Source organism: Rhincodon typus, chromosome 1, assembly GCF_021869965.1.
Source record: "Rhincodon typus isolate 14 chromosome 1, sRhiTyp1.1, whole genome shotgun sequence".
NCBI lineage: Eukaryota > Metazoa > Chordata > Chondrichthyes > Orectolobiformes > Rhincodontidae > Rhincodon > Rhincodon typus.
The window spans coordinates 66,433,131-66,505,219 of NC_063332.1; the positions used below are offsets into that span (position 1 = coordinate 66,433,131).

The following is a 72,089-nucleotide window of genomic DNA, read 5'->3' on the forward strand; positions in this document are numbered from 1 at the left end:
ACACTTTGTATCAGTCTTCACAGTAGAAGACATTAATAGCATTCTAAAGTTGCAAAATCAAGAAATAAAAGGAGATAAATGTAATAACTATTACTAGAGAAAACTGCTAGGGAAACTAATAGGGCTAAAGACTTCTAGACTTGATGGGATTTATCCTAGGATATTAAAGGAAGTAGCTACAGAGATAGCAGATGTTGTAATCTTCCAGGAATTCTTATTGGAAAATGGACAATGTAACATCTTTATTTAAAAAGGGAAGGAGACAGAAAACAGATAACTATAGGCCAGTTAGCTTAATGTCTGTTTCTATTTCAGAATATAGATAGATTGGAGAGTTGGGCGGAGAAATGGCAGATGGAGTTCAATCCAGGCAAATGCGAGGTGATGCATTTTGGAAGATCCAATTCAAGAGCAAACTATGTGGTAAATGGAAAAGCCCTGGGGAAAATTGATGCACAGAGAGATCTGGGTGTTCAGGTCCATTGTATCCTAAAGGTGGCAACGCAGGTGGATAGAGTGGTCAAGAAGGCATACGGCATGCTTTCATTCATCGGACGGGGTATTGAGTACAGGAGTTGGCAGGTCATGTTACAGTTGTGTAGGACTTTGGTTCGACCACATATGGAATATTGCGTACAGTTCTGGTCGCCACATTACCAAGAGGATGTGGATGCTTTGGAGAGGGTGCAGACGAGGTTCACCAGGATGTTGCCTGGTATAGAGGGCGCTAGCTATGAAGAGAGGATGAGTAGATTAGGATTATTTACATTGGAAAGACGGAGGTTGAGGGGGGACCTGATTGAGGTCTACAAAATCATGAGGTACAGACAGGGTGGATAGCAAGAAGCTTTTTCCCAGAGTGGGGGACTCTATTACTAGGGATCATGATTTCAAGGTGAGAGGGGAAAAGTTTAAAGGAGATATGCGTGGAAAGTTCTTTACGCAGAGGGTGGTGGGTGCCTGGAACGCGCTGCCAGCGGAGGTGGTAGAGGCGGGCACAATAGCGTCATTTAAGATGTATCTAGACAGATACATGAATGGGTAGGGAGCAGAGGGATACAGATCTTTGGAAAATAGGCGACAGGTTTAGATAGAGGATCTGGATCGGCGCAGGCTTAGAGGGCTGATGGGCCTATAGATCGCTGAAAGTTGCCACCCAGGTTGACAGGGTTGTTAAGAAGGCGTACGGTGTGTTAGGTTTTATTGTTAGAGGGATTGAGTTTCGGAGCTATGAGGTCATGTTGCAGCTGTACAAAACTCCGGTGTGGCCGCACTTGGAGTATTGTGTACAGTTATGGTTGCCGCATTATAGGAAGGATGTGGAAGCATTGGAAAGGGTGCAGAGGGGATTTACCAGGATGTTGCCTGGTATGGAGGGAAGGTCTTATGAGGAAAGGCTGAGGGACTTGAGGCTGTTTTCATTAGAGAGAAGAAGGTTAAGAGGTGACTTAATAGAGACATACAAGATGATCAGAGGATTAGATAGGATGGACAGTGAGAGCCTTTTTCCTCGGATGGTGATGGCTTGCACAAGGGGACATAGCTTTAAATTGAGGGGTGATAGATATAGGACAGATGTCAGAGGTAGGTTCTTTACTCAGAGAGTAGTAAGGTTTGTGGAATGCCCTGCCTGCAACAGTAGTAGACTCACCAACTTTAAATGGTCATTGGATAAACATATGGACGATAATGGAATAGTTTAGGTTAGATGGGCTTCAGATTGGTTTCACAGGTTGGCGCAACATCGAGGGCCGAAGGGCCTGTACTGCGCTGTAATGTTCTATGTTCTATGTTCTATTTGCAGTCAGTTTCAGGATAGATAATGGGACAGGCCTATTTCTGTTCGTTTGTCTAATGGTCTTATGGTCTTAATGGTCTCCTTTTGGCTTTTGAACACCATTATTATTTTATTATTATTCCCAGCATGGACCTTACTCTATCACTGTTAAATTCTGTGTCCCTTCCTATCACACTCACTTTGTGTCTATACACATCCATTTGCTTTTCTGTTATGTTAACTTTTATCTTTGCATTTCTAAATCTTCTTTCATCTGGATCATCTTTGTCTGTGTTAGTTAAAAGCCATTTTCACCACTTTAACCATATGTGCTTCTGCAGTCAAATGTTTATATGCACTGTATTTTTGTGCCATACTTTGGCCATCATTGTTCAAGTTACTACGCTGCACTATTGCATTGTCCTTTCTCTTTAACTTTCCAAATCCCCCCTCATCTGTTTTTTATTATGGGGGTTTATGCCACACTATAAGATTGGATTCAATATAGACTAGCCAAGGAGAAGGTAAAGTTAGGAACTGTCTTCAGGCTTAGGCTTCAAAGTGAAGGGGTCGAATGAAAATTAAGCAGATTCAATTAGTTAATGGTTAACTAGGGATAAACAATTTCAGTTAAAAGTATTTTAGTAAAAATTTTGAACTAAAGGATCACAAATGTACATACAAGTTAGGAGTAAGAATAGGCCATTCAGTCCCTCAGGCCTGTTCTCCCATTCTATTAAATCAATTATGATTATGGCCTTAGGTCCATATTCCCACCCACCTCTGATAACCTATTTATGCTCCTTGTTAGTCAAGAATCTAGCTATTGCTGCCTTAAAATATTCAATGAATCTGCCTCTACTTGTCTGTAGGGAAGTGTATTTGAAAGACTCTCAACTCCCATCTAAAAGAAACAAATATCTCCTCAGATCTGCCTGAAATGGAAGACCGCTCTTTCTAAAAAAAAACTGTGTCCTCTAGTTCTCATCTCTCCTACGGGGTGGAACATGTATTTAGCATCTACTTTGGAAGGTCTTCTTCAGATCTTACCCATCTCCGTGAGATCATTTCTTAGTCTTCTAAATTCCAATGGATATTGACTCAGCCAGTCCAAACTTTCTTCATAACATAATCCACCCCACCCCAGGTATCAATCGAATCAACCCTCTTTGAAGTGCCTCTGACATACTTAAAGATTCTATCCCTTTATCTATCCTGAACCTGACTGCAAATTTATTCCCACACTTGAATGGCTTCCTGTACAATGCTGGTCTTATCTATCCTCTTGTCTCTGTTCACATCCACATAGGCTGCAAGAACCTAGGACTTGTTGTAATTTCAGATGCCAAGGCTCTTCCTGTTGTGACCACAGACCATATTAGAATTACCTTAACCAAAGGGTGTGACTGACTCATGGAACAAAGTGATCAGGTAACTTTGTGCCTTCCTGATGAATCACGGTGACTAAAGCTTTGACTCCAGCTGATCAATTTTGAGGCAAGTTTCTTGAGCTACAGATACTGCACATTTTCGCCACATGTCACACTGGTATCCACCAGATCCTGCATGCTACATTTACAATGTATCAGTTGCCCTGCCATATATTGCATTTTTTAGAACTATATGAGATTCACGTTTAAAAATATCATTGAAAAGTTATCTGTAGTTATATTAACCAGTTTAATGAGTTCAACTATACATTTAATGCAGTACTAATATCTTGCTGATATCAGTTTAAACAACTGGCCCCATTTAGCAGGATAAATCTTAAAAGTCGCCAAACAATCTTCTCACCTACCCACTCACCTAATTAATGCCTTTGAACACTCAGTTCTACCAAAAGCTGAGTAAAAAGTATTTAAGAAACAGCACGGGATTCTGGCCTGCTCCAAATTCCCAAGCTCATACTCATCCCTATTGTACTCAGGCCTTGTCATCTCCACGCTGTGAGCCCATTCTGTGCAGACACAAAACTGGCTGGTTTTATTCAAGACTGGTAACTCACATCCAAGTTATAACTGCTAAGTCTGCTACTTATTATAGTAATTATCACCTACGCAGGTTACCTTTTGCTTTTTATTTGAGAACATTCGAACTTGACCTTGCCAAATATATTATGACTTTTGTCTGGAACAAACTTATTCACCAGGAGGCGGCTGTACTGCGGTTTTGTGTGCACCTCATTTAATGATAATAATAACCGATACTGGGTCCCACACATAGCTGCACAACTCTCCAAACAAGTATCATAACCTAGTGCCAATCTACTGCCTTTACCCCATGCCCTGGCACATTGTCTCTATTCAAATAATCATCCAAAACCCTCCTGACATGCCACACTTCCATATCCAAACTACTAGTTGCATGAAAAAAGTTTTTAATCTCACATCACACTTGCTTCTTTTGTAAATCACTTTAATTTCGTGCCTTCTCATCTGTTTTTGTTCCAAATCTATAGGTTGTTCTAGTTGTCTGAATCAACCTGTTCAGACACAGGGTGGGTCTCAAGCCCAGGCCAGCCGGTTCAGGGATAGAGACATTTTCACCTTGCCAATCTTGCTACTGGATGGAAGGTATGATTCCATTTTATTTCAAAAATGACAGCCTAACCGATTAAATGCGATCAACAACAAGTCAAAGTAGTTACAGAACCAGACAGTTTCAGCAAGACTTTGAAAAAGCCGAGTAGAGTATAAGACACCTGGACTGTATTCACAAGAATGAACACAAGGCAAAACCCTCTGAATGCAGGAATTGAAAAGAAGGTTTATCAAAAAGAACTCAACAATTATATTCCTCAGCGAAATAGGATACCAAATTTCTATGAGTTCTATCAGCGCAAGACAGTCAAAGGTAAAAGATATTAAGTTTGCTCATGTCTCCTCTTATAAATTGCTCAATATCCGTTGCATAAAGTAATTATTCTGAAGGGGTTAATGTCTGAGATTGCATTAAAATCCACCCGATCTGGTAATGTCACACAGGCTTGGCTGGAATATCTTAGGATCTCATGGAGTGCAGAAATATATTAACAGGTCTCATATTTATTTTAATCAATACATTTGGACATGCTATCCACATCTCTGGGGCAGGTGGGACTTGGACCCTTACCATTTAGCCTCGGAGGGGTGGGACATTATCACTGTGCCACAAGACCTGTGGCACACCTAATAAAAGCAAATTGTTGTAGATGCTAGAAATCTGAAACAAAAACAGAGAATGCTGGAGAAATTCAGCAGGTCTGAGAGAGACACAGAGTTAATCTTTTGAGTCCCTCTTCTTCAGAACACTGTCATACAGTCATACAGTCGTCGGGTTATATGACATGGAAACAGACCCTTCAGTCAAACTCGTCTGTGCCGACCAGATATCCTAAACAGATCTAGTCCCATTTGCCAGTAGAGGGCATTTGGCCTTCCAAACCCTTCCTATTCATACACTCATTCAGCTGTGTTTTAAAAGTTGCAGTTGTACCTACCTCCATCACCTGCTTTGGCCGCTTGTTCCATACAAACACCACCCTCTGTGTGGAAAAAATGTCCTCATAGCCTTGGTAACAATTTCTAAGAAACTTGTTTATCTTATACCTAACAGCTATCATTTAATAAACATTTTGTTAAGACACAATAGTGGTTATTCCTTTATCACTCCACCCACAAATACACAATATCAGTAATGTTTATAAGCTGTAAGCATCAGCTTGGCCAATTGATTAAAAAGGGCAGTTTAGCTGAGTTATACTCAGTTTAATGTGAACTGGAGATGGTACCTGCTGTTGGTAAAAATCATGACTATGTGATTCAGAGATAGTGGGAGCTGCTGATGCTGGATTCTGAGATAACAAGGTGTGGAGCTGGATGAACACAGCAGGCCAGGCAGCATCAGAGGAGCAGGAAAGCTGACGTTTCGGGTCTGGACCCTTCTTCAGAAATGGGGGAGGGGAAGCACTTGTCTTTACTAGCTTCATCCCCGCCTCCTTGACCTGTCCATCTTTTCTCCACCAATATGCTTCACTATCCACCTTCTATCACCGCCTCCCTCTCTCTTTCTTTGTTTCAGAGCCCCCTTCCCCTCCCCGAATCTGTGAAGACGGGTCCAGACTCGAAATGTCAGCTTTCCTGCTTCCATGACTGTGATAACAAGGTGTAGAGCCGGATGAACACAGCAGGCCAAGCAGCATCAGAGGAGCAGGAAAGCTTTTTCTGAAGAAGGGTTTAGACCCGAAACATCAGCTTTCCTGCTTCTCTGATGCTGCTTGGCCTGCTGTGTTCATCCAGCTCTACATCTTGTTATCTCAGATTCTCCAGCATCTGCAGTTCCTACTACCCCTGACTATGTGATTGTATTCTATTTTTTTAAACATTTCTGTCTTGCTGTGTTTTCTTGATTCATTATTTTATTACCACTATTCTACTTATTCTTTATTTTATTTTCATTTTTAATTTTCAATATATTACAGAATTGTTACAGCTAGTACTCTGCCTGTTGTGAATAGCTGAACGACTATTTGGGGCAGCACAGTGGCTCAGTGGTTAGCACTACTATCTCACAGCGTTGTGTTCAGGGATGTGTAGATTAGGTGGGTTTGGGGAATGGGACTGGGTGGGATGCTCTGAGGGTCGGTTTGGTCTTTTTGGGCCAAAGGGCCTGTTTCCACACTGTAGGGATTCTATGGATCTACGGATAAATTGTTGTGTTCCTTTTTTTTTGTAAACAATTCCATAGTCTTTCTTTTAATTCTAAGGAGAAGACTTGGCCTGGGAGTGATGTCTGAATTTCTCTCATTGGTGGGTCACTCTCCTGAATGTATAGGTGGAACTTTCATCCACCACCTGATTTCATGTCCCAGAGTTAGTATACTTTGCAGGTTGAAAACTAATTTTGGGGGCATTTTCCTGCCCAATATTCAAATACTGCCACTGGATTGAAACCTATATCATTTTAACTTCCTACCACAGCTTAAAAACCCAACACCAGAGTGGGTGAACGCGACGTTAAATCATAACTACAGAAGAATGTAATAAATAAGAGCAGAGGCTGACCGTTTGTGGTTGGGCAGGAGTGAGGCAGAGGGCTGGGTAGGTTCAATTGTATGGAAATTGAGAAACTCAAACATAAACAAGAAAGCATCATTACAGGTTGGTGATGGGGATGATTGTTGCCAGGAAATAAAAGGGAGAGACAGAATATGTAAATATCATTTTTTTTTAATTCCCTGAAGATGTTGTGAAATTTGAAAGGGTTCAGAAAAGATTGACAAGGATGTTACCAGGGTTGGAGGGTTTGAGCTATAGGGAGAGGCTGAAAAGGCTGGGGCTATTTTCCCTGGAGTGTCGGAGGCTGACCTTATTAGAGGTTTATAAAATCATGAGGGGTATGAATAGGGTGAACAGCCAAGATCTTTTCCCCAGGGTAGTGAGTCCAGAACTTAGAGGGCATAAGTTTAAGATGAGAGGGGAAAGATTTAAAAGGGACCTAAGAGGCAATTTTTTCACGCAGAGGACGGTGCCTGTATGGAACAAGCAGTCAGAGGAAGTGGTGGAGGCTGGTACAATTACAATATTTAAAAGGCAGCTGGATGGGAATATGAATAGGAAGGGTTTAGAGGGATATGGGGCAAATGCTGGCAAATGGGACTAGATTTATTGAGGATATCTGGTCAACATGGACTTGTTAGACCAAAGGGCCTGTGTCTATGCTGTATAGCTCTATGACTCTATGAGATGTGGGCATCACTGGCTGGCTAACATTTACTGCTCACCCCTACATGCCCTTGAGAAGGTGAGCTGCCTTCTTGAACCGCTGCAGTCCACATACTGTAGGTTGACCCACATTGCCATTAGAAAGGGAATTCCAGATTTTGACCCAGTCACAATGAAGGAACAGTGATATATTTCCAAGCCAGGATGCTGAGTGGCTTGGAGGGGAACTTGCAGGTGGTGGTCTTCCTATGTATCTGCTGTCCTTGTCCTTCTAGATAGAAGTTTTGTCAGTTTGCTGTCTGAGGATCTTTGGTGAATTTATGCAATAGACCTTGTAGATAGTACACACTGCTGCTGGCAGTTTGTGTGGCACAAATGTTACCTTCCACTTGTCAGCACAAGCCTGGATATTGTCCGGATCTTGTTCCATTTGAACGTGGAATGCTTCAGCATCTGAGGAATCGCAAATGGTGCTGACCATTGTGCAATCATCAGCGAACATCCCCACTTCTAACCTTATGATGGAGGGAAGGTCATTGATGAAGCAGCTGAAGATGGTTCGGCCTAGGACACTACACTGAGGAACTCCTGCAGAGATGTCCTGGAACTAAAATGACTGACCTCTAACAACCATGACCCCCTTCCTATGTACCAGGTATGACTCCAACCAGTGGGCAGTCTGCCCTCTGAAACCCATTGATTGCAGTTTTGTACTACAGAAACATAAAAGTGTAGGGAAATTTGATAATACAACAAACTTAAAAGCTTTGTATCTTAATGCAAAACATTTGGAATAAGGTAGACAAACTGATTGCACAAACTGAGGTAAATGAAAGTGATCTCATAGCCATTACGGAAACATAAGGCGATCGAAATTGGGACCTTAACATTCAGGTATATTTTACATTTCGGAAAGACAGGAGGAAATGAAAAGATGGTGGGGTAGCATTATTAAGAATAAATGAAATGAGTACAGTTGTGAGAAATGGTCTAGGCTTGGATAGTGTAGAATCATTTTGGTGGAGGTCAAAAATAGCAAGGAAGTGGAGACATTGGTAGGAGTACTGTATGAATGTCCAAACAGTAGCCACACTGTTGGAAAGAGTATAAATCAATAAACAATAGGAGCATATAAAAATAAAATGGAGCAACAATTGTGGGTGTCCTTAGCTTTCATGTTGATTGGGTCAATCAAGTTGGAAAGGGTGGCTACCAACAACAAAATCACAAAAGGCAATCGGGTAATTTCCTGGAGCAAAATGTCATTTGCCAACCAGGGAACACTCTGTCCTGGATTTGGTAATGTGTAATGAGGCAGGTTTAGTAAATGATCTCCCAGTAAAAGATCCCCTCAGAAATTGTGATCATAAGATGATAATATTTAATGCTCAGTTTGAGCTTGAGAAACCTGGATCAGAAACAACTGTGTTTACCATAAATAAAGAGAATTACGCTGAAATGAGGATAGAGTTAGCTAAAGAGGGCTGGGTAGATAGATTAGCAAGAAAAATGTAAGCAAGCAGTGGCAGATATTTAAAGACATTTAAGACATTCATGACCCTCAGCAAAAATATATCCTATTAAGCAGGAAAATTTCTGAGAGGGATAAACCGACCATAGCTAACAAATGAAGTTAAGGGGAGTATAAAGTTGAAACAAAAAGCGTATAAGGAGGCAAAGGTTAGTGAAAGCCCCAAATACTAGGATAAATCAGAAATCAGCAGAGGAAGACTAAAAAGATAATAAAGAGAGAGCAAATAAACTACAAGGGCAAACTAGCAAGGAATATAAAAACTGATAATAACAGTTTCTTTAAATAAGTAAAAAGGAAGAGAGGGATCCAAGTGAACGTAAACCCCTTAGAAAATCAATCAGAGGAGATAGTGATGGGGACAAGGAAATGGCAGAGGGATTAAATATATTTTGCATCAGGCTTTATGGTGGAAGATACTTCAAACATCCCATTCATACTAACACATACGAGGGAGGAATTAAGTGTCATCACCATCTCTATAGAGGAAGTATTAAACAAACTAATGGGGCTAAAGGTATTATCTATGATATTACCACTAGCCTATTAATCCAGAGACCCAGGTAATGTTCTGGGATCTAGGTTCAAATTACATGGTGGTAGGTAGTGGAATTTGAATTCAATAAAAATTTGAAATTAAGAATCCAGTGACGATTGCGAAACCATTTCTGATTGTCAGGGGAAAACCTATGTGGTTCAATAATGTCATTTTGTAACGTAAATCTGACATCCCTACCTGGTGACTCTAGACCCACTGCAATGTGATTGACTATTAACTGCTCTTTGGGCAATTAGGGATGGGCAATAAATGCTGGTCTAGCCAGCGATGCCAATATCAGGTGAATGAATATAATAAAAAGACCCTTAGCCCTGATGGCTTGCATTCTAGGATCCTAAAAAAAGTAGCTGAAGAAATAATGGATGCATTGGTTGTAAGTTTTGAAAAGTCCTTGGATCCTGAGAAGCACCAGAGGATTGAAAAAATGCTAATGTGACACCTCTATTCACAAAGGGAGGGAGGCAAAACACAAATAACTATAGACTGATTAGCCTAACACCTATTGTTTGAAAAATATTGGAATCAATGATTTAGTAAGTAATAGCAGCACATTTGGAAAATCATAATCTAAGCAAGTCAGTATGGCTTTGTGAAAGGGGAATCATGTCTGACTCATTTTTTTTTCTGAAGAAGGGTTTAGACCCAAAATGTCAGCTTTCCTACTCCTCTAATGCTGCTTGGCCTGCTGTGTTCATCCAGCTCTACACCTTGTTATCTCAGATTCTCCAGCATCTGCAGTTCCTACTATCTCTGACTCATTTATTAGAGTTTTTCGAGGACGATAGAGGGAAACAAGTAGATGTGTTGTATTTGGATTTCCAGAGGTTTTAACAAGGTACCTCACAAAAAGTTAAGTCATAAGATAAGAGCCCACAGTGTTGGAAGAGTATATTGGCATAGATAGAGAACTAGCTAATGGGCAGTAAACAGAGACTGGGGAGAAACAGCTCTTTTACAGGTTAGTGGCCAGTAAATAATGAGGTTCCTATGGATTAGTGCTGGGACTGCAACTGTTTGCAATATATATTAATGACTTTTGAAAGGAAGCGAATGTATAATAACCAAATTTGCAAATGATACAAAAGTAGGAGGGAAGGCAAGTTGCGAAAGGGAAACAGTTTACCTGTCCCTACACCACCCCCCCACCACCTCCATTCCAGGCCCCAAGAAAACCTTCCACATTAAACAGATGGTCACCTGCACATCCGCTAATGTGGTATACTGTATCCGCTGTTCCTGATGTGGCCTCCTGTACATCGGGGAAACCAAGTGGGTGCTTGGAGACCGCTTTGTGGAACACCTACGCTCGGTTCGTGACAAATAACTACGCCTCCCAGTCACAAACCACTTCAACTTCCCCTCCCACTCCCTGGACAACGTGTCCATCCTGGGCCTCCTCCATTGCCTCAACGATGCCACCCGAAGGCTGCAGGAACAGGACCTCATATTCTGCCTGGGAACCCTGCAGCCCAATGGTCTCAATGTGGACTTCACAAGCTTCAAAATCTCCCCACCCCCGACCTCATCTCAAGACCAGTCCAGCTCGTCCCTGACTCCTTGACCTGTCCATCTTTTCTCCCACCTATCCGCTCCTCCCACCTCACTGACCAACCCCCACCCCCACTTCCTACCTACTAGCCTCATCCTCACCTCCTTAACCTGTTCATCTTCCCTCCCACCTACCCACCCCTCCCTCGTCACTGACCAACCGCCATCTCAACTCCCTACCTACACTCACCTTTACTGGCTTCATCATCGCCTCCCCCTCTCTCTATTTAGGGTACTTCTTACTTTGTACTTGTGTATGTTTTCCTACAGGGTGGAGCCTTTTGCAAACGTCTTCTGCAATGTTCATCATTTCATTTTTCCCACCGTGACTATTTTTGCTTTGGTGGAGTAATAGCATCTTTTGGGACAATAAGGACTGCAGATGTTGGAAGCCAGCGTCTATAGGTGTGAAGCTGGAAAAACGCAGCAGGCCAGACAGCATCAGAGCAGCAGGAAAGTTAATGTTTTGGGCTGAAACCCTTCATTAGGACTATGGAGGCAGAGAGGAGCCGAGAAATAAATAGAGGGAGGGGGTTGGGGGAAGGGTAGGAGAGATGGTGACAAATGGGTGCAGGTATGGGGTTATCGTGATTGGTCTGTGGGAAGGATGGAGCAGATAGTTGGGTAGGAAGATGAACTGGTTAGGTCATGTCAGGGAGATGAGGAAGAGGAGGGCTGGACATGGGGTAAGGTTGGGAATGGAGGGATTTTGAAGCTGGTGAGGTCAATGTTGAGGCCATTGGCCTGTAAGGTCCCAAGGCAAAATATCAGGTGTTGTTCCTCCAGTTTACATTTGGCCTCACTGTGACAGTGGAAGAGGCCAAGGATGGACACGTCATCAGGGGAGTGGGAGGGGGAATTAAAATGGGTGACAACCGGAAGGTTAGGCTGGTTGTTGAGTGCAGAGTGCAGATGCTCCGAGAACTGATCCCCGAGTCTGCGTTTGATCTCCCCGATATAGAGTAGACCACATCAGGAGCAACAGATGCAATAGATTATTTGGATGAAGTGCATGTGAATCTCTGCCAGATTTGGAAGGATTGTTTGGGGCCTTGGACGGAGGTGAGAGGGGAGGTGTGAGGGCAGGTGTTGTACCTCTTGCTGATGCAGGGAAAGGTACCGGGTGTGGTGGAGAAGTTGGTGGGGGAGTGTAGAGCTGACGAGGGAGTCACGGAATGAATATTCCCAGTAGAATGCGGACAGGGGCGGGGAGGGAAATATCTTTTTGGTGGTGGGGTCTGATTGCAGGTGGCGGAAATGTCGGAGGATGATGCATTGGATTCAGAGGTTGGTGGGGTGGTATGTGAGGACTAAGGGGACTCTATCGTGTTGTTGTTTGGGGAGGGGGTTTAAGGGCAGAAGTGCGGGAAATGGAGGCGATGCGGTTAAGGGCATCCTTAATTACAGAGGAGGGGAAATTCCCATCCCTAAAGTAGGAGAATATCTGGGATGTCCTGGAGATAAATGCCTCATCCTCGGAGCAGATACGGCAGAGGCAAAGGAATTGAGAGTACGGGATAGCATTTTTGCAGAAGGGTGGGTAAGAGGAGGTGTATTCAAGATAGCTGTGGGAGTCAGTGGGTTTGAAATGGATGTCGGTGGTGAGTCGGTTTCTGGAGATGGAGACGGAGAGGTCTGGAAGGGGAAGGAATTGCCAGAAATAGTCCAGGTGAATTTGATGGTGGGGTGGAAGGTGTTGGGATAGTTTGTGAACTGCTTGAGCTCCTCATGGGAGTATGAGGCCGCACCAATGCAGTCATCGATATAATGGAGGGGAGGGATGGTGCCGGTGTGGTTGCAAAAGAGGGACTGTTCCATAAATCCTACAAAGAGGCAGGCATAGCTCGGGCCCATGTGAATGCCCATGGCCAAACTTTTGGTTTGTAGCATTTTTGATTTCTTTTCTTCTTTTTATCGAATCCCCACCAAGATCTGCAATGATGGCCACAACTCTGTTATTCTATTTTGATGAATCAGTGGATTGAGCCGTGAATTTCGAAGCAGTTTTTATCTTCATCACCATTTTTGTTCTTGTATTAAGTTCCACAAAGGTCCAAGGGGTTGAAGTATTCACAGCAGGAGCTTTAATACAGAAATGTTCATTCTATGGATGGTTAGGTCAGACTAAACTGTTTCCTGCCCAAAATTTCGTCATTAGGTCGCACGATGGGATTCTTAAGTGACAGTCCACCATACTTACTTAAATACAAAGGAATGTTTTTTCTCTTAGGCAGTAGTCATTCTGTGGAATTCTTTACTGCAGTGGACTGTAGGAGATCTCTCGTGAATATTCTCAAAGCTGAGGTAGATTCTTGTTTGGTAGACAGTCCAGGCAATGAGATAAAGGCAGGAAAGTGGAGATGGGGAATGCCAGATCGGCTAGGATCTTGTTGAATGGCAGATCAGACTTGATGGGTTGAATGGCCTATTTCAGTCCCTATATCTTCTGGTCTTATCTGCTTAAAGTAAATTAATGATGATAAGTTAAGTATGTCTATTCTTCTTATTGATTCTCTCACCACCTGCACAGACCGAGTCTAGCAGTTATGTTCTTTAGGATGCAGCTAGCTTGATCTGTGGTGGTACTACCAACCACAACTTGCTGTTGGACATTGAAGTCCCCCACCCAGAGTACAAAGAACAAAGAACAAAAGAGATGGATGGCACAGGAACAGGCCTTTCGGCCCTCCAAGCCTATGCCGATCATCATGCCCTGACTAAACTAAAAAACAAACCTTCTGCCCTTATTCGGTCCGTGTCCCTCTATTCCCTCCCTATTCATGTAACCATCCAGCTGCCTCTTACATGTCACCAACATGCTCAGTTCCACCACCTCCTCTGGCAGTGCATTCCAGACTCCTACCACTCTCTGTGTGAAAAACTTTCCTTGCATATCTCCCTTAAATTTTCCCCCTCTCACCTTGAACCTGTGCCCCCTTGTAATTGAAACTTCAACCCTGGGGAAAAGCCTCTGACTATCCACCCTGTCTATGCCTCTCATAATTTTGTAGACCTCTATCAGGTCTCCTCTCAGCCATCGTCTTTCCAGTGAAAACAATCCTAGTCTTTTTAACCTTTCCGCATAGCCAAAGCCCTCGAGACTGGGCAACATCCTGGTGAACATTCTCTGCATCTTCTCCAAAGCTTCCACATCCGTCTGGTAGTATGGCGACTAAAGCTGCACATAATACTCCAAAAGTGGCCCAACAAGGGTTTTATATAGCTGCAATATGGTTTGCCAACTCTTGTACTCCATGCCCCGGCCAATGAAGGCAAGCAAGCCATATGCCTTCTTAATCACTTTGGCCACCTGTGTTTCCACTTTTAGAGAACTTTGAACCTGCATTCCCAGATCTGTCTGTACGTTAATATATATAAATTTTGTGCACTTGCTTCCTTTACTGTTTCCTCCTAGAGGTGTTCAAAATGGAGAAGTACTGATTCATCTGCAAAGGGCTGTTGAAGTAGCAGAGGGATGACAGCAGATGGTAATCAGCCTGTACTCAACCTGATGCCATGAAACGTCATGGGGTATGTTGTCAATGTTTAAGAATTAACCCATGTTAATTCCCTTTCGACTAGATACCCCTGTTCTGTCATCTCTGATCAATCTGCCCTGCCAGTTGGAGACTGGAGGCTTGATTTTGTAATTTCCAGGGCCGAGATTGGGAGATTCAGTTTCACTCATTTCTTTAGGTTTTATGGCAGTTTTGATACAACTGACAGGCTCTGGGGTGTGGGGATGGGTATAGGTTGTATGGAAACGTGTTTTGGTGCTAAAACTCGATACTGAGTCCTGAAGGCTTCAGGGTCCCTAAGTAGAAAATGAAATGCTGTTCTTCCAGCTTGTGCTGAGCTTCACTGGAGCACTGCAGCAAGCCTGAAACAGAGATGTTGGCCGGGGAACACGATGGTGTGTTGAAGTGGCAGCCAATCAGAAGCTCAAGGACACTTTAATGTTGAGGAGGTCACACTGAGAGCAGCGAATACAGTAGTCTATATTGAGTGAAGTGCAGATAAATTGCTGATTCACTTGGAATTGTGTTTGGAGCCTTAGATAGTGAGGAGGGAGGAAGTAAACAGGCAAGTATTACACTTTCTGCAGTTGCAGGGGAAGATGCTATGGGGACATGTTGGGGGTGAAAGAAGAGGAGACCAGGTTAGCCCAGAGGGAGCAGTCCCTGTGGAATGCTGACATGGGGAGGGGACGGGAATATGTGTCCAGTAATGGTGTCACACTGGAGGCGGCATGAATGATAGATCATGATTCTTTGGATGTGGATGGTGGCGGAATGGTACGTGAGGACTCGAGGGACACTATCACTGTTGTAGGAGGGAAGAGAAGGGTTGAGGGCTGAAGTGTGGGAGATGGGCTGGACATGGCCAAGGCCCTGTCAATCACGGTGCTGGGAAAACCTCAGTTCAGGACAAAGATGGACATCTTGTTGGCCTCCAAGAGGAAGGTGGCATCATCAGAACAGATGTGACAGAGACAGAGAAACTGGGAGAATGGGATGGAGTCTTTACAAGAAGCCGGATGTGAGGATGTATAGTCAAGGTAACTGTGGGAGTCAGTGGGTTTGTAGTGGATATTGGTGGCCAGCCAATTTAATTCCAGAGTTTTATTTAATTCACATTTCACTATTAGCCATACTGGGATGTGAATATTAGTCTCAGGGTTCTCCACTTCTTTCTGGAAAAATGGCCTGAACCACCACTTCTCTCCTCTGCCTGGTCAAGCTCATCCTCACCCTGAACAACTTCTCTTTTAACTCTTCTCACTCTCTTCAGGTCAAAGGCCATAGGTACCCATGTGGGCTCCAGTTATGCCTGTCTCTTTGTGGGGATACGTGGGATATTTTTTGTTCCCGGTCTACTCCAGTCATCACCTAACTCTTTCTCTGATATATCGATTATGTCTTTGTGCTGCTTCCCTCTCTTGTCTGGAATAGGAAAAGCTTATAAATTTTGCTTCCAACTTCCACCCTGCCCTCGCCTTCACCTTTACCTGGTCCATCTCCGACTTATCCATTCCCTTCCTTGTCATCTCTGTTTCCATCTCTGAGGATAGTCTGATCACCAATATCCATTACAAACCAATTGACTCCTACAGTTACCTTGATTAAACATCCTGTAAAGACTCCGTTCCATTCTCCCAGTTTCTCTGTCTCCATTTCATCTGATCTGAAGACACTACCTTTCGCCTTGGAGGCCTCAGAAATGTCTACCTTTTACCACAAACGAGGATTCATCACCAGCATGGTTGACAGGACCTCTCAGCTGTGTCCGACACAATGCCTGCACTTCGGCCCTCCAGCCCCTTTCACCCCTCCCATGACAGTGATTGAGTCTCCCTTGTCCACCTACCACCCTACTAGCATCCACATTCAGAGGATCATTAGCCACCATTTCCATCTTCTCCAACAGGATGGCATGACCAGATACATTTTCCTCTCCCCACACACACTTTCCAGGAGAAGCAGTGATCTACCTGCACGTCACACAATCTAGTCTACTATATTTGCTGCTCATAATGTGGGGAGGCAAAATGCAGACCGGCCGGTGTTCTGTCCATAAAAATAACGCAGAGCTTCTAGTTGCCTGCCACTTCAACACACCACTGTGTTGCCCGGCCAACATCTCTGTCACAGGCTTGCTGCAGTGCTCCAGTAAGGCTCAGTGCAAACTGGAAGAATCATAGAATTCTTACAGTGTGGAAGCAGGCCATTTGGCCGATTGAGTCCAAACCAACTGTCTGAAGAGCATCCGACCCAGACTCAGTCCCCAACCCTATCCCTGTAACCCTGCATTTCCCATGGCCAATCAACCTAATGTGCACATCTTTGGCCTATAGAAGGAAACCGGACCACGTGGAAGAAACACACGCAGGCACGGGGAGAATGTGCAAACTCCACACAGTCACTCGATGGTGGAATTGAACCCAGGTCCCTGGCACTGTGAGGCAGCAGTGCTAACTACCGAGCCACCGTGCTACCCCAACATCACCTCATTTTCTGCTTGGGGACCCTGAAGCCTTCAGGATTCAATATCAGGTTTGACCTGAACACTGCCTTCCATGTCATTTACCCAACCCCACGACCAATGACCTGTCATAATGTGTGCAGCTTTCAGCACAGCCAACCCACTTTCACCTGCTCATTGTCCCCATGATCAGATTTTCTTTCTCCTGAGCATATTAACTTGTCTTCTTAACTGTTGTTCTCTCTCTCTGGGCTCCATCTCTACCTATGTGCTTGCTCCTTTGACCAACTATCACCCCTGACTTCAGCATAAATACCAAACTTTCTGCTAGCTACTATCAGTTCTGTTGAAAGGTCACTGGACTAGAAATGTTAATTCTGCTATCTCTGCACAGATGCTGCCAGAACTGCTGAGTTTCTCTAGAAATTTCTGATTTCGTTTCTTTTCATTGGGGTTTCTTTTGCCTTTTCATGGAGATTGTATGACCACACAATGCTGCATTCTGACTTGATAGACTGAGTTTGATGGACTAGCAGGCCTTCTCCACTTCTTTTCACATGTTCAAAGTAGAGAAGATATTATTTGAGTTGCTAAGTTATTATGAATAATGTACTGATTTTTTTCAATGGTGGAAAGTACTTGATTAAACAATGGAATGAAATGTTTCTCACTGGTTAACTTGTTGAAGCCTCGAAGAAGTAGTGATATAAATTCTGTGCAATATGTCCTGGGAACTTTCTTAGGTAAGTTTTCCATTCACAATCATGATTTTGGCAGATGCATGAATACAGGTGATAATGATATGTGATTTCCATTATACTTCCACCCGCTGAGCAGGAGAAAACATCCCCTGGTTATAGCATCATTGCAGGAAATAACCTGCTGAAACATCTCCATTTGAAACCTTAAGCATCCCACCCCCATCCCCACCATCCCTTCTCTCTGATGTCAATAGAACCACTTTCTTTTTTTCCTGATGTTAAATGGTTAGGACAGTGAAAGCGTCAGGGTCCAAATGCTGTCAAAAATTAGAGGTTTGCTGTAAATCACAATGAACACTACAGCGGTACAAAGGACTAATGTGAAATTAATGTAACAACTACTCACCAGAAACTAGACAACCACTGTATTTTTCTCTGAAAACTAAGATGGTGATTCATTCAAGAAGTAGTACAGAGGTAACTGCTGTAAAAGATAATACGTGAGTACATCTGTCAAAATAATCACCACATTTCAAAGAAAATGGTTCTCTCTCAGGATCTTTCTACCCTTTCTGATGTTTGTGTAGTGATTGTAACAAGGTCAGCCAGGTGGACCTCATAGAATATGTGTTCCCTGATTGGGGCTGTTAATCTGGTTCAATCAGGGAGCCCAGGCTGACAGATAAGAACAGGAGTGTCAGACACCCTGTTTACTCTGACAACTGGCTCTGAAGGAACTGAATTGGTGTCACGGACTCTCCACGTGTAAATAAAGGGTGCCTTGGGTGATGGGATACTGACCTCTGAGGAGCCATTTTAGTTTGCAGGTTTCAGAAAGGGCCGCTACTGCAGCTGTTGTATTTCAGGATTCCTGCTATCACTAGTTGACAGCTTGCTCAACCCTAAAAGTCTCGCATAGATGTACTGCAGCCCACCTCCTCACATATTGCCCATGAAGTAGCAACTCACTGAGACATGAGGTCATATGTGTCTAACTGTCAACAAGAAGCTCCATACAAGTAAACAGTTGGCCCTCATACGTCATATAATTTTAAAACTGATTACTTGTACTGTAGTTGCAGCGTGCACTGAGAATGTTTGCTGGTTTTGTAGCGTGTTGAAATAGGTATCAGAAATGTGACATGTGTGAATTTAAGGCAATCGTTAATGATGGAACATGTGTGGAGGGGCGAGGTAAAATTTAACCGCTAACATAATGGACACAATTCCCAGTTAGGAGAAGATGTTTTCATTAAGACCATTCACTGAATGTCATAGGGGACAATGCTAATTCTGTAAACTCTTCATCCTCAAACTGTTTGCCAGCTGTGGCTCAATGTTAGCATTTGTGCTTCTGGCCTGCTAAGTCCCAGATTCAAGGCTCATTTTACAATAAGATACATTAAAAAAAATATCGATTCCAGTGTAGTGCTGACAGAAAACTGAACTGCTGGTGGCGCTGCCTTTCAAATATGATGCTAAATCAAAGGCACAATTGATTGTTAAACTTGATGCAAAAATAGCAGTAGAGTTGACCTGGCCAATGTATATCCCTCAATCAGCATCAAAGAACAAATGATTTAAATTGTTTTTACTTTCATAATTTTTTTTTAAATGGTGGGAAGCAGATGCCACTCATTGTTTTTGGTAATCAGTTTGATGCAGCAGTTAGACATCCTCTTCTGGATTTTCATATTAATGTTTCTTTGTGAGACACAGATGTGTGGCTTAGAGAGCCTTTAGGATGCTAGATGCCTTAGTTGGGCTGTATTGTAGCAAAGCCCTGACCTCGTTGCAGAGCTGAATTACTGCTTCACATATAAATGGTGTATTCTGTGATTGCTCTGGTGAAAACATGCACATCATTGCGCATGTCTTCAGCTGCTTGCCATGAGAAATTGGGGACCTGTTACAGTGGCCTGTTTTATTCACTCAGGAGTTACATTGCTTCCTATCTTCTTGGGAGCAAATATTGATGGAATGGGTAGCTACTTTAGAATCAAGGTGTTGTAACCCCTGTGACTGGGAATTGTACATGCTAATGGTTGCAAATGAGTTGTGAGCAAATGCGAGTCTATGTGCTGCTAAGGTGGCCAAAGTTTGCACAAGGGATCTAAGATTTGTAAACATACTTTTTTCCTTCTTATTCAATTTTCTTACTGTCTCAGTAAACACAAGCAACTATCTTTAGAAGAAGAAGAAATCAGAAATCCCAGTTATCTTTATTAAGTTACAACATTACATGGTTTAAAGTAGACGAATGTTAACTATGTAAAAGCTAAATAAAGCAAACACTAAATATTACATTAGATAAGCTCCTAAACTCTAAGATTCCTAATCAACAAAAGTTAAACTGAAATAACAAGCAAATTACAGTTCAATACAAGCTAAAAGTTACACATTAAATGACAAATAAAACTAAGATAAATCTTACACAGTAACTCAGCAGTGTACATCATATTTATGTAATTAAACTCAGACTCAAAGTCCATCAAAGCTTCTTCCAGGAGTTAAACTAAGCCCCAGAACCAATGCAGAACCAGCCAATCTCCATGGGCATGTTTGGAGAATTGGCACATGTTTGGAGAACTTCCTCAATTCTGCTATGACAGTTTGGATGATATAGATCCATCAATGTTATCTTCAAGTAACAGAAGCAGTTTCAGCAATTATCACTGTTTATTCTCAACTTCTAGAATTCCCCTCTCCATTCTTCTGCTGCCTATGCTGCATTATTGGACTCAACAACTATTACTTACTGGCTCTGTAATACTTTATATAACCTGCTTCAGCCTATCCAGCAGTTTTGATTTATTAGGTACATGAAAACAAAGCACTGAGAAGCATGAGATGGCCTTTGAACATTGTTCACAATTGAATAAGAGCATGGTCTTGTATCCACTTTTCCATTAACCCTTGACTTCCTTGTCTAATAGAAATCTATCTAACTTAGCCTTGAATCTGAATTCAATGATCCCAACCTCCACTGTTTTGTGGGGCAAGACAATTACGCAAACTAAAAATCAACTGGAAGTAAGAAGAAATGCTGCATCAGTTTTGATTTCCAAAGAAACTTGTGTGGCGAAGATGGGGTCAATTTCCTATCTCTGTTTCCTCTTTCACTAAGAGGCTTTATGAAACAACACAAGCTTGGCAACCATGGATTTCATTACAATCTCTAAAGTCTTCAATTGCTCTAGATTGAAATATGTACTTGTTTCTAATTTAATGCTTCTCTTGAAACAAGCTCTGAATATCTTCAAGAATAAAGGTGATGGGCTACTGAAGTAATTGAAGCCCTGAAGTTCCTAATAGTGTTCTCTAATAGGGACCCACTAAATTTGTATAAAGTTATCAGCATCATCGTCAAATATTAGCATCAAATATCAGCATCAAAATTAAAATGAATATAAAAACGAAAACAAACAGAGTTTAAATCAATACAAGGAGAAGAAAAGGATAAACATGGAAAATAAATTGCAAAGGATTTACTGGGAATTAAAGTATTTTGATTCTACGTAATATATTAAGTTTATTGATTTCAAGGAAATGGAGGAGGGGATTGTGGGAAAAATAATGACAGAAGCTTATTTTTAGCAATGCCTTTTGGACAGAAAATTCTCTGAAAGCTAAAGGAATATGAAATGTCTTTTGGTTTCGAAAGAAATGGTAATTAAAAGGCAGAATGCTGGGAAATGGAGCCAGTTGGAATACATTAAATAGTACCAATGAAAGTAAGAGTTAAAGCTGAGTTATGACAAGAAACATTGTAGCAAAAGAAAACCAGAAGCAGCACAACTGAATGTTTCAATACATTAAAAAGGTCAAAATTATGATTGCAGGAATCTTATTGTCAGATTAGCATTTATATGAGCAAAAAAGGTGGAATTTGTTATAATGGAAGCAGTGTATTTGCAATTAATGAGATCATTCCTGAAGATTAAAAGGCTGGCTGTGTGTAATAAAAGTATTAGAATTCTTTGAGAATGTAATAAAATTACTGAAGGCATTCTGACTCTAATTAGCATTTCTGTAGGAATCATCTCCTCCTATTTCCTTCAGGACTCCATGTATTTAATACTTTAAATTGCACAAAATTCAGTAACTCTTCCTAAATCTTTTGCAATTTATGTTTACAATTTTTCATTTCTCTTCTCACTTCACGTAATTTGAAACAATTTCTGTTTTCACTTCTTTTAACCTCATCTTAATTGTTTAATTTTAATGTTAACATTCTACTTGTATGTGGTTTATTTGGTTTGCATTTTCTCCTATTGTACAGACAGTCCCCAGTTTACTAGTGGGTTCCGCTTGTATGTTGACGCTTATGCAAGTTGGAACACAATGCAAATCAACACAGTATAATATAAAATAGCTATTCGTAAGTACACGGAAACATTTGCATGCCGAACCTTTAAAATTAATATTAATATGGGATCTTGTTTGTAAATACAAGCATTTGTAAATCAGAAATCTTAAACTGGGGACAACTTCTAAGATTTTCTTGAGGATTTCTGTCCCAAAACATCATCTCCTCAATTTGAGACTTTAAGTTTAGATTTTTATGTTAGTCTAATATTCCACTTTATGATTGCTTGTTTACAGTAAATATGCTGATATATTTGCCTCTGACCCAATATTTCCGTTCTGTTGAACTCTTTACCAACCAAGTCAGCACAGTCTCTTGGTCAGTCCCCAGGTTATGGATAGGTTATGTGTATGGGCAAAGATCTGCAAAATAGAGAATAATGTGGGAAATTTTGGTAGACAGAATTAAAAAAATATATCTGACAACTATGAGATTGCAGTGCTCAAAGTTGCAGAGGGATCTAGGTCTTCAAGTGCATGTATTGTAAAAGATTAGTGTGCAGATAAACAAGTAATTAGGAAAGCGAAAAGAATGTTATTGCTTGTTGTGAGGGGATTTGAATGCAAAAATAGAATTATACAGGATAAAGGTGAGACTACATTTGGTGTACTGTGTAGAGTAAATGCATTCCTATTTAAGGAAGGGTGTAAATGTGTTGGAGGTAGTTCATAGAAGTTTTAACAGATTAATACTTGGAAAAGTTAAGGTTGTCCTCTCAGGAAAGATTGGGCAGACTGGGCTTGTGTCTGAATTCAGAAGACTAAGAGGTCAGTCGACTGAAATAAACAAGATCCTGTGAGAGCTTCATCTGGAAAGAATGATTCTGCTGGTGGGAGAATCTAGAACTAGGGGTCACTATTCAAAAGTAAGAGGTTGCCCTTTGAGAAAGTTGAAGATTCTTTACCCACAGAGGGTTGAGAGTCTTTGGAACTCTTCCTCAAAACGCAGAGTCTTTAAAGGTTGTCAAGGCAATAGTTGATGGATTATCGGGGTGGGCAGGCATGTGGAGTTTCGTTTAAAATCAGATCAGCCATGACCTGCACATCTGCCAATGTGGTATACTGCATCCGCTGTACCCGGTGTGGCTTCCTCTACATCGGGGAAACCAAGCGGAGGCTCGGGGACCGCTTTGCAGAACACCTACGCTCGGTTTGCAACTGCACCTCCCAGTCGCGAACCATTTCAACTCCCCCTCCCATTCCTCAGACGACATGTCCATCCTGGGCCTCCTGCAGTGCCACAACGATGCCACCTGAAGGTTGCAGGAACAGCAACTCATATTCCGCTTGGGAACCCTGCAGCCCAATGGTATCAATGTGGATTTCACAAGCTTCAAAATCTCCCCTCCCCCTACCACATCCCAAAACCAGCCCAGCTCGTCCCTGCCTCCCTAACCTGTTCTTCCTCCCACCTATCCCCTCCTCCCACCTCAAGCCGCACCTCCATCTCCTACCGACTAACCTCATCCCGCCCCTTTGACCTGTCCATCCTCCCTGGACTGACCTATTCCCTCCCTAACTCCCCACCTACACTCACCTTTACTGGCCCCATCCCCGCCTCTTCGACCTGTATGTTTCCTCTCCACCTATCCTCCCCTCTATCCATCTTCTATCCGCCACCCACTCTCTCCCTATTTATTTCAGAACCCCCTTCCCCTCCCCCTTTTCTGACGAAGGGTCTAGGCCCGAAACGTCAGCCTTTCTGCTCCTATGATGCTGTTTGGCCTGCTGTGTTCATCCAACCCTGCACCTTGTTGTCTCGGATTCTCCAGCATCTGCAGTTCCTACTATCTCTCTCAGCCATGATATTATTGGATGGCAGACCAGGCTGGAAAGGCCTACTTGTGCTCATAATTCGTATGTAAGAAGTTCGTTGTGATATTTTTCAGTTAAAACATCCACCAAAACATTTAAGCGCACGTAAAGTAAATGCCCTGAAACACGGTGCAAATTCAACTGTCAGTCAGTGGGGAGAGTCAGTCTCAGTGGGAAAAGAAAAGGTTTCCGTTCTGAGGAAGGGTCACCGGACCCGAAACGTTAATTCTGCTTTTTTCCTTCACAGATGCTGCCAGACTTGCTGAGCTTTTCCAGCAACTTTGTTTTCTGTTCCTGATTTATAGGATCTGCAGTTCTTTCGGTTTTTTAGTTTAAAATTTCCAGTCTTCTTCAGAACTCAGCACTGATTGCACCAGAGATAGTAGGAACTGCAGATGCTGGAGAATCTGAGATAACAAGGTGTAGAGCTGGATGAACACAGCAGGCCAAGCAGCATCAGAGGAGCAGGAAGGCTGACGTTTCCGACCTAGACCCTTCATCAGAAACTGATTGCACCACTTGGGTTTTATTTCAGATTTCCAGCATCTGCAGTTGTTTGCTTTCACTCCAGCGAGTCTGCACAAAGTGGAAACAAAATAACATTTACTCTCTGCATTAAGTACCACACATGGCCAGTTCACTCCCTGAACTTTCCTCCCATTCAAACTGCGCTAACATGTGCGTCGCTGGAGGGCAATAGGAAACTGCTGGAAATACTCAGCTGGTCTGGAAGTGCCCTGTTTTTACTAAGTAACCAGGTGGCCTGAAAAGTAGCAACCTTCTGGAGGTGGTAGACTTCCTCACAGCCTCTGTACTGCTTTTAATGCTATAGTGTGCATTAACGTTCAAAAGGTCATAGCAGGCAGGGGTAGGCGTGGCGCCGCTGCAGTGAAGTGAGTGTAGCTGGAGGAAGGGGGCGGGATCCGGGAGCTGGCCGCTGGCAGGAGAGGCTGCAGCCGGAGGGGGAAAGCGGGCTCACTGCGAACAAGATGCCGAGCGGAGACGCGCAGCTCTGCACCAGCTACTTCAACATCAGAGGCGACCTGGTGCAAAGTTTCAGGTGTCCGAGGAAGGCGGACGGCATGGACAAAGTTTACTGCTGCGGCTTCTTGGACCTCAAGTACTGCTGCAGCGAGTCTGATAACTATTTCCCCTACTCGCACGGCTACATGTGGTCGCTCAGGTAAAACAGACTGAGGGGCATAGGGAGGAGATACAGAGTAGTTGGTGGGTGGTGGTAGTGTGGGGTGTAATGTAGTTTCTCCAACTCTACCCAGAAACTGGGATTGAATATTTGGAGCCAAATTTGTCTGGAGCATTCTGAAGTTTTTTTTTGTAGTTTCGCCTTACACTTACAACAGAGAGAAACTTGCAATTCATAAGTCGAGCATCCGTCAACAGTTGGTAACATTGCATTAGTTTTGAAGTGTGATTAGCTACATTCGCAAATGCAGCAGCCAATTTTCACAGACAGCAGGGAATCGAGACACCAGTCAATCTGCTTTTTCTAAAATTGTGGTACGAAAGGCTGCAACATTTCGTCCAAAAAGCAGCACCTCCATTAGCATTGCACTGAAGAGTTCTGACTCAGAAATGAGAGTCATACCATCTGAACCGAGGTAGCAATTGGGCGAACTAAGGTAATCGTTGAGATGGTTTATTTGTGCCCACGGTATTGATTTGGCAGCATTGTTGGGGTACCTCAAGAACTGGAGAGAGGAGTTCGGCGCTACAGCGCAACACAAGTAAAGCCGTCAATGTTCAAGTATTGGATTATGCCCCTTTCCACCCATCAATATCCACCGAATATTTCCAAGCTTGTTCAGTAAAAGCCAAGTGTGAGGTTTTTACAGAATTCAACACTGGATAGGTGTTTAGCCGGAAACTAAGTCAGCGAGCTAAATTCACCGTATAATTGATATGTGGTGGCTGGTGTGATTCAACCAAGGGACGTGTGACAGATGCATGAAGTATCATCCTGCATTCGGCGTATCCAGAAGGAATACACAAGTGAAGTAACAAAATATCGCATTTCTCAAGCTGAAACATTCCACAGTATGTGGGGAAAACGAGGGCTGATGAAATGCACCTTTTTGCTTCAGAGAAATAGAAAAGCAGTGCAATAAACAAGCACAAGGAAGGCAGCAAGAAATAGAAAGAGTTAGTTTAAGGAATTTAGGTGATTCATATACAAAGGTAGCAGATGGGGAGGGTACCTGTAAGCAATACCATGATATCAATAAGGAGCATTGGTGCAATGAGGAGAAATACCGAATGGTAATTGTAGAGTATTCCATTATCAGTGAATAGGGAATCCATTTATGCAGCTGCAACTGTGAATCCTGAATTATTTTCTGGGCCTTGGCTCCCACTTGCTTGGGTAATGACATTAAGTTTGTGCAAGAGATCCTGCACAGTTTGTGGAGTAAGCTTAGATTGCCTTCGGCCCTGTGGACAATGTCAACAGTTAGAATTTGGTGTTCAAGCAAGATTGTCTGTACAATACCATCTTTAACACCTGCACTGACTACATTTGGGAAAAGACATCAGAGGAATGCTGTTTGGCTTGAGGCTTATTGGACTGAAATGGAGCCAGTTAGTGAAACTGAAAGGTGCATCAAGAACAACAAACTAGTCCCAGGAAACGAAATTTAAATGCACACAGAGCTGGCAGAAATCAAGTCGTAGCAGACTGATTGACAGTGCACCAGTTAATACTGGTTGAAACTGCAATAATATACAGTCTGCTGCTGAATCCAGGAGGTGCGAGGAATGCTTGACAGAGTGAAGGAAGCCTGCAGGCTAGCCGCAACTAAATCAGCTCCCTGGAAGACATAAACAATGTTTATCATCACTGAACTTATCAAACGGAAGGAAGAGTAGGTGGAGCCCTATCTTGGGTGCAACACAATAATGAACATTGGTGAAGAAGCTGTCAGCAGTATTCCAGACTTTCCCACCATGGGGGAGTTGTGTAGTGAACTCACCACTATAGAGATCAGCACTCCATTGTGCATCTTGCCAATCGTAAATCCCTAGCAAACAATGATATTGCACTTGAAATCATTGACTGTGGAAAGCCAGGGTTGCTGTAGTGAGCCCCATGAACTTTTGTACCTCTGCCAGAAGGAAAGATTTATTCATCAAGACATGAGTAAAGTAAAATTGGGGTTTCGGAGCCACTGATATCTAAGATAGGCTGCCAAGTATTTGTAAGTAGTTTGAAGATAGTTTATTAAGAAGCAATAATTTAGGTATGATTCATTAGCTAAGGAGACAGGAAATGTGTACAACTCAGTTTTATTTGAGGATGGTTCACCCATCCAAGAAGATGAATGGGCACTTGGCAAACATTTTGCTGTCAAATCACAGTGTTAGGAACTCTTCCCTTCAACTTCCTGGTCCGTTTTCCATATGAAGATGCTTGTGTCTAATGAGGTCTGCAATTGATATAGAAGGTTACCTAACAAGGACTGCTCCATAATTCCATCCACTCATTAATACACTTTATCCCTGGAGACTGTGAGTTTAACAGACAGGTTCCTGGAATGGCAGGACTGATGAGAAATAGGAACAGGGGTAACCCCTCCAGCCTGCTCTGCTGTTCAATAGGATCATGGCTGATCTGACATTCCTCACATCCACTTTCCTGCATTCGCCTACTGATCAAGAATCTATCTATCTCAGCCTTAAACATACACCCCTCAATTTTCTATGGCAGGGAATTCCAAAGACACTCAACTCTTTGAGAGAAGAATTCATCATCTCGGTCTTAAATTGGCACCCCTTTATTCTGAGACTATATCCTCTGGTCCTAGACTCTTCTATAAAACCGTAAGAAATAGGATCAGGCTTAGGCCATTCAACCCCTTGAGCCTGCTGCAGTATTCAATAGGACCATGGCTGATCCGACATTCCTGACATCCACTTTCCTGCCTTTTCTCATAATCCTTGATTCCCCTCCTGATTAAGAATCTGTCTCAGCCTTGTATACACGCAAGGACTCTGCTCCCACAGCTGTCTGTGAATAGAAGTTCCAAAGACTCTCAACCCTTTGAGAGAAGAAATTCCTTCTTATGCCAATCTTAAATTGACACCCCTTTATTCTGAGACTATGCACCTCTGGTCCTAGACTAAACCCTGAAGGGAAACATCCTCTCAGCATTTACCCTGTCAAACCCCTTAAGAATCCTGTATGTTTCAATGAGATCATGTCTAATTCTTCTATGCCCTGATGAGTAGAATTCCAACCTGTTTACCCTTTGCTCATAAGACAGTCCCTCCCTACCAGGAATCATCTGAGTGAATCTTTTCTAAACTACTTCGAATGAAATTATCTATTTCCTTAAAAAGGGGGTTCAGCTGCTCTCAGTACTCCAGATGAGGTCTCACTAGTACTTTGTGTAGTTACAGTAAGACTTCATTACTCTTATATTCCAACCCCCTTGAGAAAAGGGCCAACATTCTATTCGCCTTCCTGGTTACCTGCTGCACCTGTGTGTCAGCTTTGTGTTTTGTGCACAAGTAGCCCCCAGTCCCTTTGTGTTGCAGCTTTTCTCCATTTTGTTTTCCCTTCCAAAATGAGCAACTTCACATTTTCCCACATTATGCTACATTTGCCAACTTTTTATCCATTTACCTAATCTATCGATATCTCTCTTTAAACTGTTTGTTTCCTTTTTGCAACTTGCCTTTCCACCTACTTTTGTATTGCCTGCAAATTTGTTGACAGTACATTCGCTTCCTTCTGTACACGCTTCCTTCCTTCCTTCCTGCAGTCCCAGCACCGATACCTCACTGGTCTCGGGTTGCCAACCTGAAAAAGAACCCTTTATCTCTCACTTGCTGTTTCCTGCCCATTAGCCAATTCTGTATCCAGGCCAGTATGCTATTTCCAACACTGTGGGCTCTCATCTCATGATTTAAACTTTTGTGAGGTACCTTTTTGAACATATCTGGAAGTCCACACTATTGGTTCTCCTGGCGTATGAAGAGAGATAGGATCAGTTTGGACTGTATTCATGGAGTTTAGGAAAATTAGGGGGATCTCATAGAAACTTAGGAATTCAACCGAACTAGACAAGTCAAATGCAGGAAGTATGTTCCCACTGACTTGAGAGTCGAGAACCAAGGGTCAGAGTTTAAGGATAGGCTATTTGGGGCTGATATGACGCTCTTCTACAGAAAACATTTGAGGGCAAAACATTGAAAGCATTCAATCAAGAAGGAGTTGGATATAGCTCTAAATTTCTATGTTAATAATTTGCTTGAACTTTTCTAACCAATGAATGCAGGGTACCCAAAACATAGATGTTCATCTCCCATCATGGCAGCATGGTGGCTCAGTGATTAGTACTGTGCTGGGTTTGTTTCCAGCCTTCGGTGAATGTCTGCGTGGAGTTTGCACATTCTCCCTGTGTCTGCATGGGTTTCCTCCAGGTGCGCAGTTTCCTCCCACAGTCCAAAAATGTGCATGTTATGTGGATTGGCCATAGGAAATGCAGGGTTACAAGAATGGGGGGACACCTGGGTGGGATGCTCTTCAGAGGTTCGGTGTGGACTTGTTGGGCCAAATGGCCTGCTCCCACACTGTAGGTATTCTACAATTCAATGATCATGTCCAACTCAGCTCGGGGTCAGCTTTTTAATTTATGTCATACTGACGTTAATTGCTAATCCTTACCATACAGTTTACAGGTAGGAGAAACACAAATCTCCATCCTATCAACTCAGGAATGTCAACATTGAAACCTGAACCAAGAGGTTTTAATATTTCCAGAAAAAGAAAGAAAGCAGTTTGTCTGTTGAGGAGACTTAGCTATGTCTACCAATTCTGATAAAGTACTGTTTGTCTCAAAAAATCCTAAAATGTATAATTTAATAAAGGCCCTATTTCTTACAGTGATGCATAAATAGCCATCTTATATGAAAACAAAGGGGATCACAGTGACGGCAACAAGTACTGAGGCATCTCCTTGTTAAGTATTGTGGGGAATTGTGAAAAATATAGTGCTCATGTTGCTGTGACCAGACAGCACAGAGTGATATCCAGAGTCTCACTGCAGCTCCAGAACTGCCAGATCAAAAGTTATCATGATTTTCAAACTTCAGCAATTACAGCAGGACCTCTGCAAACAGCGCAGACTGCTGGCCCTCATTGATCTTGTCTTGTCATGGACCCTTTAAAGTGCTATGGAAGATAGGCTGCATGGATGGATCATTTCCTGGGCATCATTTCTTCTTTCCAAAAGAACGTACACAATTTTGGTGTTACAGTTACAATGGAGCATTGTCAGAGGCTTTCAAGATCAGTAGCATCGAATGACGGAACTACAATCTGGCACCACCTCTCTTTGGTTTATATTCTTCATGCTGCGACTCATGAAGGGCAACTCAATGTCAGAGCTAACGGCAAGCAAATTATGTAACATCTTAATCTGCAATTTGCTGTTTGTGGATGGCACCAGCTGACAATCCATGTAAGTACATCCTAGGCTTCTGTTCTCAGCACCCTCCTTTATTGGTAGCAAAACATGGACAATTTTTGCAAGCCAAGAAAAGGAACTGAACAGCTTCTACTATCCCTGCCTCAGATGAATATTTGGGAACTTCTGGCAAGGCAGAGGGACAAATATTACCATAAAGGTCTACAGCTCAGAAAGTAGTCTTTCAGCCTCTTGAGTCTGTGCCAGTCAAAAGCAGCCAACCAAATATTCTAATCCCATTTTCCCACACTTGGCTAATATGCCTTGGCATCACAAGTGCACGTCTAAATATTTCTTATGTTTTATGAGGGTATCTGCCTCTATCACTCTTAAAAACAGTGAGTTTGAGATTCCTACTGTCCTCTGGATGAAAAAAAAATTTCTTCATATCCCCCTCCTGTCCCTAACCGTAAATCAGCAGGGAGGCAATGGCCTAACGGTATTATTGCTGGACTATTAATCCAGAAACCCAGGTAATGTTCTATGTGCCTGGATTTGAATCCTGCCTTGGTGGAATTCAGATCAAATAGAAACCTGGAAGTATGAGTCTAACAATGGCCATTGTCAATTGTCAGGGAAAAATCCCATCTCGTTCACTTAATGTCCTTTAGGGAAGGAAACTGCCATCCTTACCTGGTCTACACATGACTCCAATGACTCCAGGCCCACAACGATGTGGTTGACTCTTAACTGCCCCCTCGGCAATTACAGATGGGCAATAAATGCTGCCTAGCCAGCAATGCCCTCATGCAGTGAATGAATTTTTTTTATAAAAATCCACAAACATCACTGTAAAAATCAGAGTGTGTCATTGATCTCTCTTCTGATCTGAGCCATAGATTAAGGGAAAAAGTGTTTTCTCACGTTGAGGCCAGATTCGGAAGATCCTTAGGCCCTCTCCCTGCTTTAACTGGGTTCTGCTTGAACAAACATCTTCCATATGCTTGAATCCTGCCTGCCTCCTGAGATTTTGACCCGGTACGACAAATGTTAACATGAAAGCGTGATTCTAGTGATCCAGAAATTTGAGAGACTGATTTTAGTATTATTTATATGATTGCAGAGAGATGATCAGTGCTATATTAGTAAATTTCATAAATGCTTGACTGTGCAGAAAATACCTGTTTATTGAGGTGCCCAATCTCTAATGATGGAAACCCCATTGAGAAGGAAATTTCCTATTGACTTTTAACAATTAATTCTTAATTGACCGCATGTCCCCGAGCTATGAACATCCAACTTATGAATGCATGTGATTACAAACAACATCCCTTACAGAGGTGTATATTACTAATTTTAAAGTTCTGACATGCACACATTTGCTGGTATTGACAAAAGGCAATTTTACGTTGTACTGTGTTGTGTTCCGACTTGAGTACATTTGTAAGTTGATTTGCACACAAGAATGGAACCCATCTGTAACCTAGAGACTACCTGCATTTCTAAGATATAAGCTGTTTCCTTAATTTTTTTGATTATATATTGTAATCAACATACCAAATTATTAGAATTGTTAACATCAAGCTTCATGGAGCTATTAAATCCACAGCTAACGTCCTCAGACAAGGGGTTTGATAGATGTTCTATATCAGGTCATACCAAGTGTGTTCCCCTCACGTTTGGATATCTTGATCTATTTCTTTGTTCCACTGACCCACTTTAATCAAATGTCTTTCCAAGATATTGATCTATATTCCCTTTTTCTTATTTCTTCTGCGTGGACCTCTGAGATCTGTGCGTGGCAATGAATCAATGCTGGTAACAGGGTCAGTGCTGCCGCACAGCTTAGGTGCAACAGTTATTATGATCCAGCTAAGATTGATTTGAGGTTCAGGGAAGAATTGATGACCAAACCTGGATGTTGCCTAAAGACATTCTACAGAGAGATTTATTCCCAGTTCACTGGTGTTTTCTATGGGTACAGGGACCAAGAGGTGATCTATTATAATTATCTCAGGGGGTTGGAAGCACATAGTAGGCTTTCAAGCAAGGCAAATGTTACCATCATGCTTCATGCCATTTCAGCATCATATCATGCATTCCGGACTTCCAGGTTATCTTCATGAAAGATCAAACGTGGGGTGAGGGCATGCATAACCTTTCCACTAGGTCTGGATATTTGCAGTGGTCGCCAGACTATCCAATTTAGTTCTCTTATGAAGAGGCTTATAGGCAAGAGCACACACATCTTCAAGAGAGAGACATCAACATGCAGTCGAGTGAGGGAGCCTTGGTTCTCAAGAGAGGTCGAACGACTGGTTAAGAGGAAGAAGGATGCTTATATAAGGCTTAGGAAACAAGGATCAGAAAAGGCTCTAGAGGGATACAAGGTAACCAGGAAGGAGCTGAAGAAAGGGCTTAGGAGAGCTATAAGGGGGCATGAGAAAACCTTGGCAGACAGGATCAAGGAAAACCCCAAGGCTTTTTACACATACGTGAGAAATAAGAGAATGACCAGAGAAAGGGATAGGTCCAATCAAGGATTGTAAAGGGAACTTGTGCATGGAGCCTAAAGAGATAAGAGAGGTCCTTAATGAATACTTTTCTTCAGTATTCACAACTGAGAGGGACCTAGTTGTAGAGGAGGACAGTGTGAAACAGGCTGGTAAGCCAGAGGAGGTGGATGTTAGTAAGGAAGATGTACTAGGAATTTTGAAGAACTTGAAGATAGATAAGTCCCCCTGGCCTGATAGGATTTATCCGAAGATTCTATGGGAAGCGAGGGAAAAGATCGTAGGGCCTTTGGCGATGATCTTTTTGTCCTCACTGTCCACAGGTATAGTGCCGGAAGATTGGAGAGAGGCAAATGTCATTCCCTTGTTCAAGAAAGGGAATAGGGATAACCCCGGAAATTACAGGCCAGTTAGTCTTACTTCAGTGGTGGGCAAATTATTGGAAAGGGCTCTGAGAGATAGGATTTATGATCACTTGGATAGGCACAGTTTGATTAGTGATAGTCAGCATGGATTTGTGAGGGATAGATCATGCCTCACAAACCTTACTGAATCCTTGGAAGAGGTGACCAAACACGTGGATGAAGGTACAGCAGTGGATGTGGTATACATGGATTTTAGGAAGGCGTTTGATAAGTTTCCCGATGGTAGGCTCATGCAGAAAGTAAAGAGGCATGGGATAGGGGGAAATGTGGCAGATTGGATTCAGAATTGGCTGACCCTTAGAAGACAAAGGGTGGTAGTGGATGGAAAATATTCAACATGGTGCTCAGTTACGAGTGGTGTACCACAAGGATCTGTTCTGGATCCTCTTCTATTTGTGATTTGTGTAAATGATTTGGATGTAGGAGTGGAAGGGTGGATTAGTAAGTTCGCAGACAATACGAAGGTGGGTCGAGTTGTGGACAGTGCGGAGGGCTGTTCTAGGTTACAAAGGGACATTGATAGGATGCAGAGCTGGGCTGAGAAGTGGCAGATGGAGTTTAACCCTGAAAATCACCCTGTGAGGTGATTCATTTTGGAAGGACAAATTTGAAAGCAGAATACAGGGTTAACGGAAAGATTCTTGGCAGTGTGGAGGAGCAGAGGTATCTTGGGGTTCTTGTCCACAGTTCCCTGAAAGCTGCCACCCAGGTGGATAGAGTTGTTAAGAAGGTGTATGGTGTGTTAGCTTTCATTAATAGAGGGATTGAGTTCAAGAGCCATGAAGTTATGCCCCAGCTATACAAAAGCCTGGTTCAGCCACATCTGGAGTATTGTGTCCAGTTCTAGTCGCCTCATTACAGGAAAGATGTGGAAGCATTGGAAAAGGTTCAGAGGAGATTTACCAGGATGTTGCCTGGAATGGAGGGAAGGTCTTACGAGGAAAGGTTGAGAGAGCTAGGGCTTTTCTCTTTAGAACGAAGAAGAATGAGAGGTGACTTGATAGAGGTGTGCAAAATGATCAGAGGTATAGATAGGGGTAATAAGAACTGCAGATGCTGGAGAATCCGAGACACAAGGTGCAGGGCTGGATGAACACAGCAGGCCAAGCAGCATCATAGGAGCAGAAAGGCTGACGTTTCGGGCCTAGACCCTTCATCAGAAAAGGGGGAGGGGAAGGGGGTTTTGAAATAAATAGGGAGAGAGTGGGAGGCGGATAGAAGAGGGATAGAGGAGCTATAGGTGGAGAGGAAACAAACAGGTCGAAGAGGCGGGGATGGAGCCAGTAAAGGTGAGTGTAGGTCGGGAGTTAGGAAGGGGATAGGTCAGTCCAGGGAGGACGGACAGGTCAAGGGGGCGGGATGAGGTTGGTCGGTAGGAGATGGAGGTGCGGCTTGAGGTGGGAGGAGGGGATAGGTGGGAGGAAGAACAGGTTAGGGAGGCAGGGACGAGCTGGACTGGTTTTGGGATGCGGTAGGGGGAGGGGAGATTTTGAAACTTGTGAAATCCACATTGATACCATTGGGCTGCAGGGTTCCCAAGCGGAATATGAGTTGCTGTTCCTGCAACCTTCAGGTGGCATCGTTGTGGCACTGCAGGAGGCCCAGGAAGGACATGTCGTCTGAAGAATGGGAGGGGGAGTTCATCCTCCGACACTTCCGCCATCTGCATCATCCTCCGACACTTCCGCCATCTGCAATCCGACCCCACCACCAAAGACATCTTTCCCTCCCCACCCTTATCTGCTTTCCGGAGGGACAACCCTCTCCGTGACTCCCTTGTCCCCGCTCCACACTCCCCTCCAGCTCCACCACACCCGGCACTTTTCCCTGCAACCGCAGGAAGTGCTACACCTGCCCCCATACCTCCTCCCTCACCCCCATCCCAGGCCCCAAGAAGACTTTCCACATCAAGCAGATGTTCACCTGCACATCTGCCAATGTGGTATACTGCATCCGCTGTAGCCGGTGTGGCTTCCTCTACATCGGGGAAACCAAGCGGAGACTCGGGGACCGCTTTGCAGAACACCTACGCTCGGTTCGCAATAAACAACTGCACCTCCCAGTCACGAACCATTTCAACTGTATAGATAGAGTGGACAACCAGAAACTTTTTCCTAGGGTGGAGGTAGCTATTACGAGGGGGCATAGTTTTAAAGTGAGTAGAGGTAGATATAGGGGAGACGTCAGAGGTAGATTCTTTACTCAGAGAGTGGTAGGGGCGTGGAATGCATTGTCGGAGAGGGTCGTGGAGTCGGCCTCATTAGGGGCATTTAAACAAGAATTAGATAGGTATATGGATGATAGTATAAGGTAGGGGTGGAGGTTAGATAGACCTTAGGTTTAGGGTAAAAGTTCGGCACAACATCGTGGCCGAAGGGCCTGTACTGTGCTGTACTGTTCTATGTTCTATGTAACTTATTAGTTTCATACAGATTTTCCTTTCACTTGATAAATTCCGCTAAAATCCATCCAAACTGAATGATTCCCACTTACATTTGTTGTTATTTTCCTCTCACCATCTTTTATTCTAAGTGGATCATCCTATCAGCTACCATTATATTAGATTCGGGAGCTGTGGAGAAACCTTACTGTTTAATGAAAGAAAATGTTTTTGTAATATCTTTAAAATAGAAATCGATCATTACTGTGTGGTTCCAGGCATTACCAAATTTTGCTTATTCTTAAAAAAATTTCTATTAAGTAACTTATGATGTTTGACATTTCCTAATTTTAAAGTTATCCCAAATTCAAATATGGCAACACTGTTGAGGTCTTTTTTTGTGTACAGCTTCAGCAGTTTTGTTAGGTTGATAGCTTTCATTAGTGGTCAATTTATTTCTTCAGAAACAATCCTTTTTATTTTTAGATACAAATTAAAACCATCATGATTATTTGTATTGAAATACATTTTAATTTATGGTTGATTTTTTTCTTAAACTTTATGAAAATTTCCCATTGCCTGAGATTGCAACTTTTATCAAATTAGTTTGTCAGTTGCAGTTTTAGAAACTGTCATGACCAGGCTTGTTTTAAACAGTGCCTTTATGTCGGAGACACAAATAGTCACAGTCAGTATAAAATGCTCCCATTCTCAAACACTTTACCACAAAAAATATCAAATGATCTGACTGGTTGAGGCCAAATCTGTGAAGGACAAAGCCTTTAGTCGAAGTGTTATGATAATAACTAGGTTCTTGAATTTGCTTCTGTGTCCTTGGCTGTGGCATTAGTATTTAGATGGCTCTTGAAACTTGTGTGGCTCTGATTTAGAGGCCTAATGTTTTGATAATGTCCAATCATGTCTATACATTTAGAAAGTTAATATTTAGTAATGCCCAAAGCCACACTTCTAGCCATATGAAAGGTCTGTGGTGAGAATTTTATAAAGCTGTCAAAAGAAAGAGTTTGGTCTGAAAAGGGGCTACAGAATATTCACCAAGTGACATTGTGTCATAATTTTACAAATTTTGCTTTAAGAAAAGCAGAATTCTCCTAACAATTTCAAAATATTTAAATAAAAATGCTTTTTGACTTTTCTCTAAATTGGCCCAAATGTTCGACTTTTCTGAAAATCTTTTAGCATTTTGTGCCATGCTACTACACCAGCATTCCAAGATCAGGAGAATTAATGAGGCACACCAGCTTGGAAATAATCATTGATAACAAGGTGTAGAGCTGGATGAACACAGCAGGCCAAGCAGCATCAGAGGAGCAGGAGAGCTGATGTTTCGGGTCTAGACCCTTCTTCAGAAATTACTGTCTCTGAAAATAATCATTGTCCTTTTGTTTTCCTTTTTCAGTTCTGAGTTCAAATTGAATTTCTGCCCAGCTTCCACTTATCTGCATCTTTTGGGAACAATTGCAGCTTTTCACAGCACAGAAAATATTGATTTAAATTAACATTGAAAATTAAAATTCAGTCCAGAAAGTCGCTTTATGAACTATTTTCCTTCAGTCAATTCTTTTTGAATCTGTGATGTTTGCAAATAACGTGACTGGAAGGTAAGGTAAGCTGTCGTTATAACAGTCATGCAATTTCTCTACAAATATGGCCCAATTTTCACTAGGGCCACTTTAACTTTAACAGTGAAGAAGAACTTATGCAGTGTTGTGACTCTAACTGTGCTAGAGGGCCCTTCACCCTCTCCTTTTGCCTCTGTCCTCATTCTGTCCGGGTGTATTTGCATGCTGGCTTCTCTTTATTACACTGGAGCAGTGATGCAGAGGGGTAAACATCTTTAACTATGTCCTACCAGTAGCTGCAGTCACTGGGGGAATTGCTTTCTCCCACACTGTCTTAGGAAATTTCAAGCTCACCTGCCATGTTTTTCAAGATAGACATGGAGCCTGGGCAGGGGTCATGGATAATCGTGGCGGAGGAGCCAAAGTTAACTAACATTGGTTGCTGACAGCTTCCCTTATCAAAAGTACAGACTACTAGTCTCCTACAGACATTGTATTGGAGAATGGACACCCAAGAGGCTGGGATGAGCTTGGGATTTTGGGTTGCTGGTGCAGCCAGCTGCTGAGATCCCTATCTGATCTGCATGTCACTGCCTTCATTCTGTCGAGATGCTGCTCAACTATGTGTGGTGATGTACTTTGGTTTGAAGAACACTGAAAGACAATGTAAAATTGAAGGTTAAATTCTAAAGGGGGTGCAGGAGCAGGAAGATCTGGATGTACAGATCATTGAAGGTGATAGGACAGCTGGAGAGCACAGTTAACAAAGAAAATTGCGTTCATGGCTTTATTAATAGGGACACGGAGTACAAGAACAAGAAGATGATGTCCTTGCAGAAGACACTTGCTAGATCTCAGCTGGAGTACTGTGTACAGTTGTGGGTGCCACAATACAAGAAAGATGCGATTACATTGGAGAGAGTGCAGAAATGAGTGGTTCCAAGTGTGAGAAACCTGAGTTGTGAGGATTGATTGAAGAAGTTGGGACTATTTTCCGTGGAGGGAAGAAAGCTGAGAGGAAATCTGATTGAAGTTTTCAAAATTGTGAGTGAGCTGGACAGAATAGGTAAAGTGAAGCTGTTTCTGCTTGTAAAAGAAACAAGGCGAGAAGGCATGAATTTAAAGTGATGTGCAAACAAAATATATTTTCACACAGCATAGAATGCATAGTCTGGAAATGTGGTGAGGCAGATGCAACTGAGGCATTTAAGAGAGCATTAGATAATTATTTGGATAGCAATAGTGTGCAAGGATATGGGGAAATGGCAGGAAATTGGCACTCGATAATGGAGCAGACAACAAGCTGAATGGCATCCTTCTGCACTGTAATGATTCTGTGAACTGGGTTGGGGTGCATCTGTATCAGAAAAGGAGGAGGAGGTACCTACTCTCTTGTCAGCTTGTTGCACTTCAGGCTTACTATGACAGTTAGTGGTAGTGAAACAGCCGATTGCAGTGGAAATGGTGAAATTGAGAATCCCTTCTTTGCACAGGATTCTTGGGAGCCCAAATGTCTGAATGGGTGAGTGGCCTGTGACCAATGCTACTTTAGCCCTTGCTGGTGCTTGGGTAAGATTATTATGGACCTCTCTCCAGCCTGTGTTAACATAACACAGATCAGCTCTTCCCAGGCTGCTGTTTTGCTCTTGTAAACAGCCAAGGACAGCACTACGAACTGATGGTTTGAGCTCATTCAGAAAGTGAAACTTGGGGAATCACAGTAATCACCTCACCTTCCTCTGGCTGTATCCTCCAGTAATGACAATGAAGCTTTCTGCAAATGCACTGGGGCTTTTTCTAGAGGTATGTTTGATGCTAGCTAATCAATAACTTCATCTCCCATTACCCTGCTTAAGTCGTAGTCTAATTCGTTGGAGGAGATTTTGACCATAGAATCCTGGTTCAGCTGTCTTAAATTTAGGGAGCACACAGCTAGGAGGATCTGTTTAAAATTATCGTTCTGTTATTCTGGGTGTAAGATCTTAAACAGCTCCCATTTTGTAAGAGGAGGAGGATATTGGAGCTCATACCTAATGTAATCCTCAATTCTCCCGCTGAGCCTACCTTAAGCTGACAGAAGGATAGTGTCAACAAGGTGCAGAGCTGGATGAACACAGCAGGCTAAGCAGCATCATAGGAGCAGAAAGGCTGACGTTTTGGGCCTAGACCCTTCATCAGAAATGGGGGAGGGGAAGGGGGTTCTGAAATAAATAAGGAGAGAGGGGGAGGCGGATAGAAGATGGATAGAGGAGAGGATAGGTGGAGAGGAAACAAACAGGTCGAAGAGGCGGGGATGGAGCCAGTAAAGGTGAGTGTAGGTGGGGAGTTAGGGAGGGGACAGGTCAAGGGGGCGGGATGAGGTTAGTAGGTAGGAGATGGGGGGGGCGGCTTGAAGTGGGAGGAGGGGATAGGTGAGAGGAAGAACAGGTTAGGGAGGCGGGGACAAGCTGGACTGGTTTTGGGATGCGGTAGCGGGAGGGGAGATTTTGAAGCTTGTGAAATCCACACTGATACCATTGGGCTGCAGGGTTCCCAAGCGGAATATGAGTTGCTGTTCCTGCAACCTTCGGGTGGCATCGTTGTGGCACTGCAGGAGGCCCAGGATGGACATGTTGTCTGAGGAATGGGAGGGGGAGTTGAAATGGTTCGCGACTGGGAGTTGCAGTTGTTTATTGCGAACCGAGTGTAGGTGTTCTGCAGAGCAGTCCCCGAGCCTCCGCTTGGGTTCCCCGATGTAGAGGAGGCCACAACGGATACAGCGGATGCAGTATACCACATTGGCAGATGTGCAGGTGAACATCTGCTTGATGTGGAAAGTCTTCTTGGGGCCTGGGATGGGGGTGAGGGAGGAGGTATGGGGGCAGGTGTAGCACTTCCTGCGGTTGCAGGGAAAAGTGCCGGGTGTGGTGGGGCTGGAGGGGAGTGTGGAGCGGGGACAAGGGAGTCACGGAGAGAGTGGTCCCTCCAGAAAGCAGATAAGGGTGGGGAGGGAAAGATGTCTTTGGTGGTGGGGTCGGATAGTGTCCTCCAGGTTTTTGCCATGGCCCATGTGATTCTACATCACTGTAAAGGGAAGGTGTGACAGAGGAGTGCTTATTTTCGATAGAGCTGTCCCAGTATAACCTCAAATTGCTAGGGAAGCTCCTCCCTCCGTTCCAGCACATATCAAGATGTCTCCTTTCACTAGAAGTGAGATATCTTTGCTTCTTGTTGTCCAATTTGTGTTACAGTTGTCTGAATTTGAATGTACAAAGTGTGTGGTCTATTTCAGGGGAGGCAACAATTGAGTATGAAGTTAACTCTCTCAGAGCACTCTTTGCATCATCTAGTTCTCCCCTCAATCTGGCAATTTCTTCTCATAACTCAGCATTTACTGTTTTCTGTGTTTCTTTTCATAGTATTGCTCATCACATGCACCCTGCTCTCACTATAACTGAGGATGCAAACTGTCGCTTTTCCTTTGTAACTTTTCAATTTCTCCCCTCAATTCTCTGTATCTTTTATTCAGTTGTAAGGCACACACTTGAGTGTGTTGTCCAGTTTATTCTGGACTGGTTTTAACTTAATCTTATCTTTCTGAGTCTCCTTATGGAGTCTGACAAAGATTGACTCATAATCTTGGTCGCATTCCTCTATCACTGCCACATTTGCCAGTTGTGTGTATTTCCTTTGGGGACTAGAAGTGTGTTTCCCTGTGATCTAGGATTGTTACTTCTTTAGTGAATTTCATTTTTCATATTTCAACTGCACACATACAATGTACAAAATGCCTGTTTATTAGGGGCCCCAATTTCTAATGCTGTCAAGAGGAGATTATTAGGTTCTCTCTAATTGGAGGTGGTCATTTCTGGGCACTTATCATTGAAACCGGAATATTGTTCAGGTCCTCCTGCATAACCGAGGCATTGTGAATGATATTGAATATTGTGTGAGCATCAGTCAATATCCTCACTCATGGCTATATTTTATTTTTCTTTTTTGTTTCATGCAATATGGGCATTTTCCGTCCATTCCTGACTGCCATTGATCTGAGTGACTTGCTCGGTCATTTAAAGGGCATTTAAGAATCAGCCACATTGCTGTAGGTCAGAAGTCACATGTAGGCCAGAGCAGATAAGGATGGCTGATATCTGTCTTTAAAGGACCAAATGGATTTTTACAACAATGAATAATCATCTTCAGATCACCAATGCTAATTGTATTGAGATTCCACCAGCTTCCATATTGCAGTTTGAATTTATGTTGCGAAAGCCTGTGGTGCAAGGAAGGGCATTGATGAAACAATAGTAAGTAGTTAGGACTAGGATGCTATCCTGAAGAACTCCTATAATGATGCCCTGAATTACTGACCTCCAAAAACCCAACCCTGTTCTTTTCCAGGTATGACTCTGGCCTGTGCAGAGTTATCCCAGTGATTCTGATTGAGCCCAGTTTTGTTTCTTAATGCCACACTCTGGTTAAGTGCTGCCTTGATGTCAAGGACAGTTACTCTCTCCTCACTTCTGGAATTCAGCTCCTATGTCTATGTTTATAGAAAGACTGCAATGAGGCCTGGAACTGGATGGCTCTTGTGGAACCCAAACTGAGCATCAGTGAGGAAACTATTCCTTTGCAAGTGTCACTTGCTCGCATTGTCAATGACCCCTTTTTCAATACTTTTCTGATTAAGCATAGACTGAGGGCATGTTCATTCACTGAATTGGATTTGTCTTGCTTCCGATAGATAAGCCAGTTTGCTGCATTGCCGGTAGATGTTTGTATTGTAGCTGTAATGGAAGAACTTGACTACAGGTACAGTTAGTTCTGGAGCACAAGTACTAGTACCAGGATGCTGTCAACATTCGCAACCTTTAAAGTATTAAATATCTTCAGCAATTTCTTGATATCATGTGGAGTGATTGACTGAGCACTGACATCTGTAATGCTGGGGACTGAACTCTTAAACCCTCACTGCACAGAGAGGCTACCAGCTTCATTGAGGTAGCCTGCCTGGAGTACCCCAAAGAGAAGGGCAATGCACAGGGATGTTCATCTACCCCCAGCCCCAATGATGCTTCCCCTCCCCCTGTTCCTGCACTGCCAGGTATGTTTCCCTGCTGATTACTGTGGTCTCCCATCCTTAGCTTGTTGAATTTTACTTTACATTTTACATGTTGAAGCATACTTCATTCTTGGGTGCCCTCAAGTTTCCTAGCTGGGTTAGCAGCACTGCCTGCTGACACCAATGCTGCAGATCTGCTGGCCTTCCGACTGAGTTGGCAGCATCAAAAATTTGCGGGCCAACATATGGCCAAAAATGAGGCTGCCTGCTATAAATTTGCTAAGCTACTCCTTCTGGCATCAAATGTGAATTCAGGATTAATTTCTCAGTCTCACAAGGCCTAAAGGCCCACTGTAAAAAAAAAATCATTGCAGTTTGGGATGTGAGCATTGGCAAAGCCAGCATTTGCTGCCCATTCTCAGTTGCCCTTGAACCGATTGGCTGTGCAGGCTACTTCACTGTATGATTTAAGAGTCAACTACATTGTTCCTCAATTGATGTCACATGTAGGCCATACCAGGTAAGGATGGCAGATTTCCTTCCCTAAAGAGATAGCAAGAATTGCAGATGCTGGAGTCAGAGCCAACACAGTGTGGAGCTAGAGGAACACAGCAGTGAATTCTATGTTGAGGCCACTGGGCTGTAGGCTCCCAAGGCAGAAGGCGTTTGTTTCAGTATATAGTCGAAGAGCTTCAGTGCTTCAGTACCTTCCCCCCAACTCCCCCCCCCCCCCCCCCATTTATGTCTGAGCTCCCTTCTCCCTCCCCTGTCCTGAAGAAGTGTGTAAACCTGAAATGTCGACTTTACCGCCCCCCCTGATGCTGCCTGACCTGCTGCGTTCCTCCAGCTCCACACTGTATTGACTCTGACTCCAGCATCTGCAGTTCTTGCTGTCTGCTAGTCACTGGACACCCTACTGCAAAGCCTCTTCTGAGGATGCCTACCTTGAAGATGCAGTCCTCATCCCTCTGCAAAGATCTTAGTGGATCTCTGACCCACTGCAACTCACTGGTGATCTCCTCCGCATTGAAGCTCTTCGACTACATACTGAAACAAACCTGTTCCACTTGGGAGCCTACAGCCCAGTGGCCTCAACGTAGAATTCACCAGTTTTAAAATCTCCCCACCCCCGGCCTCATCCCATGTCCAATCCTCCCTCTCATCCCCACCTCCTTGATCTGACACAACCTGTCCATCTTCTCTCTCATCTATACGCTCCTTGCACCTCATTGACCAATCCCCACTACTGCCTACCTGCACTCACCCATCACCATCCCTCCCACCTTCCCCCAGCCCTACCCACCCATTTATTTCTGAGCTCCCTTTCCCCTCTGCAGTCCTGATGAAGGGTGTAAACCCGAAACGTCGACTTTCCTGCTCCTCTGATGCTGCCTGATCTGCTGTGTTCCTCCAGCTCCACACTGTATTGACTTCCTTCCCTAAAGGTCTTTGGTGAACTAGACGTTTTTTACAACAATCAACAATGGTTACATGGGCACTATTAAGATAGCTTTTAATTCCAGATTTTGTTGAAGTCAAATTTTACCAAATGCCCATGGTGGGATTTGAACCTAGGCCTCCAGAACATCAGCCTGGGTCTCTGGGTTACTACTCGAGTGACATTACCACCACACCTCCACCTCACCATATTCCATTTACTGTATCCTTATTTTAAAATTACAAAAGATTTCTGTAGTGAAGGGCACTGTTTTGCTTTGGGTGGCCGTTGCTTACGTTAGTAAAGGTTTGTACCAGGTTTTCTGGAGTAGGTCATTTGTTTGCTCAAGGCCCCTCACACAGTAATATTTGGAAATGTAATGACTGCCAGTATATATCTATCAACTATTCCTACTAAAATAGATTAACAGGCCATTTACCTCCTTGGTGTTTGTAGAACATTTTTGTGTTCAAATTGGCTGCTGAGTTTGCTGAATTACAGTTGTGATTATTTGTCACATGTAATTCATTGGTAATGTACCTTATAGCTTTTCCTATGTTAAAGTTGTTGTAGTAATAGAAATCATTGCTGTTATATAGCTCTATAAGATGCCCTGAGATTGTGAAAAGTGCTGTATAACTCCAAGTTCTTTTTTTATTATTATATAAATACCTGGCTTTCAAAACGAACTTAGAAGACATTCGCAAGTGCATTATTTTTATGATGTAAATATCTTTCAATCTGGCTGTAAGTTTAATCTTTGAATTTACTAATTATGATGAATAGGAGAAAGAACACAACTTGAGCTGACATGTTTCAGAATTCAGTAATGCTGCAATATAAAGTTGCCCTCATACTGTTGCTAATTTTCTTGAAAAGAAATCTGAAAGGAAAAGAAATACATTTTATAAAAATAAATTGGTTATTGCCATTATTTTTATTATAGTAGATTTCAATCTACTGAGCTAATTCATCATTAATCTCATGAACCCTAATCATTACCCTGCATCTAATGTGGAATTTTATTAAATGCATTTTGAAAGCACTACTGGATTAATGACTATATTGCTTCACCATTCTCTAATAACTGTTCTCAAAAAATTCTAGTATTTTTTGAGGCATGGCTTTGAACCTAACATTTTTTATGGCAACTCTCCAGATAATGCATTTGACTGCACTCACCAGAGAACTTGTCAGACAAAATAGTATTCTGGTTTAATTTGAGGTAAGGGACGCATTTGAATGTAATTGTAATTGAATATTTGTTTTATTTTGTTTAGTATAGGTGCAATGGTGGGATTAGGAATTGCTGCCCTTGTTTTACTGGCATTTGTGATCAGTGCGTTTGTGCTATGCTACTTATTTTTCTGCACTAAACCTCAAAGATTAGATTCTGGCCTCAGACTTCAGAACCTGACAACATCTCCAGTTCAAACAAGTAAGACTAACTTCATCAATACTAAAGAATTTCTGATGCATTATTTATGTTTTTTTTAATCTTTCCTACTATGTTTGGTTTATACTCAGAATAAAAGTATTTTGTTTGGTTTCACCCTAATATTTATCTAAGCTGTTTGCTGTAATTTCATGAAGTTTTGATTTTCTGTAAATCACTTCAATAACTAGTAGTTACCATTTCAAGAGAAGTTACATCCATCATCTAACTTAATATGTTGTATTTAAGAATTTGGCTATTGTACTTTTGTTGTGTTTGTGCTAATAATGAAAGTCTAAAGTTTTAAAGCAATGGATCTTATCCTGACAATGACCATTGTGACTTACATCAGCTACTTCTTGCTGATCATTCAGCTTGGGTTTCTGTTTTGTTGTGCCCAAAGTTTGCACAGTACAATGGATCCATGTTCATTTCTGTGCGTGCCATCATTTCCAATGCATAATGAAAGCTTCCATTTTAACGGGGCAGGTATAATTGGATATTGGTGAATCCTGGCACATAATAATACTATAACAACAATAATAATGAATATTCCAAAATACAATTAATAATAATACTATAATATCTAACATTATTCTGCCACAGTTGCATTAAAGGGAGAAATGAATTTGGAGGGGGTTGAACTAGAAGAGTAGGGAAGTTTTGCTGTATTTATGGAAGGTTTTGGTGAGATCATACTTAATAATACATTGTAGGTTTTTGGTGTGTGTATCCAAGGAATGATATAAGTTGCCATGGAGGTAGTGCAAAACAGGTTCACTTGATTGTTTCCTCGAATTAGGTGATCGACTTGTCAAGAGAGACCAAGGAGAATTGAGTTTACAGGAATGAAAAGTTGTTTTTAATGGGAAAATATAAGATTCTGAGAGGGATTCACAGGTTAGATAAGAAGATATTATTTCCTCTGGCTGGAGAATTTAGAACTGACAGCATAATCTCAGGATAAAGGATTGGTCCGTTTGGACTGAGTTGAGGTGAAATATCATTACTCAGAAGGTTATGAATCTTTGGGACTCTGTACTCCAGAGAGCTGTGAATGCTCAGTCGTTGAGTATAGTCAAGGTTGACATTGATAGATTTTAGACTTGAAAGGAAAATCAGGAATATCAAGATGTGTTGATAAAGAAGGCTGTATTTCCCGATAGTCCTAAAGCTTCAAATTGGGTGTACAGAAATCCCTGTGTATGTGCACTTTGTGAAATGCCCTGCCAGTAAATAACATGGTGGCCCCAGAAAAGCAGAATAAATTTGAGCGAATGGGGTTGAATGATACCACTAGCAGTCCTGGCCGAGGTACTCCACATGCTTGTTTTGCACTTACGTACTGAGAGTATTTGGGAATGTCAGCAGAATTCTTTTTGCATAAAATGCCAACATAACATTTGACAATAAGATCAAAAGAAATAGGTCAGGCATAGGCATTTAGCCTCTCAAGCCTGCTCTACCATTCATTAAGATCATGGCTGATCCAACATTCCTCATATCCGCTTTCCTGTCCTGACCCCATCACCCTTGATTACCTTCCTGATCACCCTCCTGATCAAGAATCTATCTATCTCAGGCCTTCAATATACACAAGGATTCTGTCCCTACGGCTCCTGATGGCAAGGAATTCCAAACACTTGCAACCCTCTGACAAAAGAACTTCCTCCTCATTTCAGCCTTAAATTGGCATCCCCTTATCCTGAGACTATGCCCTTTGGTCCTAGATTCTTCCACAAGAAGAAACATCCTCTCAGCATTTGCCCTGTCAAGCCTTTAAGATTCCTATATATTTCAATGAGATCACCATCATTTGCCTTCACAATTGCTTGCTGCTCCTACATGCTAAGTTTCTACATTCCTTGCACGGGTACCCCATGTCTTTTTGAACATCAACATTTACAATTTTTATGTCTTTAAAAATACGCTTTTTATTTATTCTTGCAACTAAAGTGAATAACACCACGCTTCCTCATGTGAGATTCCATCTCCCAATTTGTAGCTTGTTTCACCTGCCCATATCTCTTCATAGCCTTTTAGTGTTCTCTTCAGGGCTCATATTCTCACCTCGTTTTATGTCATCAAAAATTTGTATACATTAGAAGGGAAGTATTACTGCAACTGGGCAAAGAACAGTTGATACCACATCTGGAGAACTGTGAGCAGTTTTGGTCCCTTTATTTATGAATAAATATTATTTCGTTAGACACAGTTGAGAGAACGTTCACCAGTGTGATCCCTGGTATGGAGGGATTGGCTTAGGAGCAAAGGTTAAATAAGTTGGGACTTTACTCATTGGAATTTAGAAGAATGTGAGGTGGTCACATTGAAACATGTAGGTTTCTTAAGGGGTTTGATAGGGTAAATGCTGAGAGAAGGCTTCCCCTCGTGGGGGAGTCAAGGACCAGAGGGTATTGTCTTGAAATAAAGCAGTGCTGATTTAATACTGAGATGAGGAGGAATCTCATCCCTAAGAAGGTTGTGATTTTTTTGGAATTCCTTTCTGCAGAGAGCTGTGGAGGCAGAATCCTTGTGCATATTTAAGGCTGAGATAGATTCTTGATCAGTAGGGGAATCAAGGGTTATGGGGAAAGGGCAGAAAAGTGGATATGACGAGTGCCAGATCAGCCATGATTCTATTGAATGGTGGAGTAGGCTCGACCTGTCGAATGGCCTGATCCTATTCCTATTTCTTATGGTTTAATAGTCTCTGTCTCTTTGTCAAAGTCTTTAATATAAATTATAAACAGCTGATGCCCTCAAAATCTCCCTTGCAGCACTTCACTAGTCACCCTGCCAGACCCATTTATTTCTACACTCTGCTTCCTATCCATTAAGTAATCCATTATCACAGCTAATACGTTACACCCAACTACATGAGGTCTTACGTATTGACATTTTGTGTCGCACATTAGCTAATGCCTTTTAGCATTCCAAGTGTACTATATCTTCTGTATCTGTTTAACTGTATTATTAAGACCTCAGAAACTTTAATAAATGGCACCTTTAACTACCCTACTCAGTACATCCTCAAAAACTCTAATAAATTTGTCAAACAGGAATTTCCTTTCATAAAACCATTTTGACTTTATTTTATCTTTCTATGATTTTCTAAGTATCTTGATAAGATTTTTCAGCATTTTGCTAAGGACTGATATCAGGTTCAAAAGCAGAAATGGCTGGAGAAACTCAGCAGGCCTGGCAGCATCTGTGGAGAGAAAACAGTCAACATTTCTGGTACAGTGACCCTTAACAGAATGTGAGGAGGGCCTGAAGAAGGGTAACTGGATCCGAAACATTGACTTTGTTTTATCTCCACAGATGCGGCTAGACCTGCTGAGTTTCTCCAGCCATTTCTATTTTTGCTTCAGTTTTCCAGCATCCGCAGTTCTTTGTTTCTTGTTTCCTGTTTCCTGATTTCAGGTTAACATGCTTCAAGTCCCTGGTTTTGTCTTCCTCCTGTTTTTGAATAGAGGAGTTACATTTGCTAACTCCAAATACACTGGAATTGTTCTGGAATTGAGGGAATTTTGAAAAATTATAAGTAGCATAAATTGATGGTTAATGAAGAATAACAATGGACTAGGCATAAATAGGACAGCCCTGGTATAATCTTAAAGACTTACTCTCACAAACTAGACACACCCTTAGCTAAATTCTTCCAGTACAACTGTGACACTGGGATCTACCCAACAATATGGAAATCTCTGTGATTAGGGCATCTCCATAAGTGCAGGGCAAATCTGAATTGGCCAAGTACACTCCCATCTGTCTACTCTTAATCATTAGTGATAAGTGTCATCGACAGTCACTCAGCATTAACCTGATCATCTTGTTGAGCTTGGGTCTGCCAGTACTGTTTGACTCTTGAATTCATTACAGATTGGTATATACCTGTACAAAAGAGCTGTATTCCAGAATGGAGGAGAGAGTAACTATTGTTGACATAAAGACAGCATTTGACTGATTGTAGCATCAATGGGAATCTGTGGAAAAACCTTCCAGTGACAGAGCCAGCCGTAGCAACAGTGAAACTGTTTGTGGTGATTGGAGGCCAATCATCTCGGCAATGGCCTAATGGTCTTATCACTAGACTATTAATCCAGAAATCTAAGTAATGTTCTGGTTCAAATCCATCCATGGGAGATGTTGAAATTTGAATTCAATAAAAAAATCTAGAATTAAAAGTCTAATGATGACCATGAATCCATTGCCAATTATTAGAAAAACCCATCTGGTTCACTAATGTCCTTTGGGGAAGGAAACTGCTGCCCTTACCTGATCTGGCATATATCCAAACCCACAGCAATGCGATTGACTCTTAACTGTCCTCTGGGATGAGCAATAAATGTGGCCTAGCTAGCAATACCCTCATCCCAGGGATGCATAAATAAAAACGCTACAAGGCAGTGTCTTAGGCCGAACCGTCTCAGCTACTTCATCAATGACCTTCTTTCCACTGTAATGTCTAAAATGGGAATGATTGTAGAATGCCCACCAACAGCTCAGATACAGAAGACAGGAAAGGAGTTAAAAAGAGGAGAAAGTGTCACAATATTGATCAGGGAATCTGTTGCAGCAGTAGGGAGGGATGACATCTTAGAAGGCTCCTCAAATGAAAGCCGTATGTGTAGAACATAAAAACTAACAGGCAGCAATCACATTGCCGGGAGTGTAGTAAAAGTCCCCTAACAGCCCGAGAGAAATAGCAGAGCAGATATGTTGGCTAATTGCAGAGAAGTGTAAAATTGATAGTGATAGTAGGGAATTTCATCTTCTGCATTGTTAACTGGGTAATCATGCTGTGAAAGATTTATAGGGAATGGAATTCTTAAAACACATCCAGGAGAGCTTTTTAAGTTAATAGTAGAAGGCCTTTCAAGAGAGGGAATAGTCCTAGACTTAATTTCAGATAATGAAGCTGGGAAATATTTTGAAGCATCCATGGGAGAGCATTTTGCAGACAGTGAAAATAACTCAGTTAGATTCAAGATTGCTATGGAAAGGGATAAGGATGGATCTAAAATCAAAATTCTAAACTGGGAGAAGCCAATTTTAATAAGATCAGATATGATTTAGTCATAGTGGACTGGGAGTGGATATTTTTAGGTAAATCTGTGTCAGAGAAGTGTCAAGAACAAAATAGGAATAGTTTAGGGCCAACATGTTGCAATAAAGGTAAATGGTGGGACCAACAAATCTTGTGAACACTGGATGTCAAAGGATATACAGGATTAGACAAAGAGGTCAAGGGAGACTTGTGGCAGATACCAATGGCTTCAACTTACAGAGGCCCCAGAGGAGTATAGTATGTGCAAGGGAAAACTTAAAGGTAAATTAGGAGAACAAAAAGGTACATGAAATGTCAAGTAAAATAAAGGAAAATCCTAAGTTATTTTAGAAGTGCATTAAGGGTAAAAGGATAAATTGGGAAAGAGTAGGGGGTCATTGAGGACCACAATGAGAATTTGTGCATGGAGCCGGAGGGGTAATGTGGGTATAGAAATCAGGGACAAGGACTGTGATATACTTAAAGAAATTAGCATGAACAGCGAGAGGAGCTTCTGAGTTGTCTAGCAGACTTAAAACTAGAGAAGTCTCCAGGGTCGGGTGAAATGTATCCTAGGATTTTACGTGAGGCAAAGGAGGAAATAACAGGTGCCAGCAATAATTTTCAATTCCTCTCTGGCCACAGGAGAGATCCCGGAGGATAGCCAGTTCATGAAGGGAGCAAGGGATAAACCAGAAAAATACAGCCCAGTGAGTCTAACTTCAGTGGTTGGGAACCATTGGAAGCAATTCTGAGGGACAGAATTAATTTGCATTTAGTCAGTATTATTTTGTTAAGGGGAGGTCATATCTGCCCAACTTGATCGAATTTTTCGAAAATGTGACCAGGCATGCAGATGTGTCTGCTTGGATGTGGGCAAGGCTTTTGATAAGGTCACACATGGGGATAATGATAGACAAGGTGAGAACCCATGAAAACCAGAGAAATGTGGCTAATGGGAGCCAGAATTGGCTGAGTGGCAGCAAGCAGAGAGTTATGGTCCAGGTGTGTTTCACTGACTGAAAGCCTGTATCCAGTGGGGCCAGGACATTCAAGTGCTGGAAAATGATAGGGTTAGAATAGTTAGGTGGTTGTTTTTTTCTAGTGCAGACTTTGTGGGCCAAAGGGCCTTTTTCTGTGCTGTTGAATCTATGACTGTGACTCTAGTTGCGAATCCTCAAATTCTAAACAGTTCATCCCTGCATGCAGCAACACCTGGACAACCTCCAGGCTAGGCCTGATGAATGGAAAATAACATTCACTGCACATAAATGACAATAGATGATGATCTGAACAATCTAACTATCTCCCATTGACATTCAATAGTGTTGTTATTGCTGAATATCCCATCATCAATACTCTGGCCAAAACCTAACTGGACCAGTTGTATAAATACAAAGAGATAACAAGGTGTAGAGCTGGATGAACACAGCAGGCCAAGCAGCATCAGAGGAGCAGGAAAGCTGATGTTTCAGGCCTAGACCCTTCTTCAGAAAATGCTTGCTGCCACTCAGCCAATTGTGGCTCCAATTAGCCACATTTCTCTGGATTTCATGGATTCTCACCTTGTCTATCATTGTATAAATACAGAAGCAGGTTGGAGACTAAGCATTCTGTCTTGTCTGTTGAACTACCCAAAGCCTTTTTATTTAAATTTAAATTATTTTTCTAATCAACCTGTTCACAGATGTTATTAGACACCTCTTGAACCTGGGCCTCCTGGTCCAGGGCTAGGGACATTACCACTCTGCCACAAGAGGGCCCACCCAAAGCCTTTTCCTAATTTAACCTATATTTCTAACCGACCTGTTCAGGGATGTTATGACACACCTTTGGAATAAGTGGGTCTTGAATCTGGGGCTCCTGGTTTGGGATTAGGGACACTACGACTGCATCCCAAAAGGGCCCTAACCCAACCAGGAGTCTGCAGGTATAGATGGTGTTTGAACCTACGATTTCTGGTTTATGAGACCACCCAAAGTTTTTATAGTAACTACAAGGCACAATTCACCAGTGTGGTGAAATACTCGTGAGCACCCTGGACGGGTGCAACCTCAAGAATACTTGAGCAGTTCAGAAGCATCCAGGACAAAATAGCTCACCTGTTTGGAATCCCAATCACCTCCTTAAAATTTATTCTGTCTGCTACCAATACACTGCAGCTTGTACAACTGTAAGATGCACTGCAACAATTCACCATTGTTTCTTCAACAGCACCTTCCAAACCCATGACCTCCACTGTTCATAAGGATAAGAACAGCTAATGCATTGTAAGACTACCACCTGCAAATGCCCACACATTCCTATTTGGAAATATGCTGCCATCCCCCACACACAAACATTGAAGCATTGACTGTTGATGGCACAGAAAGCAGCCATTCAGGCCATATTGTCAGTCGTGAAAGCCTAAACCCAATTTCTACCCTGGCTCCAAAGCCTATCAATTGTAGCACTTTAGATGAATATCCAAGAGTTTTCTACATTTGATGATTATTTCTGCCTGTTCCACTCTTTCATGAAATCTCTTGGATGAAAGATATTTCTTTTCAACTCCCTTCTGCTCCTTCTACCAATTACTTTAAACCTGCCTCCCCTCTTTCGCAATGAATTTAGTTCCTTCTAATTCATTTTGTCCAAATACCTTCTAATTTGATACACCTCAATTAAATTTCCCTTCCATTCCAAAGAAAAAACCCTAGCCTGCAGAATCTTCCCTTGTCACTAAAATTCTTCATTCCTGACAACATCTTTGTAGGTTCCCTCAATACCTTGTAGGCGATAATCCTATTAGATTAACTAATTCTTTATAAAGACTACTGTGGCAGTGACTTCCACTTACATGATTGAAAACATCAATAATTCTGTACACATCTGTGGCTTTCAAGTTAGAATAAATATTGATACAGTTTTTTGCAAATATTTCAATAGATACAACCTGCTTGGAATCATGAACATCATTTGAAAATCAAAGGCTTAATGAAAATTTCAGTTAATCTGCAGTTTATTGTGTTTTTGAAGTGTCTTTTATTAATGTCATAAAAGCTCAGTGCATATAAAAGTGCCAACAACCAGAGTAATAACACAGGCCATTACAGTTACTCTAAACAATGCGCACTTTATTTTGCAAGCAATTTAAGGTGAATTACAATGAGGTAAAAACTCTATCAAGCGCAGAATGTGATGGCATATTTTCTCCGTTAAGAATTGGACATAGAATCGATCTGGTTGTAAGAAATCAATCAATGACAAAGTAAAACATGCAGATGCTGAAAGTCTGAACTATAAACAGAAAATACCAGAAATATGCAGAAGGTCAGGCAGCATCTGTAGAGTTTCAGATCCATTAAGTTTTGTTAGAACTCATAATCTTTTAATATTGCGACAAGTTTGCTGTCACCAGATAACATAATGGAGTAAATTGTTTTGTATATATGTAGTATTCCACAGTAGCATTGCAAAATAAGAAGATATCTGTGCATTTAACTTAGTGATAGGTGAATGTTTCAATATATCTTCATACCAGTTATTATGTAATTTGCATCTGTACAGCATTCATCTCTAATAGAGATATTGCAGCTGATAATTATATTAGATCTTGTGTTTTGGCTCATACATTGTACAATAATTTATGCCTTCTTTGCAGAAAAAAAGACAACCAAACAAGGGATCTTGGAAATACCAGTACCCACATCATCAGCAGGACACCCACCACCCGTTCCAGATGGAATTGTTCAAGATAAGCCTTTGACTATGATAATAGAGACTTAAGCTACAACCAGAATCTCACAACTTAAACAAGAAAAAGCATTGAATTTTAAAATAAATGTTAATTCCTTTCCTAGTAAGAGCAAAAATAAAAATAAATGACTACCTTGTTATCTGTCAAATATAAAATACTTGAGGATTAGTCTTGTAAGTGCATGAAGTATATGCATTAAAAAGTGTAAGGAACAAATGCAGTGTAACTTGTTAAGTCTTTGGGTTTATGACTTTGTTTGGTTCAGTTCCAAAGTTCAAAATAAAATAATTTGCTGTGAGAGAAAAAAAGTAATTCAGCGTACATAGAGGAAGATACAAGGATAAGTAACTTGATACATAACAAGTAACTCAACAATAACCTGATACATGTTGTACATGTTGTTTGGTAGTACAGAACTTGAATATTACTAAAATAAAGACATACTTTGTCAAAGTTTTTTTTGTCTTGCACTCATCAGGACAATTCATATAAATACCAACTCAAGGTGGAAACATACAGATGAGAGGATAGTGCTGATTAGTTAGCAAGTGTACTCTAATTGGTAGAGATGCTGCCATGGAGAATGCACCCATTAATACTGATTGACATTTTATATTTTAAACCAGGCAGCTTGATTCTGAAAGGCCCTGCTAAATGTTTCAACAAATGACTGTCGCTTGTTTTGTTGGGCTGGAACAGGTGTTATGTATGTACGTGGCTTTTTTTAAGAACAGGGCCCTATATATTAATATATGTGGCTGCCAGTATATGTAAGTCCACCACAGTGCAAGCAGGACTGACTATCCTAAACTCGCCTTCTGTGTAATTCTTAGCACACTCAGGATTATATTGTAGATTCACATCTAATGTTTGACACAGTGTTGTCAGTTGTACGAGTATGGGCTGGCTGGGAATGGTTAGTATGCTTATTGCAGTGTACCAAGGAATATTCTATTTGATTCTATTTGACATGATCCACCAGACTTTGGGATGTTTGGCCTATATACATGGTACCTCACTGGTGTGGTAATTCATATACCATATAACAAATTTGTGTGACAGGCAGGAAGTCTTTTTGGGTTGATGGCAATATCCAATCAAATTCAGATTTGAAGTGGAATGGTTAAATGCTCAATTTCCTCTATGTCCTAGTTGAAAAGTCAGTTGGTGGTCTTTTTAAGTACTCATAGAATCCCTACAGTGTGGAAACAGGCCCTTTGGCCCAACAAGCCCACACCCCCTATAATCCACCTAGTCTACACATCCATGAACTCTACAGGCAATTTAGCATGGCCAATCCACCTAGCCTGCACACCTTTGGACTGTGGGAGGAAACCGGAGCACCAGGAGGAAACCCACGCAGACACAGGGAGAATGTGCAAACTCCACACAGACAGTCGTGCAAGAGTGGAATCGAACCCGGTCCCTGGTGCTGTGAGGCAGCAGTGCTAACCACTGAGCCTTCGTGCCACCCCAATACTGTACTGCCTACCACAAGTCTACTGATCAGTATACATGTTAGGACTCCTTTAGTTTAACACATAATAAAATTGGCCTTACCAGCAACTTTGTAAATAAAGACTGAGCCATTTGTTCACTGTTCAAGCTTCATGCTGTATTAGGGTGTATCAAAGTGATCCTGCTTAATTACGGCCACCATCACCAGTCCTTTCGTTGCTGTATATTGCACACTCATGAAAGGCCCTAAAGGCAGTCACTTTTAGGCCTAAAATGAGCCCAGTCGACTTCAGATTGCCCTGGAAGCATAAGTATCTGAGAGTTTTGAGCAACAGGTGAAACTAACTGTTTCATGCTGCTACTCGGTAGTGGCAACACAAGTACTGTTCAACACTCACAGGCTGCTGTTGTCAAGTCAAAAAAAAAGTTCTGTCTATCATTCAGATGAGTAATGTATTTGAATTGCACGGCTGGTGAGATGCCAGGTGTGTATGCCATATGTCCGAAAGACTGGCAGAGTATATCTAATAGCACGTCCCTTCAGCTGTTTGCAAAAAACAAGGCACTGATTTCCCATCCAACCCGCGATTGCAACATTTGCAACACTGTGTTTAACATCAGATCTGCAATTTAGAATCATAGAATCCCTATATGTAAAAAGAGGCCACTCAGCCTGTCAGGTCTGAACTGACCCTTCAAAAAGCATCCCACCCAGACCCACCCTCTTACTTCCCATAGCTAACTCACCAAGCCTGCACATCACAGAGCAATTTAGCATGGGCCAATCCACCTAACCTGCACATCTTTGGACTGTGGGAGGAAACCCACACAATGTGCAAACTCCATACAGGCAGTCACCTGAGGCTGGAATCAAACCTGGGTCCCTGGATCTATGAGGCAGCAGTGCTAACCACTGAGCCACCGTGCCACCCCAAAGATGTTCAGGTTAGGTGGATCGGCCATGCTAAATTGGACTGTAGCGTACAGGGTGATGTTGGCTAGGTGGATTAGCCATGGTAAATGCGGGGTTACAGGGATAGATTTGGGGACTAGGTCTGGGTGGGATATTCTTTGGAGGGCCACTGCAGACTCTGGGCCGAACGGCCTTTTTGTGCACAGTAGGGATTCTATGAATCTGTGTATTGTTCTTTCTCCTCACAACTTTCTAATCTTTGGGTGGCAGCTGTTCTTGAGGGTCATGATTCAGCCCCATAAAACAGGACACTGTCTTGATCATTCTTTTGGTTTCTATTCTATATTTTGCTGAGTAATTCTTTATGTTCGGAGAATGTCTTCTTTGCAGTTGCAGTTCTACCTCTGGTTTCTTGAAGGCGGTGACCATATTCTGAAGAAAACATTTCCCAGTACTTAAATTGTGATACCTGTATAAAGACATTTGGTTTTGCTGTATTTTTGATCATGAATTGAAATGGGAAAAGAACTGTTTTAAAAAGCAAGAATTGTTGAAGAATTACAGCAAGGACCCAACAGTCATTGTAAGTGCTGTTTGAACAGCTGCTGATTCCAGCAGTATTGGTTTGTTTGCAGATGAGCTAAAGCCAACAGCTCAGTTCAAATGGGGATTCAGCCAGCAGCAACAGCTGATTAGTCTGTGGACTAGTGACCAGTATCAATGACAAAGGCCTTTTACTTGCCAACAGCTAAATGATTAGCTCCCAAGTAGCTGGGAGTTGTGAACTAGATGGGAAGAATCCATCAAATCTCAACAAACTCAGGTGGTGTTTCTGTTCTCTGCAGTAAAAACAAAAACTTCAAACCTGAAAAGGTGTTTATTTTTCCTTCAGCATTTGCTGTAAGCAGTGACTTTAAGTCAGAGACCATTTATAAGGGTGAACCAATCATCTTGTGCCTCCTGTAAACAAGTGAAAGTATCTGGAGAAGGACGACTGAGAAGTAGCATTCTGATCAGTACAAGAATTAGTTCACTAAATCATGTGAACAGGAACCCTGGAACTGTTTTCCCAGTTTTTCATTTTGCATATAATACCAATGTTCTTTTTTCCTGTTTGTTTTTGTCTGTATGTATGTGCAGAGGGGTGTTATAAAGGGGTTAGCATTTTAATATACTGATAGTTCATAATTGCTTACTTGTAGCTAGAGTCTTTCTATTTTTACTTTAAATAGTAATTCTTGCTAAGCACAGAAATCTGGGTCTGAAAGTCTGGTAAATTGGGGAATTCTGCATACTTTTTAAAATCTTTAACTTTTGTCATAACTCCAGAAATATAAGATTTGCAATGTGGTACTCCAGTGAGATGTAACACCTGCTTCCATTTTTTTCTTCACTTCTGTTTTCCAACTATTATTTCTTCCGATCTTCATAACTTTTGTCTTTGTTGCAATAGTCTTGAATCCATAATATTTGCCCATTTCATTCATGCTATTTATTAGTAATAGATCTCCTGCTGTGCTTGCTGCCAAAGCCCGATCATTACAAATCCCACCATAGCCACCCATTGAGCTTCTACCTGGCCTGTACACCACATAGTGCTTCTTTTAAAATAGCCCTGGAGACAGATGAAGTAAGTTAGTTAACGAGAATACAAGAGCAAGAGAATGTTCTTCGCATGTTAGTGGAGTAAATATCATTCATGAATACCATCTAGAAAAGATAGCTGATTCGGATTGGCTATATTCTAATGCATGGGAATTTGCTTAAGGAAGATTTGAGGATGTAGACTATAAGGGAAAAGAATAATGATATTTGGCAACATGAAATTGGAAATGGGTAGCTCCTATCAACTACTGCAGAGGAAAGTGTCAGACAACGAGATGTGGAAAAATGAATAGAAGTTTTGACCTTACCCAGATTACAACTACTAATCTTTCTATCTCCTCTTCTACCAAAGATATTGATTCCATCTTAAATACTGTTCTAGGCCACACTAACAGTCCTCAGATATCCCATCCAGATGCTTATGTTTTACATAGAGTTATACAGCAGACCCTTTGGTCCAACTCATCCATGCTGACCAGATACCCTAAATTAATCTAGTCCCATTTGCTAGTATTTGGCCCATATCCCTCTAAATCCTTCCTATTCATATACTCATTCAGATGCCTTTTAAATGTTGTAATTGTACCTGCCTCCACCACTTCCTGTGACATACACGCACCACCCTCTGTGTGGAAAAAGTTGCCCCTCAGCTCTCTTTTAAATCTTACCCCTCTCACCTTAAACCTACACCCTCTGGTTTTGGACTCCTTTACCTGGGAGACACCTTGTCTGTTCACCCTACCCATACCCCTCATGATTTTATAAAACTCTATAAGGTCACTCCCTCACCCTTCAACAGTCCAGGGAAAAAAGCCCCAACCTATTCCGCCTCTCCCTATAGCTTAAACTCTCCAATCCCAACAACATCCTGGTAAATCTTTTCTGAATTCTTTCTGGTTTCACAACATCTTTCTGATAGCAGAGAGACCACAACTGAATGCAGTATTCCAAAAGTGGGCTAACCAATGTCCTGTACAGCCGCAACATGACCTCCCACCTCCTATACTCAATGAACTGACCAAAGAAGGCAAGCGTACCAAACGCCTTCTTCACTACCCTGTCTTCCTGCAACTCCACTTTCACGGAACTATGCACCTGCATGCCTAGGCCTCTTTGTTCAGTAACACTCCCCAGGGCCCGGCCATTAACTATATAAGTCCCGCCTTGATTTGCCTTGCATTTGCCTAATTTAAACTCCATCTGCCACTCTTGGCACATTGGCCCATCTGATCAAGGACCCATTGTACGCTGAGCGAACCTTCTTCACTGTCCACTACACCACCAATTTTGGTGTCATCTGCAAACGTATTAACCATACCTCCTACATTCACATCCAAATCTTGTATATAAATGACAAAAGCCAATGGACGCAGCACTGATCCTTGTGGCACACCATTGGTCTCAAGCCTCCAGTCTGAAAAGCAACCCTCCACCACCACCCTCTGTCTCCTACCTTCAAGCCAGTTTTGTATTCATTTGGCTAGCTCCCGTCTAGATTCCTGAACACAATTTTGGCAAGGCTGTGGAGAACATCAGTCTGTTCTGGTCCAGTGCACAAACATGATTTTTTTTGTCAGACTGTACAGAATAAAAATCAATAGTGCAAATTTCAAAACCTTTGTATTTATTTCACAAACCCAGTGACACTGATGACTGTTCTACTGTGCCAAGTTACTGCTATACTACAGAGATAAAGGCAAGATTTTCTGTTTGCTAATTAGTCAGTACCTAGTTGTCTGAGTGGATTTTGTACTAGTTGTTGTCCTTAGTGAATATCTTGCATTGAACAAAATATTCTTGGTTTGCTCCCAGTAATTGTACCAGGAACCCATTATAAAAGGAAAATAGCTACTGTGGTCGTTGGACCAACAAATGTGGGTACAGTGCTGGACAATATAAAATGCAGGTCATCATTATAAATTGTCAGTCCAAAAGTACAACGAGGGTTTGTCATTTATCTCAAACAGTTGGTTCCTCTGGCATACAGAAATGTGACAGGATACCCTGCATCAAACAATTTTTGTGTTTGACTAGGCTGCCCACATTTGTATTTGGGGTCATTTCTCTACTTTCGTTTCACCAGTCTTTCTCATTCCAGCTGTCACTCCAACGAACGATTTTATTGAGGTCAGTGTCTAAGGAACTTACTCCCAATGAACGAGATTCTCCACATCTTGGGCATTTCCTGCCATTTTAGTTACTTAAACCTTCCACATTAGTATTAGGGCAATAGATTTCTTATAACAAAGCTCTTTCTGGACTTAAGTTTCTTGGGTGATGGAAAGTGTGTAGGAAGTATATATCTAAGGTTCTGCTTTTGCCTTTTTTTACCAAAAATATAACACGTGGTAGTGCAGTCACCTGGAAGTCAGTTTCAAAATACTGCAAAATGATGATTACGTTATGGACCTATTTTGTGTGTATAACTCAACCATGAACATATGAGTCACACTGCCCCACAGTTGAGTAGAAAAGGGCATAATTGTTTGCTTGTCTTGTTTTGGGTCAACTCCCATTTGCTAAACCACACTGAAGTTCTTTTCTTTTATCTTTACACATCAACATTTGGTCTAATATGTCCTCAAAGCAAACCGGATATCCCAGTGGTCGAGAATTGTACCAAACTACGTTATCTGGTGATTTTGCTTGGTCTGACGTGGTTTTAAGTGAATGACATAGAGTTATGCAAGTGTTGCATTCAAGGACTGTGTATATAGTATTCTAAAAAATACGCTGAGTAAATTATGATCCATCAAATGTGTGCAAATATTTCTGATTGAGTAGTGATAGAGAATATTAGCACTGTTGAAAATTTGTGTGTTAGAAGGTTCCGGTGAGTCATTTGTATAGCCATTAAACACCTTGAACCTTGGAACAATCCATTCCTTTGAGTTTATTGGCCGTGATCTATAAAAGTTGATCCTGTATTCTGGAGGGAATGAACTAGGCCAAATGGTTACTGGTCTCCATGTGAAAGTTGTAAACGTGAAGTAGCCATTTATATGTCGTTATCTTGAAGTTAAATACCACACTGAATCTAGTTACTTTCCATGTTAAGGTTTTCATGAGTAATTTCAATGGTTCATTTTGAGTTGCTCATTTTGCATTTTCCTGTCTTCAAGAGCTGAACATAATTCCTGCTTAACTTAATTAATTTTGTGGTTTATCAACCTGTTCGGACATATCATGACACATATCTGTGGCAAGAACGACTTGAAACTGGATCCTTCTCTCCCAGAGGTAAGGACACTACCAATGAGCCTCAAGTCTTCAACTCACTTAATTTTAGCCTGTTCTTCCTAATTAGAATGAATTGGTGAGTGACTTGATTGGTTGAGACTGTTGTAATGAATTTTGGTTGTTGTCTATGAGCCTGTGAATGGTGATCCCTATTTTTGTGCTAATAGTGGTATAGCTTTATTGCTTTCATCAGCAACTTCCAGCAGTCAGGCTGCACCTTTCCCATTTCACTCACAAGCATCTGATTGAAACGATCCATGGCAACAGTTGCCTTCGGACATTTCATTGGGAAAAAGGATGTGCATAAATACAAGTTGTTGTCTTAGTTCTGAAAACCCAGATACAAGCAGAGGATTTTAACCTTAGATGTCTGGCAAGATACTAAGCAACGAGGTCTGGCCTTTCATACATTGAAATTTTATGCTTCTTTGACTTGGTAGATGAAAAAACCTTCATAATATTTAAGAAGAATTTAAATGTACACTTGCAATGCCAAGGCATACAAAGCCAAGTGCTGGAAAAAGGGATTGGAGTTGTTAGCTGGTTATTTTTCACTGGTGCACTTGATATGCTGCAGATCTTTATGACAGTGGTCACTACTGTCATTGCATTGTTCTATAACTTAAATTGCTGAATCACTCAAATCACTTCCTTTCTAAAGTTGTGTGTGTTTGTGTGTGTTCTATACCCTAATTGCTGAATCACTCAAATCACTTCCTTTCTAAAGTTGTGTGTGTTTGTGTGTGTTCTATACCTTAATTGCTGAATCACTCAAATCACTTCCTTTCTAAAGTTGTGTGGGTGTGCATTCAATAGGAACAAAGGCAAGTTAGGATTATTCCTCTTGCCTCATTATGTGGCTTGGAAGTCATTGTTTCCTTCACACGGAGGCAATTTGTTCAGACAAACAATTTTCATTGACAGAATATTTTCAGCATTGTGACTGTTCAAGTCACCCAACAAGCGGTTGGTCGTTTGGTTTGTTGGAGAAAAGTACTGAATCATAGAATCTCCAGTGTGTGGAAGCAGGCCATTCGGCCCATGGAGACCAAACTGACCCTCCGAAGAGCACCCCACCCACACGCACACTCCACCCTATCCCTGTAACCCTGCACTTCCCATGGCCAGTTCACCTAACCTGCATATCTGTGGGAGTGTAGTGATTGGAACCAGGTGGACCTCATTGACTATGAGGTCCTTGATTGGGGTTGTTCACCTGGCCCAGTCAAGGAAAGCTGTGACTGACCAATATAAAGAGGAGATTTAGAACTCAGTTCAGGGGATTGATTCCGAGCTGACTGGCCACAGCCAATGTACTGTGGAGAAAATTGTACCTTTGGACAGAGAGATTGACTGTTCCAAAAAAGAATATAAAGAGGAGATTTAGAATCTCCTCAATTCAGTGGACTGACTCTGAGCTGGCTGATTACAGCTAGTGTACTGTGCACAAGTAAATAAAGGTGACTTGGTGATGGGATACCAGCGTCTGTGCAGTTAATTCAGTGGCAACGAAACAAAACAGTACGTGCCTGAAGAACATTCGCTTGCAGCAGTCATCTTGGAGTTGGGGTAAGCATTTCTGTCATCATGCCTTTACTTGGGCAGCTTGTCTTTTTTGATCCTGCAGTTGAATGTAGAAAGAATGCAATATTTTTTCCTGGCAAATGAAAAGTAATGAGTAATCATTCTCACTGCTTGTGGATCTGCAGCATTTTCGGTTATAAGGGACTTAACTTTCCCAGAGACATCAGACACTAAAACCTGCCGTGAGTTGACAGAATTGGTTAAGGAATATTGTGATCCTAAACCTCCTCTAATCCTGAGACACTATCAGTTTTATTCACTTGTTAGAGAAACGGAGAGAAATCCATATCGGGATTTTTGATGAGGTTAAGATGACTGGCAGAGGCATGTAATTTTGCATTAACCCTGAATGAGATGCTGAGAGACCGTTTGGTATGTGGGATTAATGATGTAACCATGCAGAAGCACCTGCTAGCTGAAGCCCAACTGGACTTCAAATAGGCACTGCAGCTGGCCTTGTCATTAGAAAATGCAGCAAGGGGAGTGTGGGAGCTACAGGGCATCCCAATGGAAGTGGACACCCTCATCTGTCTGACTGAACATGGGGAACACCACTTTAATGTAGGTAAACACAGAGTTTCGTGCAGGTCATATCCGAGGCCAGCCCACAGCAGAACTCCACTTCGCCAAGTGGCTATAAAGTTCTTCAGGATCTGGGCCAGCAAACTATTGTAGTTGCTGCCAGTATGCAGACTCAAGACAGCGAAGCAGTCCCACAAGACCTGACTTGAGGAAGAAAGCTCGTATGCTGGTAACCAAGAGAGTGCTCACCCTGGAATGTCCCCCTGCATGTTGGTTGGATTATTTAAATTGTTTAGCAATGTCCAAATTAGATTTGATTAAAATTAATGTTTGGTTAAATGGTCACCCAGTTCCCATGGAGGTTGATACTGGTGCAGCCATATCTGTGGTTGCAGAATCTCTCTTTAACAAGATTCGCTCAGGACTCCAACTGTTAAGTTTGTGCAAGACCTCAGCCAGACTGAGAACATACATTGGGCAACCATTGCAGATAAAGGCACGACTTCGGTTCCTGTCTCCTACGCGAAGCATAGTTGGTGCAGTTACCACTGATAGTAGTAAAAGACTCGGGCCCAAGCCTATTGGGGTGGAATTGGTTAAGAAAGATTCACCTTGATTGGCTCAACATTTTTCGATTGGGAAATGGCTGCCTCAGTGAAGTCCTTGTGAAGTACCCAGGAGTATTTCAGGAAGGGCTTGGGACCATCAAAGGGGCAAAAGCCACTTTACATGTTGACCAGGATGCAATTCTGAGACTTTGCAAGGCCCGCCCAGTCCCATTAGCCGTGTGGGCAAAATTAGAGGCGGAAATCAGGAGGCTGCAGAGTGAAGGGATCATCAAACCGGTGCAGTTTGCAGAATGGACAGCGCTGATTGTGAAGCCTGATGGCTCAGTTTGCCTTTGTGGGGATTTTAAGAAAACGGTAAACCGCTTGTCGCAGCTGGATAAATACCCAATCCCTCCCAAAAAGGACTTGTACGCTAAGTTGGTGGGGGGTAGGGGGTGGATGTCCTATATGAAGCTGGACATGAGCCACGCCTACCTGCAATTGTGACTGGAAGAGGAGTCCCAGAGTACGCTATAATTAATACCCATAAGGGTTTATATCAATATACAAGATTGCCATTTGGGGTATCATCAGCCTGCACCCTTCTCCAGTGGACCATGGAGAACATTTAACAAGGGCTACCCCAGGTTGCCATTTATCTGTATGATGTAGTAATAACAGGGAAAACCAATAAAGAGCACTTGGAGAACTTGGACATGGTGCTTAAATGTTTCTCCCAGGCAGGCATGTGCCTTAGAAGGCAAAAACATGTGTTCCAGGCACCCCAAGTGACCTACTTGGGTTACAGTGTCAACAAAACTGGGTTACACCTGCTGGAAGATAAAGTGAAGGTGATTAAAGGAGCCCTGGCTCCCACATCTGTACCGGAGCTTAGGTCTTTCCTTGGGTTAGTGAATTTTCACAGAAAATTCGTACGTAACCTGGCCTCCATCTTAGCACCTTTACACTTGCTGCTGAAAAATGGTCAGTCTTGGAAATGGTCACGTAGCCAAGAAGTTGCCTTTAGGGAAGTGAAAAAGAAGATATTGTTATCTAAGGTGTTGGCCCACTATGATCCGAAATGAAAGATAGTGTAGACATGCTATGACTCCCCTTATGGTATTGGGGTAATATTGGCTCACCAGTGGCCCAACGGAGAGGAACGCCCAATAGTGCACGCTTCCTGGACTCAGGCTGATGCCAAACACAAATATGCCCAGATAGAGAAGGAAGGTCTGGCGGTTATCTTTGGTGTGAGGATGTTCTACCAGCACCTTTATGGACGGGAATTTGTCAAATCACAACAGATCACAAACCCTGCTAGAGCTGATGAAGGAAGATGAGGCGGTGCCACCCAGTAGAATTTAGCATTGGGCCCTGAGGCACCTCCCATTGGCAGATATACCACCAGTGGTGCATCTCCTGGCAGAATCCACTTTGGTTTTAAACTTCCCGTACACCCTTCCTGTCACCGCTGAATATATTTGACTGTGGACATAAAAAGATCCTGTCCTCGTGAAACTAAAGCAGCTACTGGTAATGGGGGAAAGAAAAGAGCCTTCGCAACCAGGATTGAAACCTTTCTGGATCTGGCAAGACCAGATCACTGTAAAGGATGGCTTATTATTGTGAGGAGCAAGGGTGATTGTCCTGAGTAAAGGTCATCGTCAGATACTGGCTGAACTGCACTAGAGTCATCTAGTGGTTTCCAAGATGAAGATGATAATGTCTGGTGGCCAGGGCTGCATTGGTGGGACTTTGCCCAGAGTGCTGACAAGGACAAAAATTGCCACCAGACCCCACGTTTGTGGGAATGGCTTGGTAAACCCTGCACTCGGTTGCATGTCAACTATGCCAGTCTTTTCATGGGCTCAATGTTCCTGTTATTATGGACACCCATTCAAAGTGGATGGAAGTGCATAATGTTCATTCAGTAAACTAGGGGATGACAATTGAGAAGCTGCGAGCATCGTTTGCGATGCACAGACTCCAAGAAGTATTGGTCATAGACAACGGGAAGTCATTTACCAGCAGGGAATTCGAATATTTCCTAAAGTCCATTGGCATTCGGCACATAAGGGCAGCTCCATACCATCTGACATCCAATGGTCTAGCGGAAAAAGGGGTCCAAACATTGAAGGCAATTAAAGAAGCAGCCTACAGCATCACTTGATACAAAACTGTCCCAGTTCCTGGTCAACTATAGAACCCCCCCACATGCAATAACAGGGATAGCTCCAGCAGAGTTGCTGAAGACTCCACACCAGGTTAAACTTGTTCATAGACCAGGCGGAGAGGGTGAAATGGCAGCAGGAAAGCCAACGCCGGCCACAGGCCTCCTCTAAGCAAGAGAGACAATTTAATTCAGGGGACAAAGTTTGGTGCCAGAACCATGGAAATGGCCCTGTATGGGTAGGAGGTGAGGTTGATGCAAGGTCAGGTCCCATGACTTACAAAATTTGTAACCGTGATACAGTCCTGAACTAACATGCGGAACACCTGAAAGCTATTACCTTCCAAACAGGGCAGGAGCAAAATATACCTGGCCCTTCAGAACAGCCAGAAGGCCTGTCAAAAACCATAGGTTGTCCCCCTCCGTCTAGCGTTGAGGAGACCTCAGACTCTGAGATGCATGCAGCCTCAATGCTGTTACCACCAGAATAAGAGAAGGAAACTCTCTGAGATGCTCCGGACACAAGTGATGGGCTATGGTCCAGTACACACTGCCTGTGTCAGAGTCCAAATCAGAGGAACCAGATCTGGGGTGAAAATATTGCAGGAAAAGCTACAAGAGAAAGACAGGTCTATATTCCTTGGACTTAGGGTGCAAGGATGTCGTGATTGGAACCGAGTGAACCTCATTGACTACGACATCCTCGATTGGGGTTGTTCACCTGGGCCGATCAGGAAAGCCCTGGCTGGCCAATATCAACAGGAGAGGCATTGCCCCTGCAGAGGCTCTGCTTGGTACTGATGCTTTGGTCACATGGCTGATTTTCCTGGTGGTGGTATGTTAATAAAGTTATATGCACACCTGGTTTCTTTTTAACCCTGTCTCACGCCTGCACATGCACAACAAGGGTGCTGGGGAAGATAAGCACTACTACTTATTAGAATCTCCTCAGTTGAGGACTGACTCCGAGCTGGCTAACCACAGCCACTGTACTGTGCACAAGTAAATGAAGGGTGACTTGGTGATGGGATACCAGCCTCTGTGCAGTTAGGGAGGAAACCGGAGCACCTGGAGGAAGCCCACGCAGACACAGGGAGAATATGCAAACTCCTCCCAGACAATCACCTGAGCTGGAATCGAACCCAGGTCCCTGGTGCTGTGAGGCAGCAGTGCTCACTGCCAACCTGCTAATCAAATAAATTCAAAAATGATGAATATGGTACGATGGAATTTCATACCAAAATATTTCAACCCCCCCCCCCGCCCCACCTGCCTCATCTTTTTTGCAAAACACAGATATTTTGCTACCATAGATGGCACATTTGTGGTCTTAGCAATATACAGGCCAACTGACATAGTACTGTTGTCTGTGTGACTCTCGCAACCAGCTAACTAACCTGGCATGGAAGTAAATATCATCAGCCTTCCCTACAGAAAAATTTCTATATTGAAACAGACTGTTTTGAATACCGTCTTTGACTAAGGCCGTGAAAGAAACAACTTGTGCTATAGTCTAGATTGTACAAAATAGAAAGGTAAATGCAGCTGAAATTTTATAGCATACTGCGTCTATTACCTTTAGACTCCCACGCATTCCTTCCGAGTCCAAGATGCTTCCCTTAATATTCTTCATTGGATTGTAAACATACACATTCTCTTAAATACAGGTAGAACTTCTGCCCCCTTCCAAATGTCTCTACATAATTCTTTGGTACTGACATTACCTCATCAGACATTATCACATTATACATTCTGCTGGCATCTCATCATTTCACATCTAATAATAATTACTTATGATATGTGGAATATAACTGTGTTGATTCAATCATGCTGCTAGCCTTATTATATGTAACTTCTACACAGGAATAGTACATTACAAACCTAACTTGAATTGAGTGATGCATGAACAAAAATAACAAACTGTGGCCCAACCTGACCTAGAATTAATTAGCTAAATGGATGTAATAATTAGGTAATTTCATGCTGATCCTATGAGTCTGCATCAGGGGCTTCACCACCAATTAATTAAATAAAAAGGCTAGGTTAGTGCCACTAGAATTGAATGTTTTTAATTCCCTTGTGAACTTCTCTAGAGCAAATACTTACATAGTTATCATTTAGATAATTGAATGTGCCTGACTTAACCTGAATTGAAATGAATAAACACCACCCTCCTACTTGCACAAAAACTCAAACACAAATACAGAATTTGACAAATATTGTATGCATTAATATGAAAAGTATTCTATACAACTAAATATACACTTTAAGTAACAATATTTACACTGCCAGATTATATGAAGTTAGATCATATATGTTATAAAGACTTGTCTATTTCATACTTATAAAATCTTCTGATAACTAATTTCATATATTTCACTGTTGTAATTTCTCTATGATTTAATCTATTTTACATTACCCAGTGACATTAAAATATATCAAAATAATGTCTTCTATGTGACAGAAATATAACATTTTCTTGCATTTATAATAATGCCTTTCACAACCACAGAACATTCCAAAGTATTCTATAGACTATAAATTACTTTGGAATTTGTTTTGAAGGCAAACATGTCAATCAGTTTACACAAAGCAATGTTAACCAATAATGATATGAATGAAATGTACGCTAAAAATATTATCAAAGTATTGTAATAGCATTTAGAGTCATAAAGTCATAGAGATATGCAGCATGGAAACAGACCCTTCGGTCCAACTCGTCCATGTCGGCCAGATACCCTAAATTAATCTAGTCCCATTTGCCAGCATTTGGCTCATATCCCTCTAAACCCTTCCTATTCAAATACTTATTCAGATGCCTTTTAAATGTTGTAATTGTACCAGCCTCTACCACTTCCTTTGACAGCTCATTCCATTCATGCACCACCTTCTACATGAAAAAGTTGCCCCTTGGGTCCCTTTTAAATCTTTCCCCTGTCACCTTAAACCTATGCCTTCTAGTCTTGGACTCCCCCACTCTGGGGAAAGGTCCTTGTCTATTTACCCTATCCGTGGCGCTCATGATTTTATAAACCTCTAAGGTCACCCGTCAGCCTCTACCTCTCCAGGGAAAATAGACCCAGTCTATTTGGCCTCTCCCTGTAGCTCAAACCCTCCAACCCCGACAACATCCTCGTAAATCTTTTCTGAACCCTTTTCAAGTTTCACAATATGCCTCCTATAGCAGGAAGACCAGAATTGCATGCTGAATTCCAATTGTGGCCTAATCAATGTCCTGCACACCCACAACGTGACCATTTATTTCCAAGGTGTATTTCCTGTAAAGTCACACTTCCCTACTTAAACATTGCAAATCTGAAGATACGTGGTATGAAACTTATATGTGGAAGGCAACCAAATGATGGAGGCAAGATCGACAGGAAGGCTGGGAAAATTGTCAAAAAGTCTATGAGCCATTAGCCCAAATCTTTCCACCTCCCTCCAGATTTCCTAGGGCTGGTTGCTGATGAGGTTGTGAAACATTGTGGGTAAAATACATATCAGACAATTAAAAAGCCAATTTGTGCATATTGTACACAGTCATTAGTTCAAGCTAGTGTCATGTTGTCTGTACTATGTCCTGTATTGAAGAGGCTGCAAATACCACCCCCAACATGGTGTCTCGTGGTAGAGGTCACATGAGTACAGCAAGTCTGAAGGAACATTGGTACAGTCCTGCATTTCTATCCCAAACATCTTGCTTTTCATACAAAACAAAAATAGATATATGCATGAATTATCATTTACATTTTGAATTTTCATTACGCACATAACCATTAGCATGCATTAACAGTTCAGTATTGTCTTTAAATCTCTGTACATTTGATTTGATTCAATTATTGTCACATGTATTGAGATACAGTGAAAAGTTTTACATACAGTCTTTAAATCAGGCCCATCTAGTACTGATATATATGAATGTTGCCACTTGCTATTCACCTGGGTGATGTCCTTTCCCTGGAGTGTATTGCTGTTGTATGTCATTTGTTGATGTCATACTGCCTTGGGGTGCTGTGGATCTCTGGGACTGGTAGTTGATTTGTAGTTTGTTCTGCGCAGATTCTGAGTTTACATCTTCTTGACTGACCACCTCCAGTTGGGGAACAGCTTCTCCAGTCGTGCATATGTGCCTATGGTTGCAATGGTAGACCTGATTATTCACTTCCTCCACAAATGATTCAGGTAACGACTGCTCTACACAGATTCCAAATTGCCACTTTGACTGCTTTTTGTTGACTATGACTAGAATGCGTGAACACCAGATTCATCAGCTGCACTCACAAGGTAGTGCAAAACGGCACCCAGGCACAATCGCCATCTGTCCTCTCAAGAACAATTGCAACATTATCATCAAAACAGCAGACAAAGGAGGAGCCAACATCATACAGAATTGAACAGAATACTGCAAGGAATTTTACCAACAATCGAACAATCAGGAGCACTATGGACAACTACCTGCTGATCCGACCAAAGAACACACCGGTCAACTGAACAGACTGATCAAGACTTTTGATCCAGTCCTTCAGAGTACCCTACACATTCTCATCCTGCATACTTCCTGCGTAGGGGACTTCTACCGCCTTCCAAAGGTACACAAAGCCAACACACCTGGACGTCCCATTGTATCAGGCAATGGGACCCTGTGTGAGAACCTCTGACTACGTTGAGGGCATCTTGAAACCCATTGTACAGGGAACAGCTTCTGTTGTGACACTTCAAACTACTTATAGAAACTCAGCACCCACGGACCAGTCGAACCAGGAACGTTCCTTGTCTCAATGGACATTTCAGCACTCTACACCAACAACTCCCACAATGATGGCATCGCTGCAATAGCCTCAGTACTTAAAATCACCAACTGCCCATTTCCAGATGCCATCCTAAAACTCATCCGCTTCATCCTTGACCACAATGTTTTCACCTTTGACAACCAGTTCTTCATCCAGACACATGGAAAAGCCATGGGGACAAGATTTGCTCCCCAATATCCCAACATTTTCATGCACAGGTTGGACCATGAATTCTTTGCTGCACAGAACCTATGACCAATGCTATACACCAGACACGTTGCTGACTCATGTTGAGGAATCACTGAAACTACATAGCAATATCAAAAATTTCCATCCCACCATCAGACTTACCATGGACTACTCTTTAGAATTAGTCTCATTCTTGGACAGATGCATCTCTATCAGAGACAGACACCTCAGTATCTCACTCTACCGCAAGCCAATAGATAACCTCATGATGCTGCACTTCCCTAGCTTCCATCCTCCACATATTAAAACAGCCATCCCCTACGGATTAGCCCTATGCATACTTGGGATCTGTTTGGATGAGAAGGAATGTGACAGAAACCTGAAGGTGTTGAAGGATGCCCTCATAGAAACAGGACATGATGCTCAACTCATCGATCGCCAGTTCCAACGTGCCACAGTGAAAACTGTAATGACCTCCTCAGAAGACAGACACGGGATATGACCAATAGGGTACCTTCATCATCCAGTACTCCCAGGGAGTGGAGAAACTACGCCATGTTCTTTGCAGCCTTCAACACATTATCAATGATGATGAGCACCTCGCCAAGATCTTTCCTATGCCTCCACTTCTCACCTTCAAACAACCACCAAACCTTAAACAGACCATCGTTCACAGCATAACTACCCAGCCTTCAGGACAACATCGAACACAACACCACACAACCCTGCCCTGGCAACCTCTGCAAGACATGTCAGATCATCGACATGGATACTACCAACACACGTCCATGCACAGCAGATACTCATGTGACTGGGCCAACGTTGTCTATTTCATATGCTGCAAGCAACAGTGCCCCAAGGCATGGTATACTGGTGAGACCATGCTGTCACAATGACAACGGATGAATGGACAATGGATATTCCCTCCCAGTGGGGGAACACTTCAATGGTCAAGGACATTCAGCCTTGGATCTTCGGGTAAACGTCCTCCAAGGTGGACTTTGAGATATACAACAACGCAGAGCTGCTGAGCAGAGGATAATAGCCAAATT

At 42.2% G+C, this 72,089-nt stretch overlaps 1 protein-coding gene across 1 annotated transcript; it reads left to right on the forward strand.

Annotated features, from left to right (window-relative positions):
• Nucleotides 1-24,952: 24,952 nt before the first annotated feature.
• Nucleotides 24,953-54,192, forward strand: LOC109917657 (protein shisa-like-2B). The gene is made up of 3 exons (XM_048597202.1): nucleotides 24,953-25,166; nucleotides 45,069-45,226; nucleotides 53,920-54,192. The coding sequence occupies exons 1-3, from the start codon at nucleotides 24,973-24,975 to the stop codon at nucleotides 54,042-54,044; spliced, it is 477 nt and encodes a 158-aa protein (XP_048453159.1). The 5' UTR covers nucleotides 24,953-24,972; the 3' UTR covers nucleotides 54,045-54,192.
• The last annotated feature ends 17,897 nt before the right edge of the window (nucleotides 54,193-72,089 follow it).

Coding starts and splice junctions, on each gene's coding strand:
- LOC109917657 (XM_048597202.1), top strand. CDS start 24,973: ATGCCGAGCGGAGACGCGCAGCTCTGCACCAGCTACTTCAACATCAGA. Junction 25,167..45,068: donor GGCTACATGTGGTCGCTCAG/GTAAAACAGACT, acceptor TATTTTGTTTAG/TATAGGTGCAATGGTGGGAT. Junction 45,227..53,919: donor AACATCTCCAGTTCAAACAA/GTAAGACTAACT, acceptor CCTTCTTTGCAG/AAAAAAAGACAACCAAACAA.